We start from the raw sequence: 72,089 nt of genomic DNA on the forward strand, positions 1-72,089 counted from the left end.
TCAAAAGGCAGAACTGGTTGTGTTCCAAAAATTTGTCCCTCTGTCTGTCGGTCCGTCCGTCTGTTGGTGTGCGGCGTGGTGCTTGGTGTGCGGCGTGGCCGCTGCAACGAGACGCGCCACTGATGGCCAATGCTAAAAGTTACTCGCTTACCTGAGAGTAATGAGCATCGGTTGTGTTGTGACTGCTGGCACGAATGCCAAAGACAGCAATAAATGTGACCTAGGTAACCAATGCTTCTTAGTGAATTATATATCCGCAGGAGTGTGTCTGTGTCGTATATTTCGCAGGCAACGCATGCTCATGCTTTCGCTACTTAGTTTTAGCATCTCAGTTTTAGCATCTCTATCAGTCATCGTGCTGGTTAATCTTAAACCTCAAGTTTATGTTGAACTTGTGTGAGGACGCACAGCATTAGACCTTATGTGCAGAACCGATGTTTTGTGCTGATATGGTCAGACGTTGGCAAGAAGCAATTATTGTTGCACACGACGTCGTGAGAAAGGAATAAATAAAACTTATAAGCCGATTTAGGAGGACGGAGTTAAACTTTTACTGTCGTGGTATGGCGATCCTATCGAGCTTGCTCGCTTTATCGCTGCCATAATCCTGTAACCCGCAACAGCTCTAACTAGACTTAAAATACGGAATCTAATATTGCAGTCAGAACCAATTGAGTGTCATAAACATGCTCTGAACACAATAGGTCGCAGCTCTGCATGACAGTTTGGGCACTCTTTCGCGCCTTGGGCACAACATAGCGAATATTTAATGGTGACTGCAGAATGTATCGGTTTATCCAGCCGCCCTCATTTCTCCCACCTAGCTGTGAGGGGTCTTCAGGGTGTCAGGGGTTAGCTGTCAAGGGTGATAGGTGTTTAAGTACGTGCGACGAGCTTAAGTGTGCGTTTTAACAATCTTAGTGAATGACGGTATGCCTTCGGGTGATGACCGCAAAGCTATACCCCTACGGCCTAATATTCTCGATCGTAGATTGTAGTCGTCATTGTCCCGTATTTTTTTTTTTCACTTACGCCACTGACAGTTCATGTGCCATGCGGGCAGATATGCGAACCTACGTCAGCCAGAGGTACTGAGGAATCACCCAAGACAGAGAGGAGGGAATCTATACACGGGACTAGACGCAGACACATGGGACCAGACGCAGACACATTACTACAGACAGAAGAACATTTAACAGGTTTGCCGCTCTGGTCGCTAACCTCAGTTCAGGTTGTGCAGCACTCGCAGTTTCGACCGTAGCCGTTGGTTACGAGCCGCAGCGGTGTGGTAGCGGCGGCTGGGGTGTAGCTCAGCCGCAAGTCGCCGTGGCAGTGGCAGGAGCCGGGGGCGCAGCCCGGCATCGACAGGTCAGCACGGCCACAAACGAAGCCTGCTTCGGGAGGGTCAAGAGCCGGAGCGAAGGGGCCCGACAACCGCAGGATCTGCAAGGTAACGTCCGAGTACAGCGCTGCTGCCTGGGGCGAAGCCCGGTTAAGCAGAAGCGGGAGCGGTGACGTTGGGACGTGGCCCGGCGAGAGCTGCTCCTGCTGGCCCGTTCCGATCAGCTTGTCGGCCCCGTCGCTCGCACCCATCTCCCGGGAACAGAGCACCGACCAGGCGCACACTCCCGCTTTTCGGCCCCGCACACCGACACAAGGAATGATTTCGACGCCCCCGCAATTAAAATGTCATCCTCCTACAACATGCCAGAAGCGCTTAGTATTCAGATTTTAATCTCTAACACACTTCGCCGCAGAACAAGCGATACGAGGCAACTGAGGATAATACGCTACGCAATAAGCCATACAGTGTGGCGTGAAGCTTTCTTGGTGTCACACGAATGCCAACCATTGTGGAAAGTAGGAGTTCAGTGGCACAGCATGGTTAGTATTGTTGGTATGTCGGTATGTCGGTTAGTATGTTGGTATGAATAAGAACACGGAACACAGACCCAATATATATATATATATATATATATATATATATATATATATATATATATATATATATATATATATATATATATATATATATATATATATATATATATATATATTATTGGCTGCAGCGACCGTGAGTTTTGTTACTGTGTCTAGAGAAAATTTATTGGTATAGAGACTTCTGGAAGCGTCCCAGCCTTTATATGTCCAAAAGGCGTGTAGGCTGCCCAAACTAGGAAGTTCCGGCCTCATTCAGTCCATTGTATTCAAATTGTTTATTGCAGGCAATATACCCCAGACAGACTATGAGCGCTCCCGGACAGGCCACCTAGGAGCTTCCAGGCAACGATGCTTGATGTTGGATGCAGCCAAGGCACGAACTTCTTAACTAAATCTCAAACTTGAGATCAAAGAAACATCAAGTAAAAAGATGTCGAGGAATCAAATTACTTGTAAACTATCCTTAATTAAAGAATATTATCTGCAGCAATTCAGTTTGTAATTACTTTATATTGCGTCTTTACTCTTAAACTGTCACATTTCTGTGATGTTCTCTTTTGTACCGGAGGGGAGTGCGAACTGGCTTGGGAATTAACTTGTGTTGAGTTCCTTATTATTTAATTTTTTATTGCCACAGTTTCCTTGGCGGAAGAGCACATTGAAATTTAGCGCGCTTCTAATACGCAGAAGCTTTATTTATCTTTTCCAACAGCGACGTTCAAAAGGCCAATACAGTGCACCATACACTTCATTGTCACCTTTTGGCGCTGAGCTCTCTTCTGAACGCCAGTGGTCCGTCAGTTCTGCGGCGCGGGTGTTCCATCGCCTCGAGAGATGGCGCCACGCTTCGTGGTGCCGTCTTTCGAGGTGACGCAAAACCCGCGCCGCAGAACTCACGGACCGCTGGCGTTCAGAAGAGAACTCAGCTGCGTGGCGCCTCCTATACGGCCGCGGTGGCTTACCGGTTATGGTGTTGCGCTGCTAAGCACGAGGGCGCTGGATCAAATCCCAGCCATGGCGGCCGCATTTTGATGGAGACCAAATGCAAAAACACGCATGTCCATGCATTGGGGGCACGTCAAGGATCCGCTGGGGGTCAGCATTAATCTTGAGTCTCCCACTACGGCGTGCCTCATAATCAAATAGTGGTTTTGGCACGTAAAACTCCAGAAATAAATTCATTTTTCTTCTAACTGGGCAGTGCGCTCTGTCTTCCTGGCGGCTTTCGCTGCCTGTCGTGCGGGCTTCAGCCTGTTTTCTTCTTCTAGCTGGGCAGTGTCCATATGCACCAGTTCACAGTATGGCGTCGTACGGTGTGGTGTGTGTGTGGGGGGAGGGGGGCATTGCTGTCATGCACTGCACCCATTTTAAGAATGTGGCTAGTGTCATCTCCAACCAATCTGCCTGGCCGGTTGCCATTTGATGCCTACATCTACTCTCGATTACGGGAGAGCCAGCACTTTGTTTAGAAATATTCTCTTTCTGGCAATTTTTCGTCTTCATCTTATGTATTATTGTAGATACCTGCGCTGCAGGACACGCACGGCGTTTAAGAGCACGGGAGTCAGTCAAGCTCCATGTGTGTGTCGCGCGAGTTACCAGCTGACCTCCAGTCAGATTCCTCTTCTGCGTGACACGCATGAGGGGTTTCGTTAGGCCGAATCATAGAAGGGCCTGGATTCGATGTATCAGCATCTTTAGCATCTGAAGGCACTGACAGTTTAGAAGGCTCATTTGGGTGGGCAACCACCTAAAGTAGCAATATTCATTTGAGTAGTAACTATTTGGGCCAATGACTCCGACTGGCTCACAAATACTTTCCATTGCCCTTTTCATTGCGCTCTCCACTGCCGAAGCTACGACATCCACAAGCGATGAGGCTACTACATGAGACAAACGATTTGCTGCACCGGCATGCATACCCACGAGATTGCTCTGCAATGATACCACGGGCTGCTTCACGTCTTGAGTAGCTCTCTTGCTTGATTATCTCTAGAATTTGTAATTCCTGCGCGCTCGCAGCGCACTTATGATATTCAGCTGAGTGAGACTCCCTTCATAGGCCACACTGTTCTTCCTGTGATGAACAATCTTTTTATTCGTAGTTTTCTCCACACTTTCGACAGCGAGGAACCGATCGGCATCCCTTAATGTTAGGCTCATTGCGCCAACGCTTAATACACTGGAGGGGGCGGGAAAATGGCGATTCATCCCGGTAATGAATGGCCACACTTTTTATCTCTGTCGGACGAGCTATTCAGTGAAGGGGACAATGAGTGATTCTGTGGGGATCTTCTTGTTATAAATTAACAGACACCAGCAAAATAGGGACGCGACTCCGGCCAGAGAAAACATTGCTAAATATCTGAAGGGGTAAGGCTTGAGTCGACACCACGAACAGTCCTTTAGCCCAAGCTAAGTGCACAGGAATGAAGTAGCTCCCCGGATGGGAGGCAAACGTTGCATGTACACTTCAGAAGGTCAGCGATACAGGCCTGGTCTGGCGAATAGCAGAGAATGCCCCCGAAACCAAACTCGCGTACTTCGGTGATTAATTGGTGGTGAGCTATCACCTTCTGAAGTTCTTCCTGGATGAATTTGGGGTTTTTAATTCGAATTGACTCTCCATTCGCCGGTACCGGGACCTGAGGAACATTGGTCAGTACGCTGCGCAAAAACAGGTCAATTGTCAGATCATTAGTTGCAGGAGAAGCCGAGCAGACAGTGTTTCGCTGGCCGGAAGTAGAAACAGGCACTAGTCTGGAGTGCCTAGGTCAATCACCGCCCGATATTCAGCGGTACCCCGAGGGGGTATACCAAGAGACAAAGAAGGGGCCTCGCTAGTCAGCCGATGTAGGCCGATGAGAAGTTTGAGCGATCCGACCGCGATGACGTGGCATCCAGCCGCCCTGTCTCATCACTATAGATCCCCTTGTCTGTTCCACGAAAGTAGTACTTCGTCGTCAAAAAAAAAGAAAAGGTAGCAAAACGTCTATACTCAAGAGAAGTTGCGGCGAAACATCAAACGTACACAGACAGGAAATATGTAACCAATACAGGTGAAAATTGCAAGGAACGATAAGCGTACAGTCCACGCGGCAACGCCCTAAAAATAAATAGATGAGCTAAGCCCGGCATTCCTACCGGAGAAATATCATCAGTATCAGTATCACATAAAAGCTCGTTTGTTCCCCAATACCATATGATGAAAATAGTGAAAATACCACAGGATTACATGAGCGAATAAGGATATTTTACAAACATCTATATGTTCAAATGGAATTATTAGATATGGGGTTTATGGTCCCTTCTTTCTTTTCTTTTTTTTCTATGTTTTTCTTTTTTGGCAATAGGGCCGCATGTACATGTATTTGAGCATGCATTAGGCTTCCTTGCAGTGCTTCAACTTCTGTACTCGCCAGAGATAATTAAATCACAACATACATAACTCAGTCATAGCGTCACTCTGCGTGCAGATGGCAGCCTCAGCTCCACGGTAATTTTTTTTTTTTAGTGAACCTTTTCGGTTAAGCCAAATTCTGTTCTTGATGACGGTGATATCCACGAACATGTATTAGATATACACTTTAGTACTGTGTAACTTTATGTGTTTCTGTACTTGAACGTGTATTTAGACAGTGTATAATTAACTGTGACTGTAAGCCTCCCTAAAGGCACCAGATAATGGCCGACAGTATCAATAAAATACATTTTAATAACATAATAACATTTGAATAACGTAACATTCACAACTTCTTATTATTATACTTATATTGGTGGTTTGAGATGGAAACTTCAATGAACTCGTTTTATAAACCAGAAGCGAGACCTTCCTCTTAATTGTGCTTTCTCCAACAGTTACAAGTGTTCCTTCCCATTTCGAAGATTTGGCCCGTAAAACCCCATAATTTAATTTAGAATACGAAGGTCAGTTAGCCAAGAACTCCACTAAAGCAAATTATGCCATTATTGCTGAATGAAGCCTATAGGGCACCGACTTAAGCTCAAAGACAAGCGGAAGCGTCACAGTCGTTCAGATAGGTTGCTTAACCGGAAAAACATCAGTAGCGCCCTCGTAGCCTTCCCGCCTGAAGACCGCATCAGCCGGCGCTCCTGGATCGTTTCCTCAGAAACCGGCCGATCGTCGAGCCGCGTCAACGCCATCACGAACGACTTTCTCTGGGAGCTGTGGCGAAGAACAGAGGGCATGTTCGATGGTTTTTTTTCCACCTTCCTCTATTTATTTCTACGTGCGGGCCTTTTTTTTCTTTCTCTTTCTGTCTTCCCTTACCACCTTCCTCAATGCAGTGCATCAAACTGGATATCTATCTTCCAGTGAATCTTCCTGCCTTTCGCCTCTCATTCCTGTCTCTCTCTCTCTCTCTCTCTCTCGGTAAAGCTCGTCACAGTCAAGTTTCACTTGTCCCGTAAGAGAAGACAAGTGTGTCGTGTTTTGAGACACTAAGGCAGCCCTTAAGATGTTTTCATTTGTCATAGGTAAAAGGACTTAGGACCAGTTGGTATGTAATAGTTAAGAGAGTGTCATCATCAAGCCATCGATAAAGGACATGGCATCATCATCTTTCAGAGACCGTTATAGGTCACCCCGGCATTGCTGGTAAGAAGCTTCCCGGTCTACCCGAAAAAAAAGAAAAACTGAACGGTTGCGATCCCCTTATCAATAGCAGATTCGTCAACAAAGTTGGACTTCCTCTCTGGAACCGTGACACGTGGTTAATAGTCTTCTCTGAATCGATGCATCCTTAAATATCCGACTGCAATCACTAATTCATTGCTCTTGATACGACATAGCCATGCCGTCTCTGGCAAGGCGTGGCATTTAAGGATGCTTACTTGTACCCGATCGCAATTATAACTGAAAATGACGACACGCCAATGTATGACCAGAGTCCTTCCATGTTTTTTCTGGTCACGAAACTGCCGCCTCAGTTTCATATAGCGCCAGCGCCCGCCGCTAGAGGCGCAACCGTGCATGAGAGGGCATGCGAACGCCGCTGTCGCTGTGGTTGTGTGTGGGGCAGCCTCGGTATTCTAGCTTTCTCAACTTCCTCAACCATCGCTTTAGTTTCACGTAACTATTTTTAACATTGAATATAATTAAATTACTGCCTGAGCGTGTCTTCTGCGATGATATGAGCGCACGGGACAAAAAAAAAAGCCGCTCATAACATGGAGCTTGCGGTGGTCTCAGACCGAAAAAAAAGAAAGATCTGGAATTTTAAGAGCCAGAACCGCGATACGATTATGAGGCACGCCGTAGTGGGGGACTCGGGATTAGTTTTGATCACCTGGGATCCTTTAAAATGCGCCTAAATTTAAATAAACAGGTGTTTTGCATTTCGCCCCCGTCGAAGTGCGTCCGCTGTACACGGCCGGGCGGTCTCGGTCCGGATTTCTTCATCATCGCCGTTCGCCTCAACGCTTCGGTGGGCTCCGCTTTTTAATATTTGCCTTAAATTAAACACCGCGCATTCGCAACAAAACGCCAGTGGTCCCACTTATCACCAGATGAGTAAGCGCCAATTCTCCGTTGCGCATAGCGCCAGATTGTTCGCCGAGCACAGCTGTTCAGTTTCTGTTAAACTGTGGCAGAGAAGGACTCTGTGGGCAGTATCTTATAACGAGATCAAAAGAATGAAATTGCTATTGCAAAGGGCTGCTACCGTAGAATACTTCATGACAAAGAAAAGCGAACTGAGCTGCTCCATGCGCTTAAGATTTCTTGCAAAGCGATGCCATTTCTGAATAAGATAATGCAAGACGAACTTCGCTACTAAATGTCTTCGGTGCGGCTTTAAACAACGGATTAAGGCGAACCTGAAGTGTTAGGTTCAGTTGAAACTAGCTGTAATTAGGCAATTACCTTAGCAAGCAGTCGTTTAGAAGCGTCAGTAAGCCCAGCACTTATTCACGCTGCTCGTGGTTTCGACGCAGAAACGACGAGACTAGGTATTTTGGTTCTTAATTCGCAACTATTTACAATGTGTTAAAATGTTGCAATCACCGGTCCTGATATTCTTATCATGGTCGAAAAATGAAGAAAAAAAACTTTCTAATTCGATTAAGAAAAGAAATAAAACGTGTTGGTGCAAAAACAAAATACAAGCACGATCATTTACTTATCATGTAAAACAAGCGGAGCGAAATACAGATAGTACAGAGGCGTCCGGTCATAAATGGTCCACCATTCACAATGCAAGAAGTTTGTTAAAAGCATCTTTGAAACGGCGTTAGTCTTCAGCGTCGGCTTCTCACGCTCCAGGGACACGTCGTCGCCGTTGATGTTGAAATTGTACGCAGTGACGATGTCCGAGGCGTCAAAGTGTTTCGCGCACACACGCGTATACTTCGATTCGAAATTAAAACCGCCACTTTCCTGCCGCGGTATGGCCCGCTTCTATTTCTCGCGCTGCTCCTTGTTATTTAGTTAAACAGAACAACGACACCTTTTCGGTCGTGCCCTTGTAGCCGGAACGGCACCCAGGCACGCAACACGTGTTCGGCATCGTTGTCCCACCCCGCCACTTCAACCAAACAGCCCAGCACTCGAAAAATAGCGCAGCACATGCACATAACGCACCCGATCACTCAGCTTGCCTCGCACTGCGCGCGCGTTTCGGTACGCGAACGATGCCCTCTGTGGCACAGTGGCGCCGCGTCGCGGCACCTTTGGGCAGCATATGAACCTCTCCCATAGCGTGACGGCGGAGTTTCGTGACCAGAAAAACATGGAAGGACTCTGGTATGACTCTTTCAGTAGTGAAGACTCCATTGAGCACCTGTCGTGCCATTGTTCTCGCTACAACATATAACGCCTTCTTCTTCAGGAAGCATGAAGTTAACTCGACTCAATATGACCCATGTGTGGTGCCAGCGCAGAACCCAACGAGTTCATTGGTGCAGTTCCTCAAGAAGACCGTTTACCAACTCAATGAGCTCCTCCGCGCGCACACGCAGGCAGTGCTCTTTCGCTCCCTTCTTTCTCTCCCTCTGACCCTTTCTCCCAGTGCAGGGCAGCAGACTGGACGCGGGTATCGTTATCCTACTTGCCTTTCTTCCTTTCTTCCCTCTTTCTATGTATCTGACGCATGGCGCAAGGTATGTTACACCGGTCGCTTTAGTTTTACTTATCTGGCACAAATGTCAGTAGGACAGCGTAAATGTCATAATTTGTTGCGCGAAATGGCGAATTCGACGTTATGCAAAAAAGGAAAATAATTTACAGCTTGAAGACACGAAAGCAAGCGCTGCGTCAATAAAGAAATTTCGACAGAAACCATCTCAGGATGGCCGTCGTCGTTCATGCAATTAGCATCGACGCAACGTGGCGACACACCCAATTGCTGTCGCCTGAACGTGTCATCTATGCGGCGTGTACTGCAGCCAGCCTCCTCTCTCGCGCTTCCCTCTGGACACGCTGCGCCATCTAGTGGGTCCGCCGCGAAGTCCGCGCATGATGCATGTCGGAATACACACACACACACACACACACACACACACACACACACACACACACACATATATATATATATATATATATATATATATATATATATATATATATATATATATATATCATTGAAGAGCAACATGTGCCCACTGGCACATGCCGGCATTTTTCCAAATTGCCCGCAAAGGCAATTTGGATGTGGTCATGTATCATGTGGTCACCACTAGATATGTAACGTGCCATCAGAACCGGCACACCGCTAGTGGTGCATACCGAGTGACCCAAATTGGCAGGAAAGCGCTTCATTGACGAGTGGCACAGGGATGCGGACAGGCAGAGAGACATACATACTACGAACTGTGCGGAGCTCTTAAAGAATGCTAATCGCATTATAACGCCACCTACTGGCGTGCGCGATCAGTGGCTTCACTGCAGGGCACTAGTGCTTGATGTGAAAGTCTCTTTTTGTGAATAGCGATGCGGGGATGGACGGACGACAACGGGCAAAAGGTGCTGCTCACCGAAGTTGGTTGTAGAAAACGTGAGCAAATAAGGAGAGGGGGACGAGGTGAGAAGGAGTAGCGCACACAACGGAAAGAAGAGGGCGCGTTAGACACCAGCCACGAGATAATGATTGCACCAATTCAGTTTCTTTTTTTATTTGTTTATTTAGCGAAATTGCGGCCAGCTTTCTTATGGCTACGGTAGATGTGCCTCCTACTTAACGTAGTTCAGTAAAGTAATAGTTAACAACACTCGATCAAAAGAAGCCGGAAAAAGTTCGACTGGTAAAAGGAACGCATCTACGTTAAAGGGCCGCTCACCTGAAATAATAAATCAAGCTAGGTAGATTGCATTTTTTTTCGAATTGTTATTACACCACTTTTACCACGAGTAGAAATTTTATGTGTAGAGTAAGGTACAAGTGAGACATCTGTGGTGACGTCTTCTTCGACGCACCCATAATCATCTGCACACAGCACATCATTGACACGCTTGATCCCTTAATCTATGCCGTCATCGTTCTTCTACTACCATTCGCATACTCATTATATTTTTCTACAACTCCGCTAGATTGACGGATGCAGTGTTTACCTTTAATTAAAACTGTACGATAGGGGTACAGGCGGAGTCCTACTCATGGTTAGAAATAATTCAGAGGTTTGCAAGGAAGCCTAGTACCATAGGTTATCGAAGGAAAGAAAGATTGAACGGAATTCTGCACGGCCTGTTTCAAAGCCGTGGGTTTACACTATAATCAGATGGATTATGACAAAGAATTTGGGAGCGAAAGCAAACTTATAGATAAGGCAAGAATGCCAAAATGATGAGCGACTCGTGATGCCCACACAAACACTCACACAGGCACACACACACACATACATACATACATACATACATACATACATACATACATACATACATACATACATACATACATACATACATACATACATACATACATACATACATACATACATACATGCATACATACATACATACATACATACATACATACATACATACATACATACATACATACATACATACATACATACATACATACATACATACATACATACATACATACATAAACACACGCTCACGCACATACACGCACACATGCACATACCCACTCGCACACGCACATGAAAAGTACGCAGAGATTAGCGGTTGATCTGAAAGCGCGCAGTTTTTTTTTTAATGGTACTTTGTACCCTTCAGACATTATTTTTGTCCTTCTTGATGTATGAGATCACCGTTATCCCAACAAGATTTGACAAAAACAAAAAAAAAATGAAGGTACGTTTCATTACCTACCCATCTTTCGCTAATCATTTTCACAACACTCTTAATCCAGAGCATAATTAGGTATACTGCAGGCCTGCACCCTGACTACATGGTCAGGGTTAGTAGTTAGGAAGTATTCTTACTGGTAGAAATCCTGTGCGGGATGTCAGAGATTCTCGCTTCCCCGCTTACAAAAGAGAAAGGTGGTGGACTTCTTCCTGTCTATGTTTTTTCTTTAATTTTTAGGTCTATTTCATAGCGGCTATCACGATACATATTTCTTTAGCTTTCCCTTGTTCCTTCCGGAAGAAGGAAATAAAAGAAATGTCAGCCGCGAAACTCGTAGTATAGCCTTTAGCGCATGAAAACACAGGAACAGTATAAATGACGAAGGCAAAGTGCGCATAGCTTTGGTGTGTTCAAGCTAGCGCGCCGCTTTACGCTCGCGTGCGCACAATTCGCATAAGCACCGAACTTACAATGTTTGCAGACCAAGCAGAGAGAGAGAGAGAGGACGCATAGAAAGGATGGGAGTTCAAAAAAGATAAAAAGAGAGAGAAAAATAAATACGTACAAAGCAAGAATCTACATGAGTAGACAATCGGTGCGCGAACGGGCGCAGATGTGAGCTCGTTAGACGAACTAATTAATACCTTCGAAATACATTACTAGAACTGAAAGAGCGCGCTCAACAGCACTAGACCGCAAGCGTGGATACAATTACTGCTTATCCCATATCCCCACCAGCGTAAAGCTCGCTTGCTGGAACGCGATGGAGGCATCGCGCACGGTATTTACTGCAGCACGGGACTGGTTATTAACGCCGTTCGGCTTCGCGAGAGCAGAGGGAAGTTGAGGAGGGGGGGGGAGGTAGGGGGGCGAATGCTCTCACGCGTCGGCTATATTAGCCACGCTCGAAGGCCTCCGGGAATCGCCCGTCGCCGGCGCACGGTTTCTCATCGCGTCCGGGCGAAAAGAACGGAGACGGCAAGCGCCTCGTCATCCCTGTCACCTTGAAGCGGCCATAACTCGCTCGTCGAGATCTGAGACAACAATGGCGAACCATCCGCAACCAGGCGCCGTCTCTTCCTCGCACGCCCTTCACCTTATTATCTCTGGAGGGGAGGGGTTGAAGCAGCCCGCGCGGACAATGAGGAGCCGTTGCACTTGCGGCAGCAGGAGATGAAACGACACGTCTTCTTCAGCCGACTTTATCTCGGAGAAGACGGGGCGCCTTTTGATGCCCACTTGGCCGCGCGACAACGCGCGACCAGTGTGCGAAACGAAAGAACACGGGAGCGCCTTCACGGCCTCATGTCGCGGTATGTATTCCCGAGACGAGCCGAGTGTTTTCCGAGACACAAGCGGCGGAACGACACTCGCACAGGGAAAACCGGTGTTGGCGCGATGTTCGCCGGTCGTTCGCGCGGCGACGTCGGCGGTGTATGTCAGTGTGCGCAACCTCGCGAGCTGCGTGTGTTTAAAGTGAACCGCCGCGCATGGGAGAGAGGGAAGGAGATAGCTGGTCTCCTGCGCGGTGGTCAGCAGGTGTGCTCCTCCTTCCCCCTTCGAGCCGCACCAGTGCGTGGCTGGAGTGCCCTTCTTGCTCGCTGTGGGTCGGCGTGAGCTGCCGACCCGACTCCGACCGGGAGTCACCGTCGCTTGCCTCGCACGAGGGGTCAAGGTGAAGCAGGAAACGCGCGTTCTCCGTCCGGCGTGCGCGAGCTCGCTCTAGGTGCTGCCCTCCCCCCTCCTCCCCACCCTACGCACCGCGTCGAAAGGGCTCCACGCTTGTGTTTTATAACTGGGAGATGCACTTGGCGTGCTCCGGCCGGGCGGCTGGCCGCTCCAAACGCTTCGAACGCTGGAAGCCCGACAGTCTTTTGTTTCCGTTTCTTTTTTTGTGCTTTTCTTTTACTTGCGACGGTGCGTGCAATCGTTCGTCGGACACCGTACGATATCGTTGTGCGTGGGAAGAAGATTGCCCTGGTTGCTCTTTCTTTTTTTTTTTCACTATTGCTTGAAAAGTATACCCCCGCTACGGCAGTGCACACAATGCCTTTTGTTCGGTGACAGTTGCGATCGCTTCGGTTGTTTCGATTAGTAAGATATTATTGTTTCCGTTGTTGTAGGACTTGCTGCCAGAGAGGTTCGGGTTCCGGTGCAGTTGGCACGAACTCGCCACGGCCGACCCTTGGCGTATCTTTCATCCGTTCCAATCTGCATCGCTTGATGATATCGTGTTACTTCAGCCGGGTCGCCCCTCGTGGCCGAAACGAATATACTCGCCACAGACAATATACATGCGATGGTTCAGAGTTCTGTCGAACGGGTAGTTCACCCGAGGACTACTAGCTCTTTGTGTCCACATCAGAATTTCGACGTAGCTGAGATTGGTCACGAAATGCGACGCTTTTTCTCGCTGCTGCGCTTCACACGATCGTAGTGATCACAGTGGTGACGTCAACTCCACTGGCGCGTTTACTTCGGGGCTTCCATTGCAAAGTTGGTGATGGTCGAGATGACACTGCTTCAGCCGGGCCGAAAAGCAATGTTTCCACAGCAGCCACCGCAGCGGTGTCTCGGTGGTCACGGTGTTTTTGCAGCTCGCGTTTTGTAGGTCACCGGTTCGATTACCAGCATCAGCGGTAGCTATTCATTGGACTCGAACAGCAAGGGAACGTGCCAAAGAACCCCGGCTGGTCGAAATTACTCCGAGACCCTCCACCATGGTGTCAGTCACAGCCCCAGTGTTATACTTCACGATGTTAAACTCCGCGAATCAAGCAAAATTTCCAAACCAACGTCAAACAGCAGCTACGTAAGCTAGGCTTCATCGAACCAAGTGCGGGTTATATAGCGATATTTCACGAAGGCAAAGGCTATACTTCTGCTCTGATTATTGCAAAAGGAGATGAACTTAGACCTAAAGAAAGAGAGGGAAAGACAGGGAGGTCAGCCAGTGCATGGACCGGCTGGTTACCCTGTGCGGGGGTAAGGGGATAAACGGAAATAAAGGTGATAGAAGCAGAGACAAACCCAAAAGTAAAAAAAGAAAGAAGTAGAGAAATATAGTGCGTGACACTTATCAAAGTCTGTCACTTAGTCCACTTGTCCTCAACAAGCCGCGGAGGAGTGTCTCGAGCAGTGTCCGAGGATTCTCGCTTCCGACAAAGGGCGACTGTCCCGCCCGTCTAACGCGATTTGAAGTTCCTTTTCTAGGCGCACGGAAACGAGGTAATTCACAAAGGAGACGCGCCATCGTCTCCTCACAGCCATATTTTGTCACACATAAGGACGTCGGCCGTTGCGGTGCGAAAAGAATGGGCGTTTGTGAGGCCACAGGCAGCAGAGAAGCGTTTCTTCAGGTCGCGATAACACTGGCCAAAAAGACGCGAGAACGGTCACAACTGGCAACCTCACTGAGAACTTAAGCATTTTTTTTTTGATGCCCTGTAGCGCCCTTCCGAGACACTAACGGCGGCTTTCCTCCTCCTTTCTCTATGTGTATGCGTTTCTGAGAAAGATCACATAGGGCAAGGCTTAGGAGTCTTGCCATTCGCAACAAACAATGGCGCGCACGTTGGCTACAAACTTGTAGCGCGACAGCGACTCCAGAAAAGCAAACTGGTCGCACCGCCTCGTTTAGGGGCTCTGAGCCAAACCTTCCTTACCTCTTTGTAACACTAGCGTTGTGTAAATACAAATGGCGTGCACTTATCAGGACTACAGACAAAAAGCACAATGAAGTTGCTGAATAGATTTTGTTCACGCTAGAGAATCCTCACTGTAAACTTTGCAATTCACAGTGTGCAACTTTTGTATGGTGTTCAATATCCTTTTTACAAATACTCTGCCTTTTCCTGTAAGTGCACCGTGAGTTATCGAATCAAGGTGTTTTGCTGAACAGTGACGGACATTTCAAGTATCCTGTATGAAGCATCTAAGCGATCTCCACTATCAATCCACTCAAAAGTCACCGCTATAATTTTCAACTTTCCTCAAGCCTCCTTTTGGTGCGTAAATTTCAGCGTTACGATTTGGCACGCACTAGTTTTGAACGCCGTAAGATTGTCTTTGAATCATCGTGTATTACTTTTAAGTTCTTCTGTTCAATAGTATCCACTTCCGATACTGCCCGAGTAGGAACAACAGTACTTGAAGAGAAATGAAAAAATAAAAGCACTGTTCTATAGTTTGTTGTATTGTGTACATAAGTACTAGTGCACACAAAAGAAAGAAATAGGAAACAGAAGAAAGAACAAGAGAGGAGACCTGTGTAGAAACAACGCACCTGCAGAGGACGCCAGTCAAGGACGCCAGCCAACCACACTTTTCAGCATTTGACCTAAGAATACTTCATTTCATGAAGAACGTCTTCAAAGAGAGACATTTAGAAATCGAGTCTAGTCAGAAGAAAGAGTAAACATTTACCGATCGTTTTCTCAAAATAATAGTTTTCAGAGTAAGCAATCTGTCGACGTTTCTACAACTTATTTTGCATCCATAAAGTTATAAAATTCAAATTACGAAAAGGTAAATTTCGGAAATTGAGTTCGAAATATCTCGTATTATCACATTTCTTCATTGCTTTCGCACCGTATATTCTTTCTGTTCCTCTCTATCTCTAGTTTTTAATTGAAATAAAATAAAAGAAAGACATGTAGTGGCCCTATAACGGTGATGGCTACAACATTTTGCACAGCAGAAACAACAAAATAAAAAAAATTATAAGTAGTAAGAAAAAGAAAAGAAACAGGGTCATAAGGCCAGAAAGCCACAGCACACAGTCCCGTACACCTACTAACATGTAAATATAAGAGGCAGAAGCAAGTCTCATCATAATGAGTTTGTAAACAAAGTCACGAACACACACAAGCGGCCGCCAAGCAGACTGCGATGAGCATGTAAACAGGTGGGCAATACACGGAGTTAAAACAATGCACGCGCAGAATGTGACAGCCAAAAATGAGTTTCAGCACAGAATTCTTTTCTGCAAGACTGTCTGCGGCATTACGCAAAACTTCCTTCGATTTGCGGTCGGTTTTGTTTGCGTTTTGATTTATGTTTTTTTTTTTTTTCGTAGTACCACCCGATTCCTGGCGATGGGAGGTTGTCTCCACTCCCCCTCTTCCATCGTCTTTGATATGGCGTGTGGTGTACTTGGTCGCGTTTTCCGCGAAGCATATACGCCAGTGTCCTAATAAAATTGTACTTTACGTTACGTTACCTGTAATAGTTAATTAGGTCTAGTTTCAAAACCTCGCTGCCAACGCCGCCCTCCTACTCTCCCGCCTTCGTCTATTTCTTTTTTTTTTTTTTTTTCCCGCAGCAACGTTTACCTGGGCTCGCGAGCGACGCCAGTGCCGCCAGGCACCGAGAGATGGCACCACTACCCGCTGCAACGGCTTATATCCCGGGGACGCGACAATCGATCCTTCCGGCGGCGTCAACAAGACGCGGTTTCGACGAAGCCTCTCTCCTCTTAGCGGCGCGCGTGAGTCTCTTGATCGAGATGGCCGAATTTCGAGATGAAGTAGCGCTAATTGATACCCCGAAATCAAAGGTGCCGGCCAAATGCCGCTCTATGCTACGAATAAAGTTCCGCTGTGTTCCTCTAGGCGTGACACGAAAGTCACACTGGAAGCACACTTTGTTCCCCGCTTAGCTATTTTGCGTTGAAACGAATAGCTCAGGGACGTCGATAAATTGGGCAGTGGAGGCAGTCAAGGGCCCTTAGAGACTGACTCCATCCATTTCATTTCATGGTCAACAACTCTACTACAACTAAGGATGTATGGCACTGATACGAAGGAGGAATTAATTAGGATCAACGCCAAAGCCCCGTCTGACGCGGTATGGGATCAACGTCTCGGCAGGCGGCTTAGCTAAGCGTTAACTAGTTCTCGAGCAGCGCTCCTGAGAAATGCGTTTCTCGTCAACGCGGATAACGGTAAAAGTATAACGGTAAGAGTAAGACGTTTTTTTATCGTTATGTTAACGCATTCTTCTTGTGGAATTTCATTTCCAGAGGTTGTCGCGCACATAGAAAAAGAGAATATCAAAAATAAATCGCTAAATGAAAAAAGATAGGCTCGGCTTCTTCTTTAATTTTAAGTCAGGTTATGTGCGCAGAAAGAACATCCTCCATTCACAAGCATGTGAAGCACCAAGCAAACGTCTACTTCATTGTAAAAGCCGCGCAAAAGGAGCGGCAACACAAGATAGAGAAGCACACTTCAGGCGACGAACTAACAGCCAACATTCGTTGAACGAACTCGCCGAGTTTTACATTCTATTGCAAACGTCTATTAGTCGTCCCAAATTCGACCACTCACATAACGTCACATCACATCACTACAATACTTTAGAGACACCGTTCGAGGGCATCAGGGATGGGTGGTTGAAAAAGGACAGTTGAAATACACGTGTTCATGACGTCACGTGGCCAGCAGTTGCTTCCAGAAATTCAGACGTAGATGTGATTGTCATGAAGAAAGCAATTCCAGTTATTTTCTGTTCGCCATAAAAAGAAAGGAAGCAAGGAAAGGAGCAGAAAAAAGTGCCAGTGCGTACGCGTGGGAAAGCAACCTCAAAGTGGTTACCGGTGCCAGGAGATAGGCTTGATGGAGGGACAATGTAAGACACGTGGTTAAGCTCGCATGCAAAAAACTTCAGATAACGAGAGACGGGCGTCACGGCGATGAAGAGATAGGGCCGACGAGCCAGACCATGATTTTAGCGATAAAATCCATTATATCCTACGTGCATGGTGCATGAGTGAATTTTGTCGCCGATTCTCAGTGAAATCATGTTCGTTGACCAGACGATTAAACGACTACTTCTGACGACTAGTTAGAAAATGTGGTCGTCTTCAATTACTCGGGAAATATAAAAAGAAGCAACTACATTGCTTCGCTTCAGACGCGCTTATAATGCGATAGGTTCTTACGATTTATCAACTTCCGAAAATTTCATTTGAGTGCTGCTTAGAGCATTATACGCGGTAGCCTAGCTTGATAAGCTTACGCGTGTTCGGCGATAGAAATGTCCGAGATATCGAATCAGCGGTCGCAAATGTCGCGAATAAGTTGGCTCGCCTCGTTTTTCAAGAGGCTAGAGAATTTGGTAGGAAAACAACAAATTGTGAGAATTCAAAGCAAGAACACCCTTCGCTTTGTGATCTAAGTGCACTTCGCCGATTAAGCGTTCGTAAAAAGCACGGACTGACGCCTACATTTAGAACCACTCAGTCTAACTGTACAGTGGCGCTCCTCCGAGCTTCGCAAAAAAAAAAAAAGAAAGATAGAAAAAATAAATAAATAAAAAACCTTTTTTTTTCTTTAGATTAGATTCAGAAGGTTCGAGCGAAAAGAGCCGCGGGCACATTTCTGCGCGCACTCTGCGCGATATCAATCTGCATTTCGATGTTAAAGCCCGGCACTCAGTGTCTACCGTCTACTCGGTCACGGCTTTACATCACCGTCCAAAGATACCAAAGGCAAGAGAGAGAGAGAGGTATAAAGAAAGAGAAAGAAAAGCATCACAAAGACGATCCTCCGAGAAACGTCGTCCCAATTACTCAGGGCATTAAAAGTCCATTACTCTCCGCTATCCAGTAAAGAAACAAAACAAAAAAAACAAAAAATACGCAAGTTAAAAAAAAACAAGAAATAAAATTAGAGGATGCCGTATATAGAAATCGCGGTTACTCCTCGCCCTCTCGGTTGTGCGGTTTGGCTAGCGAAATCGCGGCCACATTAAGCAAGGATTGCAATGACCACCGGATCGACGTTTGAAGCGGCTCGAACGCCGCCCCCATATAGGATGCGGCCCAGATCCACAGTACATAAGGAGAGCCCAGAAGCATAAATGAAACGGCCAAGATGGGGGAGCCGGGAACGAGAAATCACCATTCGTGCACACCGGCCAAAGCGTCTTCTCGTTGGGCAGGAACCATAGCGCGGCAGCCTCGAAAAACCGGGGGAAAAAAGGCTCGGGAGAAACGGGTCGGCGTAGGAGGCGCGGTGTCGCCCCCCTCCCCCCCCTTCTGCTTACGAAGCATCCCGCGAAGTGAGCGTCTCTGCGTCGCCGCCGTTTTTGTCCGGTCGCGGCCTATCGAACAGCGTGCCGGCGTTGTTCCCGCGGGCATTGGACGGGACACGAAGTGGGTGTCTGCCTGCCACGGGCTGCGATCTGTTCCTTTTCTTATTTGTTTTTCCCTTCCCGGGCCAGACCGAATCCTTGCTCGGCCGAAACTCGATAAAGCGGGCGCGGCGTCGCGGCGAGGAGGAAGCGAGGAGGAGGCGGGGATGCCTCGAGAGAGCAGCGAGCACGCGAGGTCAGCAATGACCCTCGGCTGCGCGACCACGCTTGCACCACCGGCCACCCCCGCCGCCCCCACACCCCCCGGTATCCCGCGCCATCGCGCGCCGGCGCGATTGTCCATCAAACATCGATTAGCCGAGCGCGCGCGCGCTGCCCAGGGCTCTGCCATGTCTCAGACGCGCCGACGCCGCAAAAAAACTGTACAAGCCGGCAGAGTGCGCGTTCCATCGCCGCAGCGGTGCGCCGCGCTGTCCAGTCGTACCGGAGACCGACGCCGCTACACGCACCTGGAGGCCGGACCGGTCGGCATGCTTTTACGCTGATGCGGCCTCCGGAGTTCGAGCCCGCTGCGCTGTCGGCTTGAGTTATGGAGGAAGTGATGGACGGAAGAACCTCCTTCCCTCCGGAGGCTACTCGCTCGAGATGAATCTCTGCGTGTGTGGGCGAAAAAAATATATAAATAAGTGGATAATTCGGTAACGCCGGCAATAGACGTCCCAAGAGCAGGGCGTCTCTGGAAAGTTTAGCGCGAGACTTCTTTCTTTCTCCTCGTCCGGGGCAGACACGGAACTTCCTTCCGCGCGTGCTCGCATCAATCACGCATATTGCCGAGATTCGGGCTCACTTCGGAGGGCGGCCTGCCCGCTCCGGGGATCGGTAATACCGCTAAGAGCGGCGGTCCCCTCCCCAGGATATACCTCGCGTCCGAATGGATTACTGCTCGCGCGCACGAGGTGTATGCTGTGCACGCACAAGTGCAGCGTTGCCCCCGTTGCAGACTCTTTTCCTCGTTCCGGTGGGGGACGCGTCGTGTCAAAATGTGTTACGTTACAAAGAGCGCAGATTGCTTGAAATTCAATAAAGAGGGGACAACGGGCCATCCCGGAGGGCAGGCGGGAATACTGCCCGAAACGGGGTAGTTGCTCGCGCGCGTGCACACACCGCGTAAAGACGGCCCGAAGAAGGAGCGCACATTTTTTTTTTTTCGCCCGCTTCCTGGTTGTTCCTTTCTCTACGTCATCGCGTTTTCCGGGCTGGGGTCCCGAGGACGAGAGTAACAAACAGCGATGTCAACAACGACATTACGAGTAAGGAAGGCATCGGAGCAGGAGAAGATGCGACGACAGAAATCGCGCAGCAAGAGAAGAAAGCGACGCCCGGCCGAGGGAACGGACATTCCGTCGTCTCCGCACAGCCAGCGGCTTCGCAACTTTTCGGGCCGGTCACGCCAAATCTATTGCGGCCGGGTGCATTGAGCGTAACCGAAACGCGAGAGACGATGACTGCATAGGCCGTCGAGAGAGCGGGCGCTCCAGCGTTTGTCGTTTCTTTCTTTCTTTCTTTTTTTTTTTTTGCCACAGCGTCCAACGCGACAACGTCACCGACGCGGGGTTGCGGCGGCAGCTTGACGCTTCTGGCGCTGACAGTTTGCAAAGGATCGGCGCGAGAAAATGGCGATGAGCCGAGGTTCTACCAAAGCGCCCTTCTCGAACAAAGGCTCTCCTGCACGACTCTCGCGCCAAAGCCTCCTCCCTTTCCCTTTTATCACCGGGTATTATTTATTTTCATTCCCCCCGAGAGGCTGAAAGATGACGCGAGTCGCCAGTCACAGTGACGACTTTCTGCCTGCCGCTGGCAACAGAGCCGCGAGTCGGACACGCCTATTTGAATACGCCGCGACCGGCACGCGTTGGAACGAGCCGACCACTCTGAATGAGGATGATAAAGGGACAGAGGAGGTCAAATGGCCGGGGAGACGAGGCCATTGTGCAAAAGGCCGCCGCTCTCTGTTCACGATTCTCCCCTCCTCCTTGTTCCCGGGAGCTTGGAGCTTTCCTCGGCAGACTCGGCGGTCTCCGCGCTTCGCGCTGGCTCGGATTTCAGGCCGCGGTCCGCGTCTTGCGTGTCCACACTTCGGCTGCTGCAATAGACACGCTTCTGCGAGATAAAGGCTTTCTTCTGCAAAAAGGAGACACTTCTGCGAGAGGAACACGTCGGCAGCGGGAACACAAACTGAGGACCGCCGGTTGGTTCTGCAACGACTCTTCAATTGCATCGTCTTTCTGAAATTTTTCACGGCATGCCTGATACGCGTGCGACAATAAGCGGCTATTGAAAAGCTAAGGCGCGTGGCTTTTATGTAAGGTACCTTCGTTATTTCTTGGCAGAGAACGATAAATTAACTCAAGGAGGCCGAAATAAGCTTGTGAGCCAATGTATCAGAAACTTGCTTCGTGTGGGTGCGTCGTTGCTGTCCCGTTAGGTGTACACAGCATGTCAACATGAGAGGGAAGACCCAATTTGAGCTTAAAGCCTATGATTTTTCTAGCTACTAAAAATATGCACGAGGAGAGGCAGTGAGGGCTGTTATGAGAAAAAAGCTTAGAGAAGAATTCTACAGCATGGCAAGCACAGAGCAAATATGAGGGAGTCAGGTTCTGACAACCTATTGCTGCAATTTCTGCACAAAGTGCTCGCTTTTGCTTTGATTCGAAGGTCGCACGGCTGGTACATCTCTACACAGTCAGTGTAGTAGTTGTCTTTATACAAGGTAAATAGCAGCACCAGAATTGTAAGTACATACAGCGTAATACAATCGGCACAAATACTGTCACCTTTGTCGCAAGTCACTTGTGCGGAAATCCGTATAATTGGTTTATTGCACCAAGAATATCTTCTTGCCGTCAATGTGGCATGAGGTTACCCTGAGGTGTCCGAGCTCACTAACAGGTACAGTTTCAAATAGTTAAAGCACTACCACTGTCAGCACCGAGAAAGTAAAACAGCAAGTAACTATAACGAAAGAACGCCCCCATATATGCAACGCTATTCTGGAGCTTGTGGTCTGCTTACCCCAGCAAGCTGCTTCCGTGTCGTTGAAATGCATCTCTTTCTTTGACGAACTGAACGCCGGTATTTATCTTATCGAATATAAAAGCAGTAAGAACAGACTCAAGCCTAAAATGAGCGGTGGTTCGCGAAAACGCCAAAAAGAGAGAACACCGGTCACACCAAACTGCACACCGCGTATTATCTCTGCCATCTACTATGTCGTAACAGGAGGTTATGTTTGCGTCGGTATCGATATCGGTCGTGCTTTTGATGTGCGAGACCACCACAGAAAAAAGACGAAGCTGACGACGCATCCATCGGCAGAAGAAGCCCGAGCAGCGGCTGAAAAAAAGAAAGAAAGGACGATGAAAGAAAGAGCCAGTCTGATATTGCTGACCTCGTCGGGGAGAAGGGAATAGCTCGATCCCGTGTCTGCTGGCGGAGGTAAAGCATTCGTCTCGTGTCTGCACGGATAGCATTCGTGGATGGGATGCAGCATCGACCACGCAGATACATATTTGACAAGGGGGAGAGGAGAGAGAGAGAGAGAAGGCATGAGACGAAGGAGAGGGAGGGGGGTCTCACGTAGTTTCGAAAGACTTTCAAGCCACGGTGGAGAGAAAGACGATTCTGAATTGAGCTGCTTAGCGTAATGAAAAATTCACGCAAAAACTCCTCTGGGAGTTGTCTAAGTATGCGTAGCAGTATGCCACTTGCTCATCTCCATGCAGCCCGGTGTCATTATCAAAGTTATGAACCCTAATCCGACCAGTATAAACCCTTATTAACACTTATGGGTTGATATCAACCTTATCGGACTACATCCTATCCTTATCTGTCATTACCAACATTATCGGACAGGATGCGACTCTTTTACCAACCCTTATTGGTACTTATTAGCCTTATCAGAATCGCTACGAGGATTATAAGCCCTTATCGATCTTTGGCACCTGGTACGCCCACGTCTAACCATTATCAACCATGATGAGACCCATATAATACTTCATCAATAATTATCAACTCATTGAGTGCTTATAAGAGTGAGTTGCTGACAAGGAAATTTATTCACCCGTAGGCACGCTTGCAACTTTGGTATGAACGAAAAGTACAATATAAGGTACAGCGCATGTAATACATCATATTTGATGTAAACAAAACAGATTAGCAAATGAAATAATAAATGGTGTCTGCATGACACTGGCTTTGCCACACACAACAACAACAACAACAGCAACAAAACTCATTACAGCGTCCACGCAAAAGCATTATTGTCCGCCTCAAATTTATGAAAGGTACCCGGGGCACATACAGATACAGTCTCAACTCAGGCAACAAAATTGAGCATTATTCTGGCTGTAGAAAGACTTTGCCTTGGGAGACGGTTATGTACCGCGTAGACCAGCGGCGAAGAAACCCGGCTTCACCGAGTTTGAACAACTGTTCTTCAAGATGGCCCCATACTATCACCCGGAGTTTTCGCATTCTGGGGTACATTGGTCTATTTGACTGCCGAAATCGTTCTGCGATGTTGCGGAGTGATTTGCGCGACACAAAGCCTCAGGGGTCGGTGGCATTTCGGTCGGTGAAGAAACGCCCCAACGGAATGCGCATCCCGCAACCAGCGAAATGCATCAAGGATGTGGCGTGTTTGACATTAAATTTTCTCAAAATCGGTATTTTCCTTATGTCCACAATGCTCTACATCGGGTCTACATGTGGTTCAAGAGATGGTTTTTATTCAACCGTCACCAAATCTTTCAACAAAGCTTTCACAGAAACTGCTTTCCTTTGACATTTGTACCACCGGTACAGTACATACATATGGTTCATATATATGCATCCTCTGCAAGCGAGGGTGCTTAGCCCAGTAGGTAAGACACTCAGCTTCTGAGCGTGGGGACCTAGGCTCGAAACTCAACACCGCCAACGTTATTCCTTCGAATTACTTTGTTTTATAAATCATTTTCTTTATAGCGCTTCGTCTCACGTGACGGACGGATGGACGGTTTTCCTCGTTGAGTCGGCATAGAAATGCTCCCGCATTTATGTAGGTGTTTCTCCTTATTTCTCCGTGTACTCTCTTCAAAATAAGAAGAATTATCACAAGACTATCTTGCAACTTCTGCACCCCCCCCCCCCCCCCACTATGCATGCAGACTACTTCAAGAGCGCAATGCGTTTGAAACGTGCCCATTGAGAGCAAATGAGAAAGAATTAAATCGATCGCGCACATTGTCAGAACAGCTGTGTGATCAGCTGGATCAAAAAAGTTACTTCCCTCCCGACCCTGTGAAAGGCCCTAACCACAAAGTTCGGTGTTGCATTCCGCACACGTGCTCGACAGCGCAACATGCAAAGGGGCAGGCGAATTCGTTATGCGAAGCTCACAGCCGAGCATTTCATAATAGAGGCGGCGGGCGTGCGTATCAGAGCTCTGTCTTGGTAGCTGCTGTTTGACGGCGGGCCCGTAAAAGCCACAAGTGCGTTGAAACCTGCTCACGTCGAAACCCGAGGCAATGGCCGCGCAAAGTTGATTTATGCGAAGTATGAAGTCCCAGACTCGGCCAGAAAAAAAAGTTTAAAGTGACTTGGTATAGTCAACGTTAAGTAACACTGGCAGCAAGGTGATCGTCGGTCACCCTTTTTTTTACACGTGTTTCTGTACTCGTGGAGTGTAAAACACGGACTGAATGTGTAATCGTGACAGACAGACAGACAGACAGACAGACAGACAGACAGACAGACAGACAGACAGACAGACAGACAGACAGACAGACGGACGGACGGACGGACGGACGGACGGACGGACGGACGGACGGACGGACGGACGGACGGACGGACAGAGTAAGGGTAGTCAATTTTAGAGAATTAATTAGACATAGTTGACCTCATCGTTGACCTCAGCGCTTACCATGTATCTAATTGGTGTCAATTTATTAGGACAGTCGTGATCAGCGTCGCAAGATTTTTTCCCCAAGCACTCTGCCTGGTTCTCTTCTTTCACTCCACGCTGCGTACAGAACACCCCGGTGTATTTAGTATCTCGCTGCGGGAACCCGTGCCTATCACTTCAGCACCACGAGCCAGTCACTGCTCTGTTGCATTTTAATAAACGTCCTCTCCCCCCAAGCCCCTTCCCACCACCACCACCACCAAGAGATACAAAAGGACGAGAAACAACACATTGATACCCGTGACGTGACCCGGGTGTATCGGCGCTGGGATTTGGGCACAAAATACAACTAACTAACTAACTAACTAACTAACTAACTAACTAACTAACTAACTAACTAACTAACTAACTAACTAACTAACTAACTAACTAACTAACTAACTAACTAACTGACTGACTGACTGACTGACTGACTGACTGACTGACTGACTGACTGACTGACTGATTGACTGACTGACTGACTGACTGACTGACTGACTGACTGACTGACTAAATAAATAAATAAATAAGTAAAGAGGGGACTTGCTTTGTTCTTCTAGTGACCGACGCCTCACTGCAAAATTAACGATTCAATTTTATTAGAACAATTCCTCAGGCCAGCCTAGTTCAATGTTTCTCTGGAGAGTCCCTTCAATATTGTTTAGGCCCCTAGGCATTACAATTAATTGTAACAACGTTAGGAGACAGATTTTAAGCCTAGAGCTCCAAATTACAGCAGGGGCACCTGTGCGCCGCTTGCTAAAATGGGAAGAAGCATGTTTCGTGTTAACAAAAATTGATTTTGACAAAATCCACTAATAAGTGTTGTGAGACATCAGAGGTTCTTCCAGCAGGTTTCCTGTTTGATCTTCGCCCGGTGCCGCTTTTCTGGTACTTCTGACTTTTGTAACACTTAATGCGGGAGACAGCGTTTCGTAATTACGTGTAACAATTGTATTGATGGCGAAAAATGAAAAAAAAAAGGAACGTGAAATTTTTTTACCGCAGAAAGAAGCTTTTCTTCTGTAATTCACAATCATATTACTGCTTAGAACAAACTCTCTTAGGCAGCTTTCTCAACTCTGCTGCATGGAGAAAGCCCGGTGTCAAAACAACTTGAAAGGCATGCGGTACTTTTCTGTATGACGTCGGGTGACGTCTTCTGGCTTATGAGCACTCACTTCCACACCGACATTTTCAACGGAAAAGGAAACGGGCTACGGATAGAGCTGTACAACATTTCATTCCGCGATGTGGATTCGGGACCGACAGTCGGCGCTTCAATTTAGTCGTAGCGTATTTTCTCCAAAGTGCTGATGAGCAATTTGCTTTCTGACATGTTAGAAGTGCAAGAGGCGTCTGAACTTTAGCGAAGAGCAAAGCGAATCAGAGGATGGTATCAAAAGTTTGAAATATTTAAAATGGCAGGCACTTCAGTATTGTCAAACCCAAGTTCTGCTCTGGAAGTCATTGCTAAGAGCAATTATGAGAAAGGGCAAGAGAGACAATTGTAGATACAGTTGAATGCGCGTAACCTTTTGCTGCGGCAGGGGTTGGCGTGGGTGGGAAGGGAGGCCGGACATGCTTGTGTCAGAGCAGACGGCCCACAATGGCCGTCTGCTCTGACACGAAAACGCAGACAACCTACGTTGTCTGCAGCTGAAGGGTGTGACCTGCAGGCTGGATATCATCAAACTCAAATTGTTTATGGTAAATGTCGCGCTCGTGTGGATGCCAGCAGTATGGCGAGTCAATCAGCATGATAGTCATGCATGTTTGTGTGCGCGCGTGTCTTTAGTCTGTTTGGAAGTGTGTCATACATTGTCTGGCGTAGCTCCAGCTCAATTTTGTGTTTATTGTAAGGTGAATTGTATAGACTATAACCAACACAGCGTAGTAGCGCAGAAAAGAAGCTCGAGTTTTTAGCACCATTGGGAGGCTCCAAATGGAGGCACCTGTGTTATCTCAAAGTTAGAAAAGAAGCCCAGAAAGCCTTGTACAGGTGCAGTATTGCAGTTCCTGAAGTGGACAGACCTCAGTGATCGGCTGCATAGTTTCGATGTCGACCTCCAAAGAAAGCGACGCCCATACGGTTTTCTCTTCTTTCCTTGTTTCTTGCTTTCCTCTGCTTACTTTAATGTCTTACTCCTTCCCACTTCGAAGGGTAGCATATCGGACGTGCGTCTGATTGATCACCCTGCCTGTCGTTCGTTTCTTTAAAATGTATCTCGTTCTAGATAAGAACCTATTTAAACATTAGTTAATGTTTGAAGGGTGAAAGAACACTAAAGGAACAGCTTGGTTTTACCGCCCCACTACGTTTCTTACCGCACTGACACTGCAACCTGAAGGTTTGCAGTGCTTAAGGTGCGCAAATGTTGACGCGTATTCTTTGCTACCTCTAGTACTGCCAACGACTTGGATGACTGTCCCCGTTGCATTGCTGTATTCAGAAATGCTGTCGCCTGGAAAGTAGTCGCAGTATAAGAGTTTCGTTAAAATAAAAATAGCACACCTTGACACGCCTCTAGGTTATATATAGAACAGCTTTCTTTGACTCTCTTGTCTGTTCGGCTTGTCGGTGATTGGAGGTCGGCGGTCGGACTTTCAGCGCCTTTTTGCGCCGCCACAGAGGATGAGGGTGGCGGGAGATGAGAGCTGTCCTTTCCAGGCGCTCCATCACAGTATCTAAACCTTCGGATACCCCAAAACTTTCGGCGAGAGCCCGTCCTAGGAGGCCCGGCAATTGCTCCCAGGCACAACTGAGTTCTGAGTTCTCAGTTCTTTATTAAACGTATTCTCTTTGACAAGGTACGCAAAAACTGTACGGTACCATAGCCAAAAGGCTAGCACGGGAACAATTTGCAAAATACGCTTGAAAACTGTCAGCACAATAATACAGTGAATAGAGAAATGGCAGTTGAACGCGAGAAGATGCAGAAACATGCCGCACAGTATCAACCGCAAAAAAGACGCAATAAAAAAGAGTCAGCTCTGTTGCTGTTGAAAAAATAGAGAGAAAATTTATTCCTCCGTAAGAACACGAGTAGCAGTGGTATCTATTAATCCACCTCGATGCATCGGATTAAAAGGTATTGTGCACACAGTGCAGTACACTCAACATAAAGGAAGTAGAAGGAATAAACAGAACAGCAAACGGCAGCGTTTGATGACAACTGCAACTGCCAGTTCAAAAACGGAAAACAGCATACGTGCAAAAAGATACTACTCATCAGCCTCGGATTCGTGGATGACTCCAGGTGTGCACACGAGTACATGAGGGGGAGAGAGAGAGGGATATAAGGAAGGCAGGGATGTCAACCAGTCAAGAGTCGGGTTGGCTACCCTACGCAGGGGAAAAGAGAAGAGGAAGAGAGTGAAAGGAGATAGAGAGAGAGGGGTATATATACGTGCACGGACAGTACTAGAGTCAAAGCCGTTCGTGCGAGTAAAAAGTCGTTTCTGAGCCAAGCAGATGTTTCGGACATCACTCAGGCCATAGGAGAATGTTGCCTAGAGAGACTGTTGGGTACTACGTAGACAGCGGCGAAGAAACTCGGCGGCAGCCATTTTAAACAGCGGTTCTTCCGGATGGTACGATAATACCACCCGTAGTTTGCGCACCCTGGGATACACACACCGCTTTATTTGATTGCCAAAATCACCCTGCGATGCTGCGGAAGCAGACGAAACGTAGCTAGAGCTTCAATGCACAATAGTCGCAAGCTGATCTCGTCTCCGTGGCAGGCTGCGTACTTCAAACATTTTTGTAACCAGCGGCCAGAAGGTGCGTGCGTTCAACGCATTCTTTTACTACGTGCCTCTTAGTTTTCCTTAGTGCGTAATGCACGCACTCGTCGTTTTCGCACTTCGCGCTTCTGGAGACCCTCTAACTCTTTGTGGGCGAGGTGCGCATGCGCCGTCAGAGTGACAATGGCGGTGTTGCGGAAGCGCGTGTCCACGCCAACGGCATGAATGCGCCGCGAGCGCCTGTGTAATTGGTATCGCAATAATGATAATAATAATATACTTACAACACCGGGCAAAATGCAGCGTAGAATTCCACCTAGTGATATGCGTTCAGTGCAAAGCAATTTGCTCATATAACAGTGTTGCACGAACCGATTAAACTGATAACCTTGGTATTTTATGCGCACGCATGCGTGGACATGCCACGTGCGTGGCGCTGGCTAACACTCTCAGGACCAGATCTAGTGCATAGAGAGAGAGGTAAATGAGTAAATGATACGTGCGTGTGTGTGTGTGAGAAAGTGTGTAAACACATGCACACTCACATAGATAAAAAAGATCGTGGGGCCGCAACATTCATATGAGGACGGATTACCAGCGAAGATGTTCAGGATGCAACATGGCCTGCATATATTGTGAAATCATACATCTTCTAATATGGCCCCGCACTATACGCCGACACGAGTGCCGCCGCGGTCACCGCACCTCCACCGCCGCAAACGCTGCTGCAGCCGCACCGGCTCCTCCGACGCGCGTGACGTCATAACCACAGAAGCCCACACAACGTGAACAGGCGCCGTCGCCACACTTGTTCCCCCTCTCATTGTCTTCAAACATGATTTAAAACAAATGAAGCGCATGAAGGCCAACTTGCCACACTAAGTGCACTTTCTAATTTATATATATATATATATATATATATATATATATATATATATATATATATATATATATATATATATATATATATATAGATATATATATATATAGCGTCATTTACAACGCCAAAATTATTTGGTTCTATTTGGGCCCGTAATATCAAACTTATTTTTGGAAGATGGCGGAGTGCTTGAAGTGCTTGAGTGCTTGAGTGCTTCACCTCCGCCCCAGGTCGGGGCGGAGGTGAAGGAAAGTCGGTCAATCGGGCAGGCCGGTCCGGTATTTCACTATATCGGGGATCGGCCCACGCATTCCTGCCACCGTGCCATGATACGCAGTTAAGCCGGTGCTAGAGGTACTAGAGCAAGCGGTTTTGCTGTAAAAGAACGCGGCATGCGCAATTGCCCAAGAAAGTGGGCGTCAAGATAGCCGCCATCGTAGCTCAATGATTAGATAATCGCATGCGTGATGAGGAAGATGTGGATTCAGCGCCTAGGGACGGCAAGTTATCTTTTCTTTCGCTTTTATTCTTCTCGGGCTCTATACGTTTCAATGAAATATAACAAGTGAACTTTTTTTCCCGTCATTTCATTGGCTTCCTTATCTGTTGGCCTATCGTAGTTCACGGCTGATAAAAGTCGCACGCCCAGGTTCCCTTTCGCCTCGTTCGTACCATATGCATCGAAAGACAAAATAAATAAAGCGTAAGCGTATTGATATCCCACTCCAATGAGCATGTTACGGCGGAAGTTCGTAGACGAGAAGTCTGCGAAGCTTGTTCCAGGGTCTATGATGAGAAAACTAACGACATACGTTGTTGATGGCGGATATTAAGCTCCAAATAATGAAGCTTTATTGTTACTGACGACGCATATCAAAGAGGCAGACTATCAAGACGGCGAGACTATTGAGGCAGGATACCCCGGGTCATTAGCAGGGCAGAATTGCACCATCGAGTATACAGCGAAGCAAGCAGTACCGGGCTCGCTGCAAAAATTTAGGTGAATGGGGAAAAAAAGAAGTGCGACAATTTTCTTTCTCCCTCTCTTTTTTTATTTATTAGTTGTTTCGTAAGAAACGCAAAGAAAGGAACCAGCGGAGTATGTCGAGGAACAAACCTTTGCGACTCATAAACAACGTAAAGATGGCCTATACACGGAAAACACCATTTCCTCCGTCCTTCCTAATTGCGCGCCCAGCGCCAACGAACGGAGCCGCACTGCACGCACGTCGCCGCCGCTAACGCTCGCCGCACGAACTTGGCCCCCGAATAATGCGTCGAGTTCCGCTCCGGCAGTCGGCGAGATATATTTCGTGCCTCCACAAAGGCGGAAAAGCAAGAGGGGCCCAGATCGGCGCTCTCGCTCTTACTGGAGCACGCGATGCAACGAAGGGAGCCGGAGAAAATTTTACCTTATACTATTTCGAAAAGTTGTGTGCACTGGGATTAGTCGCAGATATTTCGAACCGGGAGCAGTACGCACCCTTCGAGTTCATGCCGGCGTCGTTGTCAAATCGTGAACACGGAGGTGGGGAGGCCATTTCATTATAGTGACGTATCTGGAACCAATGAGTGGGAGTTCAGATTGATGTGGCAGCTTCGCACTTTCACATTTAAAACGATGGGCAACGCGTGTCGAGACGTTGAACGGGACAAAAAAAAAAAAAAAAAGAGCCTGCTTAATGTCAAGGTTGGCTATGTTTTTTTTTTCTATTTTTTGGAAGGGAAAAAGACAGACAGAAACTGAAATTAGGGTCGTCTCAATTGGCCTAAGCGCATATATTTTCTTCAGGAGTCAACAACACGAAATTATCCGCACTCCCTCCCTTCCCTTTCATCGCGCGCCTGCTAACTCAGGTGAACCTGATGCGCGTATAGGCACGTACTCTGCGTGTAGTTCTTACGCAAAGAACGCGTGATCTCCTCCACTACACGCTGCAGAGAAGCAGCTGCAGAGCTTAGTCAGCGGTGTAGTCTCTCTCTCGAGAGAGAGAACGCGCAGTGCCCGTAGTTCATCGTGAGACGAAAAGGGATCATTAGCTCATCGCCATCATCGGAACAGGCAGCCGGAGTACCCGATTTCCACTGGGTAAGCAGCCCTTCCCGGGCGCCAGCATGCAGTTCGGACGCAGGTGCATATAGATCGCACTGTTGCGCTTCTCCCAGCGAAGTGCTTCCACATTCGTCGCCAAGTAATAGAACGAGAGGAGCAGACGGCGCTTTCGGTTTCCGCCATGAATATTTCCTTACCGTCGCCGCCGTCGGTGATAGCGCGTGTCTCCCCCCCTCTCTCCAGGGCTCCGCGAGGGCTACGTTGTCGCTTACGTCCGTGACGGTATAAGCCACGACGCTGCCTGGCACGGCGGGCATGAATAAAGCACGCGCGATTCGCGACACCGCCCGCCGGTGAACGCGTTCGCTCGCTCGCTCGCCCACGCGTTTCGCTCGTGCACGAGGTTCGTCCCACAACCCTCCGCGCTTCGAGAGGCCTGGCGGCCATATTGCGGTGATTAATGGCGCGCATTACTCAAGCGAGCAGTGATTCTGCCTGCGGTTGGGAAACCAGCGAAAACGTCGCCATCTATCAGAGCCGAGAGATTTCGGTATTCCTGAGACGACGTTTCAAGTTGGAGAGGGGCTTACTGCGTGTCTCGTAATCTTCTCATCTTTCGTTTCTTTCGCCTGTTTTTTTTTTTCGTTCTTTCCGCCATTCAAAACCCTTAAGACCGAATGTGTAGCTGTTCGTCGCGCCTCCGTCTGAAGGTCAAGGGCCAAGAAACACTCGCTTCACAGGTTATAAGGCCTCCGTATGTTCTACTGACATTATATATACCGGCCGTTGCAACAGGACACGCTTATCGATGTCGCACACAATACAACAGCCATTTGGCGGATGACGAAACAAAATGTATAAAATTTACCACTCAGATGGCAGCAATGCAATGGCAGTAGGTCATTTCAATGTGTGTAGCCAGTCGCAATTTCTAATATAAGCAAGTCGTCTTTTACAACTGCCTATTAGTCAAAAGTTTTATACTGGGATGCGAAGCAGCTCTGAAGAGGCAACGGCAGACGTAAGAACAACAGCACATGGGGCTAAGTTCCAACTGCTTGGAGATGCGTGCACATGTTCAAGTGGACCTCTTGCGCGTGTTCACCGTAGCACCAGATCGTACCAAAGACGGTCCACGTGAATAAGCATTCAGGAAACCATTTGTTTTACAGATACTCATTACAGATACTCAGATACTAGATGTTTTACAGATACTTTTACAGATACTCAGATACATTAGCTGCTTCGAATAATTCACGTGCTAGCTGTTCTCTAGTTCTCTGTAGGTCTGTCGAAATAGACATGTGTAATTTACCGCTTTTGGTTGTCTCGCTTTTGTGCGTCCTTTTGTGTCTCTTCGTAGCACTACTGAGGACCCCTAGACGACAGACCAAATAGCATAAATTATTGCCTTAGTCAAACATTTTCATGTCATACTTTCGAACGTATATGCGCTTTTGACTAAACCGAACGGCGACAAAACGCATGAGAGGGGACGCTGCACTTTCGCCACCTGAAGTGCAGTCACCAATTGATGTCTACTAGGAATGCTTACCATTTCGTGCGACTGCGTTAAAAATACAACGCTACTACAGTGACACACAGAGCCATTGCTCACAGATACACGGAGCGGTTCAGTACTGTCCTCGACAATTTACGTAGCATGTGATGTTTTAAATACAATTTCCAGTTTCCTTCAGTTTACTCAATAATAACGCAATGCGGAGGATTTGGACAGAAAAAAACATTACACGGAGAACGTTTGACGAGGTTAGTGTGCAGACGTCTTCAAGGTTTCCCTGAATTTCTTCTCCAGGTGGTGCCGTCGCCTTCGATTTGATATGCGTAGATGCGTGTAAGTGCGCATGCTCCCTGTCTATGCACCCGCGCGCACCTCGCTTGTGAAGTTACTGGCACTGTCACGATCGCAGCAGCTAGAGTAACCTCGCTCTTGCTGACCATTTACAAGCTCCCAGCCCGATCCGACGTTTCATTCCAAATGACACAACGCCAGCGGAACACAAACTGGATTTTCACAACCCCCTTTCCAGCTCAGCTTTTCGATTTATGATTTTTTTTAAATAAGTACCACAACGTTCTGTATTATACTCGCTATTGCAAAAGGCGTGTCTTTCGTTTATTTTCCGTTTTTATTCTGTTGCTTTTCCTATAAGGTATAGCTAGAATTCTTTTTGCTATTCAAGCACGTGTTATGAGAACATCTCTATAGATACGCCAGGTTATTGCCAAAGCGCTGCGAGAAAAATTTGTGTGGATAGAAAGAAAGTCACAGATAAAACGCCGATGGAAGGTTACAAAACTTTTCGTGGGAGCCTTCCCAGTTACCATCATCAATTATTTTCTCGACGTGCGTGAGCACTGCGGCAGGTGAGAGAGGCAAGGCAATTACCATATATCAGCGTCTGGTTAGCGTTGAAATGTGTGGCGCCCGTAATAGGTTCACGTTTATGGATCAAGCTCCGAGACACCGTGCTGCTACGAACTCGTTTCTAACTAGCGCAGCCATTTGTAATTCTCGCCGAACAAATATATGCGGAATAAAAACACGTAAATGCACTTTTCTGCACCCGTATACGTGCGCGCGTGCTTCGACAGAAAAAAATGAAGTAGAAATACACGTTAGACGCTCTTTCGCACCGCAACCGGTTGCCTCCATATGTCAGCCTGGAACATCCGCACTACAGCTTAATATGCTCTAGTTAGCAGGCGGTTTCGGTCGACGTCACTGGTCGAAGCTCAGGCATTATTATTGCTTTTTTTATTTACTTGTTATTCATTGGTGGTTGGCTTAACGAGTTTACAATACGTGTGTCATATGCCGTCGGTACAGACGCAAAAGAAGGAAAGCCCTCGAAAGAAATCGGCATAAAGGAAAGCAAGGACTAATTGCGGAAAACAGGGGGTGCGCGATTTACAAATTTTATTTATCTGCTGGAGACGTTTGCCTGGCTATCCGCCTAGCATGCTACTCCACGTTCTGGGTGATAATTATACTTTCATCCCTTAACCACCGTTACGTAGACGTGTGTGCGTGGGCCGGCCGAGCCCTTCAAGCTGTGTATTCTGCTTGTTAACCCGAAAGTGTTTTACGCCGGATTCCAACGAAAATACGACTAATGCGCGTACGTCACGCGATAATCATCACGCAAATCCGCAGAGATGGCGATACTTTGCCGTTTTGTGCTTATCCAATGGTTAGGGAAAGCAGGCACAGAGAAGATAGGAAGGTTTTGATTGAATAAAGAAAATTTGCTCTGGATGACGTATATTTGCAGCAAATGAAGACATTTAGATACGATTCGTTTTGTCACCGAGGAAATTTGTAGAAAACAAGGTCGGTAGCTTGAACGCCTATCAGTGGTAGTGTAAAGCTGTTAGTGTGCTTGGAAGTGTCTTGTAGTCATGCTCAGTCATGCCTGGTGATACTTTTCCGAAGGTGATCTCCGGCAACCGTCACTACTCGGTGGGGCCGCGGCGGCTGATCTTTCGACGTGAGTACGTGCGCCCCCTCGCGTGGTGCCGCCGAAGCTATGACGCAGTAGGCCTTGCCACATGCGCCATTCGCCTTCGCGTCAGATGTTAAAGCTACGACGCCTGGCAGCCTTCGGCATAATGTTCACGCGACACAGCAGCACAATGCACTTGTGCTTGCTATCCCTGTCATTGCTGCGAGCCCTAACTGTGATTAATAAAACAATGGGCACATGTATGGACTTCTATTTGTGAGTGTGCAAAAAAGCTGCCACTCTTTCGTAGAATACACATTCGGTCTTCGTGTTATGACCAATTCCTCTGAAAAGGGATATCAACGAATACATTACCAGCGTAAGTATTTGGCAAGTAATCCAGCCCCGTCACGCGAAAAGTGTAATGCCGTGTATTTGCACGAAAATGCTTAATTTACGAAATTAGGGCATTTAATCGGAAATGTCGATGATTGGTAGATTTACAAGAGAAAAGGAACCATTTAAACCAAAGAATAAAAAAAAGGGAATAGCGATAAGGATGCACAGGGGTCCAAGAAAATGCACGCGGAAGCTTATAGTTTGAGTGGTCCTGCTGAAATTAAGGGGTGGGCCAACTTGAAATTTGGGTGTATGCTTACGCATACTTAAAAAACTCGAGCGGAGTTTCCTCATTCTTTTTCCTTGTCTTCTGCCACATCATTGGAAATAAACGCAAGTCAATAAAATTCAGTACAATGAACAATATGCAAAATTCTTCGAGCGTGCTTTCCCAGACCATTCTCATTAATCAATATCCCCGCGCTCCCTTTAGTAGCACTATTAAAGCTTAGGCCAGCGTTTTGAAAGCTTGGACGATGCGCAGAACAGAGGGCTGCAGAAATGACGTCACCAGCGCACAAGCGGGTATGGTGTCTAAAACGGGGTAGTCATGCCGTGTTTTCAAGTCGGCAATCAGTTCAGACGCATGCAGCCAGGAAGAAGCATAGCCTTCGAGATTCGTTTTCGTCGTTCAGAGGAAACGAACGCTGCAGCGTGGATTTGGACATCACCTGTTACGATTCTAGCCCGAAGTCAGCCATCTTGGTAGGTTGAAACTGGGCGTACGGAGAAGGGCGCACTTGCAAGTTTCGCATATAGCATATCAGTGTAACTCAATACGACACTATACAACTAATTCTACCCAATGCAATTCGATCACATTCAACACTTTGTCAACTTCGTTTTTCTTCCTAGCAGCCTCGGACGGCAACGGCCTTCCCCACAAAGCTGCATCCATCAGTTGTCCATCGATATTCTTGCAAAAGCTAAATGAACTTCAATTACAGTAGACATTAACCCATGACCCCGTACCTTTTGTAATATCTCTACTACGGCAGTTCTTAATGAAACGAACTTGCACTGAACTGAATAAGAAGCGGCCACAATTTCGGTCGGTGCCACATATTAGCGTGAATATGGGTATATATGTCTATATTGCGTAACCGACCAATGCAGATCGCCTATACAGTCCCCGCTACATACGCGCAGTCCTCGACGTTCCTTCACACTGTCAGTCGCCAAAGGCAACAACGAGCCAACGCAAAAGAGACGACGCAATGACCGCGCACGATGCGCCAGGGGATCAAGAACGGCCCGAAATTCAGAGGTCGGAGCTTATCTATACGCGCTCGCACAATCGCCGACACATTCTAGCGCAACAAGCGGGGACGCGAGTGTGGACACAATCCTATACCAGGGTCTCTACGTACTACATCTGCAAAGTGGCGTAGGCTCCCGCTGCTGCCCATTTTACCGCCGCCGCGGTCGTATCTTTGAAAGCTCTTAAAAAGAAATGAACCGTCGCCGGAGATCGCCAAGACTCGCAGTGCTCGCTCCGTTTCCAAGACGAAACAAGAGAAAAGAAAGATGCCGCTGGAAAAAGACATCGGCGATGCGTGCACGCGAAGCACCAACAATGACCGTAAAACGGCTTACTTCGCGCCCAACGGCTATCGCGGGATCGCTGGCCGCCGAGCGCAGTGCTCTGCGCGGGTCAGTGGCCGTATCTGGGTTATCTTTTTAAAGCGCGCCTTGCGGTGTCCTTTATGAAAGTTTTGCGTTGCATCAGCGCTGGAGAGAAAGCCGTTGCTTGCGCAAGCGTCGTCGCCCCCCGCCGTTGTGTGCCCTCAGTTAACGGAGCCTCTTGGGGATGACGCGTTCGAACCCGGCGACGGTGCTGCAATATTTGCCGGCCGTCCCCAGCGAGCCGCAAGGAGAAAGATATCGCCCGACCCCCTAGGCGTTCAATATTTGACCCCTGAATTGGGCGCTCTCAAATGGTTTTCCTGACAAGGCTTTGCCGAAAAAAAAAATTGGTTGCTAATTCTTTGTCCGTGTCGTAATGGAGGAGCGACGACGATTTTTTACGAAAATGTTTGTCGAAGCTGTGGTTACGCTCGTTCAGCCTCTTTTTATTCGTTTCCCAAATCGCCAGTGGTTGCGCATCTCCGCACACACCCCACGATCGTGAGCATAACTAAAAACTAAACAAAAACGAAAAGGAAGGAAGTCGGGTTTAAACAATGAAGATAACGCATGATGAAAGCTTGCGAATAGTATGATAATTAAACAAAATATATGTAAATTATGGGGTTTTCTTCAATAAATTCCAGAACTGCGCGGTGGGTTATAAACTATCTCGTAGCGGAGGGCTTGGGGTTGCATTTTTGTCTGGCCATGAAGTGTGTGTTTCTGTGTATACCTGGCTATGTCGGTATTTAAAGAAATGAGGTGACAGACAGGTAGGCGACTACCGCACGTAATATGGATAATCTAAGGCTGCATGATTGCTTTGTACGAGTTGCCCCCGTGTCTTGCGCAAAGGGAGAGAGGTCCCCTCCCCTACGTGTCCGGGTGGCAACTGTTGGTGTTTTCAGGGGGCGGAAGACCCGCGTGGTGTCGGGTGACGAGTCATGCTGCGTGCCGGTGGGGGGGGAGGGGAGGGGGGCGCTGAGGGGGCGGGGGTGTGGATGCGGAGAACGGATTTGGAGAACCCGGTCTTGTGCGCACTGAGTTGGCATTCCGCCGACGGTCATAATTCTTCGACGTGGACAAACCTTGAGTGGCACTGTGGTGCGTGGTGCTGTGGCACCGGCTCACGAGTTTTTTGCTGGCTAGAGACTCAGCAGAGGTTTGAGATGGCCTAGCAATAAGTTCTGCGTGCCTGGTACTTTTTTGCTGAGGCCGTCACTGACTACGTGGAAATGGGAAAGGGAATCGAAGTTGTAGGAAGAAGGAAAACGGTTTCGTTTTTCAATATGTTTACCTTTAAGAGTGAGCCTATTCCCATAGGTTGTGGTTTAAGAAACGTTTAACTCTCATTGGCAATTGCATCTGTGGGACGGTCCAACGACCCTGCCGCCCCTTTTCTTTCGTCTGTTTTAGGTATAATAATCGACACGATATGCTCTCCTTGAAACTGGGCTGAAATCGGGATTGCTGATAGATGACTGAGGATCTGTACCATGTACGTTAAAATGCGTCTGGGCTCTAACACACACTGAGGCAGTAGAAGAGTGAGACTCTGTTTCTTATTTGCTCAAAGTGTAATTCATTTTTTTTATCTGCCACGCGTCGGAATTGAAACACTCACCAATCTTCGTGTTGATATGGTCTGCCTCGCTCCCTGTCTGCATTCGATCATCGCTGCCGATCATCACACGAGAGATTTCGTGTTCCAGCACAGGAACGAAGAAACAAGAACAAACGATGAACAAAAGTTTACGGATAACTTGACCCCTATGGAATATCCAATGTCAAATTCCAAACGCTCTTCCTCTAGAGTGCGACAAAAAGTTAGCGAAGCCACGCCGCTTGACAACGAGGCAAAGTCATTTCTTTTCCTATTAAAGATTTACCCGTTCTTGTGCTTCAGAAGATACACGAACGCCTTGGACACATGTTTGATACGCTCACACATGGACTACGCCTGAAGGTGGCCCCAGGCAGCTTAGCTCCTAAATAAAATCAAGAAGAGGTCTTCCACTGCTTGGATCCACTTTAGCGCCCCTGATGCGTCTGTGGAACACCTGCTCATAGAGCGGCCGCAACAGGAGTGCCAGCGAGAGGACCTGCGCGACCGCTTGAACCGGCTGGACAGGCATCCTTTATCCGTGGAGATGATGCTGGTCCCTGGCCGTGCCTAGACAAACATGGACGCGCTTTTTCAGCTCTTCGTGATTTTCTCATAGGCAGTGACTACATGCGGTCTCCTTGAAAGACGATTAATTGTGAATTTGCTCAATATCTGACGTCGTGCGAGTTTGTGTGAACTTGCACTGTAATATTGTTGTGCTTTATTCTTCACCGTGTGGGGCTTTTCTTTAATGACATCACTATTCAGGTAGACTGTTTTGGTAAGGCGCGCTGTGACTGGACGCTAGCATGTCTCTGATAACAGCGAGCTCTATATGTAAAGCAGGCAACGCCTGAGATGCGTGATACGCTATAGCTTCGCTATTTTAAAGCGAAAGCTTTACTGGCCGCGAACTTGCGATTTCGCCGTGGCCGTGCTCCGAAGAGGCACATGACGTCACACCGCGTTCCTCGTCGTTGCGTTCGCCTCCGCTCGCTTCGCCGGTTGCGTCGCATGACTGATAACACGTCGCAGGATTGAAAAGGAGAGCTCGCGTACGCCGCAACCACAGTTGAGGCGGCAGTATGGACGGCGACAATTCTGATAAGCAGGAGGAGGCCTGGAATCGACATAGGAATGAGATGAAGAGGAAACGAATCGCCCAGGAAACAGACGAACAGTGCGCCGAACGACTGGCTAAACGCCGCAACATAGCTAGACAACCAGACTAACCTGGACATGCAATCAAGATTAGCCAAGGCTAACCATGCTATGCATTGGCTTTCGGTACGTATATCCTGGCATAGCCGAGCTAAGCCACTGCCAATTTGTTTTTTCTCATTGTTCTTGCGTTTGTTTCGTTTTCTCCTGCATCCCTTAGATCGCTGAAGTTTATTTTTGGTGTTCGGTATAGCCGGTCCTTCGGTGGCCTATTTTCCCACAGTGACATTATTTAAATAAACGGCAGCAACAAATTCCAGGTTTGATTCGGCATTTCTTAAACGCGTAGTCAGAGAACGTTGCTCCAGCAACCGACCCGATCGTAGTTAGGCAATGGAACCCTCGACCTCGCACTCAGCAGCACAACGTTATAGCAACTGAGCGATTGGAGCGGGTCTGCATAAACACGCGCGCGATGCTGAACACTTTCGGGGGAGATAATACGTTCTTTGTTATCTGTTACACGCTCGAAAGAAGTATTGAAAGTATTAGATTGCGAAGGAAGAATGACCTCGCAAGTGACCAGTGACCTCGCGTTTCATCAACAATACCGGATTGTCTTTCAAACGCGGAATGTAACTTCGAGCAAACGTGGACGTCGTTAACCGCCAAAGTGTAAGGTTTGGCTTGACAAGTGATAGGGCTCAATACTGAAGTAATTAACGTTGAATAACCTAGCAGGGCACAAGAACTTTTTTATTGTCGAGTGATAGTGAACCTATTGAAGACGTGAACGAGTACGTTTAGCTAAGCCCCGGTCACTCATTCAGTATGACGTCCTGCTAATGAGCAGGTTGGGTGAGGTTCGAATTCGTATACAGCCGCGGCCGCCGCCGCACTTCGATGCATAGCTGATTGCAAAAAAAAAAAAAAACATGCTTATGTATTTAGATGTAGGCGCCTGCTGAAAGAGCCCCATGTAGTTCAAATTAATCACGAGCTCCTCACTATGACGTCACCCATAACCCACGCGCAGTTTTGTTATACAGAGCCCCATAATTAGGACGTTTAGTCACAGGGGACCATGGTGTTCAGAAGGAAGTTTGAAGACGGATTAAAATGAGATTCTAGCGTATTGTCGCGTTCAGTATGAGCTACAACGCGAAAGCGCTTGGCACAGCAATCGCGAGTTGTAGCGCATTCTGCGTGCGATAGCACGTGACATTCCTTCTCAACTCACTAAGAGGACCTTACCAATACTATTGGTAAGAGAAGTATATTGTGGCGGCAATTTTCGCCAGTACAAACTTACGGGCCGAGACTCGAAAGCTAACAGATAGACACGAGATGAATTCAGTGATCAATGAAGTAAAAAAAATTATAGATATAACATTTACTGACCAAAAGCTAACAGCATGGATTAAAGAGCAAACGCGTATATAACATTCTAAATAGTATTAATATCAAAATGCGCCGCGGAAAGATGCAATCTGTCAGTATTGAATGACGAATCTGTGACATTCATCCGTGAATATCGCTACACCGGTTGCATAGACGTAACATTGTGCTTTAATGATCTTGTTACCGATTCTGGGTGGACAACAGACGCAGAAAGACGTGGAAGCGATCACTTCCCATTTCTTATATCTCATCCGCGTTTAAAAAGTTGTGCGAAACGAAGATACGTGGATATAACAAGCTGGCAGCTCTTTCGTCAACACTTGTCCAGTCGAGTGGATTGTGAAGCTGACGTCGAGAAACTCGCATCAGCGATACAAGAAACAGGGACAATGTGTACGAAACAACACATCATTTGATGGAGAATATGAGCATTTGAGAGCTGTTAACAAGAAGAAGAGCAGAAAGAGATTATCGCCGGAGTGGAAATACAGAAGCGTATGGAGATTTGCAGCGAAATCCACTCAGTCATGCGGAGACGACTACAAAAATTAGGGGAAGAAAAAGATGGCGTGAATTTTGCCATACCTTGTTTCCCCTGACACCAGTTCCACTATTATGAATGACTATTCGTGCATTAAGCGGCCATATTGTTCAAATACAAACATTTCCTGCTTTCACAATAACCAAGGATACTTATCAATTTGTGATTGCTGAGTAATTCTGCAAAGTTATAACTAGAAAAAGCGTATCTACGCTAGTGCTGGGTTTCATTGTTTAGCTGAAATGTTGAAATGGCAAAATTAAAAGTTCTTGCGTGTTTTCAGTCGCAGCATGTACAATTAGACTACGAATTCTCTATGATAGAGCTGAAATTTGTGCTTCCGTCTTATAAGGCAAAGGCTGCTGCAGGTCCAGATTTCATTACATACGGTATGTTGCAAAACGGGAGGACCTAATGGTCGATTGACACTTTTGGATTTACTCAATGACTTGTGGAAAAGGGAGCCTGTCCCTGACTCTTGGAAACGGCACGCGTGATACCTATAATGAAGCGCAAAACACACCTTTCTCTTGAATATTTTCGTCCGGTGAGTCTGACGAGCTGTTTATGCAAAGTCACGGAGAAAATGATTGACACTAGGCTGCAATGGTGGTGCGAGCAAACGGAAGCACTTCCCGATCACACGACCGGATTTCGAAGGCGGCGATGCATCATGGACGCAATTTCGGATATCGTTACCTATGTTGAACACGAACGATCTAGGGGAAATGTGACAATAGCGTTTTTCTAACATTAAACAAGCCTTCGACACAGTCAACCATGCTCATTCGCAGTGTGGCCTGCTAGAACTGTGAGTTTCTGCAAGGGATTTCTGGTAGCTATGCAACATCTAGAATGGCATATCACGATTTATTCCAACAAACGAGGGAAAAAGTAACTCCCATAATCTTATTCAAGGAGTTAAACGAGTATATGACAGAGTCACCGCGCAGATTTCCACCTGCACTGCACTATATATATATATATATATATATATATATATATATATATATATATATATATATATATATATATATATATATATATATATATATATATATATATAGTGAAGTAGACGCGCGTATGAAGCGGCTTATTGACGTTTCGGCCGGCTTTCTTATTCTGATGAAGGTCGGAACCCGGCCGAAACGTCACTAAACCGCTTCATACGCGCATCTACTTCACTGTGAATATTTACCCGGACCCAGAAATGCTTTCTTTACTGATATATATATATATATATATATATACACCTGTACATATGTATAACCGTGGAAGAACAAAATAAACTCAATAATAAATGTTCTTCGCCATCTAGCAGGCATGACATGGAGAGGGTCGGTTTCATCCTTACTAAAAGAACATAATGCACTTATAAAGAAAAAGATAGCATAATCATCACTTGTTCTGCATCGAATCTCCCGCTCATCTGAAGAGAGACTCCAACTATTATTAGTTATAAGCCTTAAAGTATGCTTAGGCGTTCCTCGAGCAACCTCAATTTCCTTAGTAATTGCAGAGTGTTGGGAACTCAGCGCTGACGCCCGTTGCTGCACCTGGGTCGCAAGCCCCAAGGGTAGCGTTGGCCTGGCGGCCTGGGGCACAACTGGAAGCATCCGAAGGTCCCGGCAAAGCATGAGACGACTGGTAACAGAACAACTTGTTTATTCAAGCATAGCATAAGAGCGGGCGGTCAGGTCGACCGAAGTAGAGAGACGGGAGTGCACGTTACTCAACAGAAGAAATCGGAGCCTCCTTTGGCGTCCGGGGGCAGCTGCTTTTATACTCTCGCAGTTGAGGGCAAGAAGGAACGCCCCTAAAGACGCGCACGTGACTGTGCCGCTCGGGCACGTTGGGATGAGAAGGTGGCGCAGCCGTCGTGTCGGCGCCGGTCAGACCTCCACGCTTCACAGTTGGGGGAGCTCCTCTCCCGGCTGCCGCGCTTCGACAAGCGTGGGCACCAACATGCACATGAAGACACGTGGCATTGGAACATGCCTGGACGCGCTTGGCGGGGAGGCGTAGCGGCGGCGCCGAACGGGCCAAAATGTCTGCCGCTTTGAACGAAGCCCCGGCGTCCGTTGCATCCGCGCCGGCTTTACCGCTCGTCGTAGGCGAAACGTAACAGACCGCCCCGCCGGGGGAAGGAGATCCCGATGGTCAGGGGACTGCATCCGCTGTCCGGAGGGATGTCGCTCGATGATGCTCATAACCGAAGTCGGGCGTCCCTCGACGTTTCTTGAGCGCAGCGCACAGAGAAGGCCTCGTTCTCTCGTTCAGGTTCGCACAGGACACTGCAAAGTGACTTCGGGAGAGTTCACATTTTTGTTCTCGTTCCCGGCAAGCGTTAGAACTACGCTGAAACTCAACCGCTCAGTCAGCAAGCACGGCACAACCCTCACTAAGCCCTGCCAGGCTCTTTCCCCTTTTATACCACTGCCTAGTTCCTTACAGAAGTCTAGCAGCACTCAGAACGCGTCCACAAATCGAAAAATGGCACTAGAAAGCATATCATCACTTTCAAACACTACACAAAAGCAATATGTTAAAAATCCTGCCTCAGGAAGAAAAACATCAGTAACAAACAATTTTGAGGCTGATTCCTACGTTAGGGGCTTCGACTTAAGCCATCGGCGTTACCGTTGAGACTCCCCTTTTTGTAACGCACCTCAAAGGAATATTGTTGCAAAGCGAGGCTCCAGCGCAGGAGGCGGCCATTTTTGGGAGAGATGGTCTGCAGCCATTGGAGAGGGCAGTGATCCGTCTCAATGATAAACCTTGAGCCGGCTAGATAGCATGACAATTTCTGAACGGCCCACACGAGACACGCACACTCTTTCTCGGTGGCGCTGTACGCCTGCTCACGACTGGTCAGCTTACGACTAGCATACAGGACGGGGTGTTCTACTTCTCCATTTTCCCGTTGGCACAGTACAACGCCCATGCCTCGCTCACTAGCATCGCACTGAACAATGAACCCTTTTGTATAGTCTGGCGATCGTAGCACAGGCTGGCTTGTTAGGGCACTCTTTAGGGCGCTAAAAGCTCTTTCCTTTGTCTCGTCCCATACGACTGTTTGGGGCTCTGTTTTTCTTAGAGCATCCGTCAGGGGAGCCGCGATATCAGAGTACCTGGGGATGTACCTCTGATAGTAGCCGGCGACACCTAAGAACGACCGAATATCGGTCTTCGTGCGCGGTTGCGGGAAGTCTCGCACAGCGGCCACCTTTATTTCAGAGGGGCGGCGACGACCCTGACCAATCACGTGACCGAGGTAGACAACCTCGGCCTGTGCTAACTGGCACTTGGGAGCCTTGACTGTCAAGCCCGCTTCGCGCACGCGGGTTAGCACTGCCCGCAAGTGTGCCATATGCTCAGACCAGGATGCGGAGAATATCGCTACGTCGACTAAATACGGTAAAGCGAATTCTTGCTGCCCCGCAACACTTTATCCATGAGGCTTGAAAAGCAGTATGGCGCGTTCTTCAAACCAAAACTCAACACTTTAGGACGGAATGTTCCCATTGGTGAAATGAACGCCGCATACCTACTAGCCTCTTCTGTAAGTGGAACCTGCCAATAACCCCTGACAAGATCTAGGGTGGAAATAAACTGAGCGCTACTAACTTTCTCAAGGCGCTCCTCGATGTTAGGGATCGGATAAATTTGATCCTTAGTGATGGAATTAAGCCTGCGGTAGTAGACGCAAGGACGAGGTTCCTTGCCCGGTACCTCAACTAAAATCAAAGGGGAGGTATAATCACTCTCACCTGCCTCAATAACACCGAGCTGTAGCATTTTCTTTACCTCAGCCTCCATAATATCGCTCTGGCGGGGTGACACCCGATACGCCTTGGATCGTACTGGCTCTGGGGAGGTAAGTTCTATGTCATGAGTAAGGACAGAAGTCCTACCAGGCCTCTCAGAGAACAGACCTTGAAACTCTTGTAAGAGCTGGTGTAGTTCGGTTTTCTGCTCAGGCGACAGCGGTGCTTTACTGATAAGGTCACTAATGACTTGACCGGTGTCTTCCCTGTTCGTCACTGAGCCTAGTCCCGGAAGCTCGACCGGAAGCTCTTCAGGAACGTTTACCATCATACACACCACTGCTTCCCTTTGTCTATAAGGTTTGAGCAGATTACAGTGGTAAACTTGCTGTGCTTTCCGCTTTCCTGGCAGACTCACCACGTAGTTAACGTCCGACAGTTTCTGAACAATTCGTGCTGGGCCCTCCCACTGCACGTCCAGTTTGTTGTTTAGCGATGTGCGCAATATCATGACCTCATCGCCCACCTCAAAACGACGGGCCCTGGCTGTCCGATCATAATAAACCTTGGCCCTCTGCTGGGCCTTTGCCATTGCTTCACCTGACAACTCCTGTGCCCTTCTTAAGCGTTCGAGGAGCTTAAGCACGTACTCCACCACGACTGGGTCGTCGCCCCTGCCTCCCCACGATTCTCTAAGCATGCGAAGCGGAGATCGCAGCGAGCGACCGTACACCAGCTCAGCTGGCGAAAACCCCGTAGCTGCATTGCAAACATCACCCCAGGCAGACACAGCTCCCAGTCAGTTTGATGTTCAAAACACAATGCTCTCAACACGCGCTTCATGACGGAGTGGAGCTTCTCAACGGAATTCGACTGTGGGTGGTACACTGAGCTGTGTAACAGCTTTACCCCACACTTTTCGAGAAAAGTTGTCGTCAAAGCGCTAGTAAACACTGTGCCCTGATCTGATTGGATTTCCGCAGGAAAACCAACTCACGCAAATATGGACAGTAGTGCATTGACTATCTCAACTGAGCTGAGTTCTTTAAGCGGCACTGCTTCAGGGAACTTTGTCGCTGGGCAGATCACAGTCAAAATGTGTCTGTACCCCGTGGCTGTTACCGGCAGAGGTCCCACTGTATCAATAACGAGCCGTTTAAAAGGCTCCGTAATGATAGGTACCAATTTCAACGGCGCCCTCGATTTGTCCCCTGGTTTGCCCACCCGCTGACAGGTGTCACATGTCCTCACGAAATGGTCTGCGTCCCGAAAACACCCTGGCCAATAGTACTCTTGCAAGAGACGGTCCTTAGTTTTCTTAACTCCTAGGTGTCCGGACCACGAACCCCCGTGCGACAAGCGCAACAGATCCTGACGGTAGCACTGAGGCACGATCAGCTGATCGAACTCCACTCCCCTGCGGTCTAGATACTTCCGGTACAGGACCCCACCTCTTTCCACAAAGCGAGCATTTTTCTTGGCGATACCTTCCTTGATAATGCAGCGTATGTTTTCTAGGCTGCCATCCTTCTTTTGCTCGGCTACCAAAGCCGACCGGCTGACTTTTAGCAACCTATTAAGTCCGTCTGACGTAGGCGCGATGAGCAAATCTGCAGATAGCTCTTCTAACTTTCCCGCATCGGGAATTTCCTCTCCAGTATCTGGTGCCTTTAACGTTACAGACTCAATTTTATTCAGTTCAGGCGTGCTCTGAATATCAGCTTGCTGCGCGTCTGACCCTTTTTCATTGTTTGACAACGTCGGCCCCGCAACTACCGCCTTTGCAGCGAGCTCCCGAACCTTCGATCTGGTTAAGGCCTGAACGCTAGCCTCACCAAACAAAAGCCCCTTCTCGCGCAGGAGGTGATCGGACCTGTTCGAAAATAGGTACGGGTACTGGGGGGGGGGGGCAGCATAGATGACACTGCGGCCTCCGTCTCAAGCGCTCCGAATGGTCCTTCAATAAGCACTTTTGCTACGGGCAGACACACGCTATGAGCTTCCACGGCTTGCTTGATCCATGCGCACTCGCCCGTGAACATATGGGGTTCTACGTAAGAGGGGTGAACTACATCCATTGTAGCTGCGGAATCGCGAAGCACTCGGCACTCTTTCCCGTTCACGAGGAGGTCTCGCATGTAAGGCTCGAGAAGCTTCATGTTCTCGTCAGTGCTGCATAATGACAAAAACACAACTTTTGGTGTTGTTTCCGGACACTGCGCCGAAAAGTGACCCGGCTTCTGGCACGTATAACAAACGCGCGCTTGCCTCGTCTCGAACCGCTTTCTGCGTTCGGCTTCGGCTGCCGCCGTCTCCTTAGGTTCGGTCGCACTGCTTTCACTCGCATCCGCACTACGTGTGTTCCCCTTTGCTCTCATGGGTGTGAACTTCGGCCTCTCAAACTTCGAGCCAAATTCACCCTTTTGACCGTCCTTAGCTCCGCGAGCCCGACGCGTTACAAACTCCTCGGCTAGCTCGGCGGCTTTAGCCACCGTACAAACGTCTGGCCTATCCGAGACCCAGTACCGCACGTTCTCAGGTAACCGACTATAAAACTGTTCCAGCCCGAAGCACTGCAGAACTTTATCGTGGTCACCAAACGCTTTCTCTTCTTTGAGCCACTCCTGCATGTTTGACATAAGCCTGTACGCAAACTCTGTGTATGACTCACTTCTGCCTTTCTCATTTTCCCGAAACTTCCGACGGAACGCCTCCGCTGACAGCCTGTACTTCTTTAGCAGACTCGATTTCACTTTGTCGAAATCCTCTGCCTCCTCTCTATTCAAGCGAGCGACTACGTCGGCCGCCTCGCCGGGTAACAAAGTGAGCAAGCGCTGTGGCCACGTTTCCCGAGAGAACCCCTGCTTCTCGCACGTTCGCTCAAAGTTAACCAGGAACAAACCAATGTCCTCTCCAAGCTTAAACGGCCGCATCAGGTCAGTCATTTTGAACAATACGCGTTCTCCTGCACCGTGTGCCTGACTTCCATTACGAGCGCGTTCCATCTCTACCTCGAGACGCTTCATTTCCAAAGCGTGGTCGCGCTCTTGTTGCTCTCGCTCTTTCTGTTCTTTACGTTCACGCTCTTCTTTTTCTTTCTGTTCTTTAATTTCGCGCTCCTGTCTTTTTGCCGTCTCCCTCTCCTCAATGGTCTCAAGGCATTCCGACAGCTCGTCATCCTCAGCTTCTAACTCAAGAATAGCCCTTAGCAGTTCAGGTTTTCTGAGTTTGTCCGAGACATCCAGACCCAACTCTCTTGCAAGCTCCAGCAATTTCGGTTTGCGCAACGACTTCAAATCCATGGCTGCTCTGAATGCTGCTTTCTCTACTGCCTATTATTGTCTTGCCGCAAACTAACCCGGCAGCAACGACAACCACAATTACCAGCTCTGTTACTGACACTAACAAAAGCCTGGCAAAACTCAGAAGAAGAAAGTCCCGCACTCACCAAACCTCGCAGCCAAGATTCAGCGCAGTCGTTCCGCTGCAGGCAACCAGTCATCACACAGGGCTCGTTGCACCGCTCCCGGATGGTCGTTGTGCTGCTCAGCATACAGTCAACTGCATCTCTTCGCTGCTGGCCTCCGTTGTCGCGATCTCACCGCTGGCAGACAGTTGTTGGGAACTCAGCGCTGACGCCCGTTGTTGCACCTGGGTCGCAAGCCCCAAGGGTAGCGTTGGCCTGGCGGCCTGGGGCACAACTGGAAGCATCCGAAGGTCCCGGCAAAGCATGAGACGACTGGTAACAGAACAACTTGTTTATTCAAGCATAGCATAAGAGCGGGCGGTCAGGTCGACCGAAGTAGAGAGACGGGAGTGCACGTTACTCAACAGAAGAAATCGGAGCCTCCTTTGGCGTCCGGGGGCAGCTGCTTTTATACTCTCGCAGTTGAGGCCAAGAAGGAACGCCCCTAAAGACGCGCACGTGACTGTGCCGCTCGGGCACGTTGGGATGAGAAGGTGGCGCAGCCGTCGTGCCGGCGCCGCTCGGGCACGTTGGGATGAGAAGGTGGCGCAGCCGTCGTGCCGGCGCCGCTCGGGCACGTTGGGATGAGAAGGTGGCGCAGCCGTCGTGCCGGCGCCGCTCGGGCACGTTGGGATGAGAAGGTGGCGCAGCCGTCGTGCCGGCGCCGCTCGGGCACGTTGGGATGAGAAGGTGGCGCAGCCGTCGTGCCGGCGCCGCTCGGGCACGTTGGGATGAGAAGGTGGCGCAGCCGTCGTGCCGGCGCCGCTCGGGCACGTTGGGATGAGAAGGTGGCGCAGCCGTCGTGCCGGCGCCGCTCGGGCACGTTGGGATGAGAAGGTGGCGCAGCCGTCGTGCCGGCGCCGCTCGGGCACGTTGGGATGAGAAGGTGGCGCAGCCGTCGTGCCGGCGCCGCTCGGGCACGTTGGGATGAGAAGGTGGCGCAGCCGTCGTGCCGGCGCCGCTCGGGCACGTTGGGATGAGAAGGTGGCGCAGCCGTCGTGCCGGCGCCGCTCGGGCACGTTGGGATGAGAAGGTGGCGCAGCCGTCGTGCCGGCGCCGCTCGGGCACGTTGGGATGAGAAGGTGGCGCAGCCGTCGTGCCGGCGCCGCTCGGGCACGTTGGGATGAGAAGGTGGCGCAGCCGTCGTGCCGGCGCCGCTCGGGCACGTTGGGATGAGAAGGTGGCGCAGCCGTCGTGCCGGCGCCGCTCGGGCACGTTGGGATGAGAAGGTGGCGCAGCCGTCGTGCCGGCGCCGCTCGGGCACGTTGGGATGAGAAGGTGGCGCAGCCGTCGTGCCGGCGCCGCTCGGGAACGTTGGGATGAGAAGGTGGCGCAGCCGTCGTGCCGGCGCCGGTCAGACCTCCACGCTTCACAGTTGGGGGAGCTCCTCTCCCGGCTGCCGCGCTTCGACAAGCGTGGGCACCAACATGCACATGAAGACACGTGGCATTGGAACATGCCTGGACGCGCTTGGCGGGGAGGCGTAGCGGCGGCGCCGAACGGGCCAAAATGTCTGCCGCTTTGAACGAAGCCCCGGCGTCCGTTGCATCCGCGCCGGCTTTACCGCGCGTCGTAGGCGAAACGTAACAAGAGGCACATCATCCTCCATTTCCTATTATAAGAACGGTTTAAAACTGTTGACACTACTTTCGCGTTTCAGTGCAGCACAAAAGGCACCCACTAATTGCACTAATTGAGAGACACAGGCGAACTTCAATTCGGGGATTCAGGTGCACAAAGATCTACTATAACATCACGAATATTGGTTTTCAGATATCTCCTACTCTCCACGGCGACTCGTCGCTCCAAAAATTGAACTTTCGTTTTAGGGAAACATTCGCAAACGAGATATGTTTATGCTAGCAGCACAACAATTGGCTTTACACCTGATATGCTTTCGATACCCTGGCTATGTTCAAGCGTACGCAGATGGTTGTTGCCGAACAAATTCTTCTACAGCTCTTTGTCATTCCAGTATGGAACCAAATACAAACGTTTAAACTATCTCACACGACGTCATCAACAACAGAGCCTTCTGCAATATTCTCTTTGTTGCGACACATAATTCAATGCAAAAAGAAGAACAATGGGTCATCCTTTGTGGCTCGCAGACAGTTTTGTCTTCACTTCATAGTGACATCAGCAATTCGCAAAACATAGCATTAGTTTACGAGACACTAAAGGAACTCACAAAAGCAAGCGAAGAAAATCGCACAGTAACGTTCCAATGGATACCTGGCCGCTGCAATCTCCTTGGGAATGTTGCAGCAGACAACGCAGTTGGAAAAGCGCATGTTAATAACGCCACATACGGTCGCCCGCTAACGCAAGACAAATTGCGGCCCATACTAAGACAGATCTCAGCCCGTGGTTGCAAAGCGACATAATTTGATCAGAACTCGAAATCTTCAGATTTACTTCGCACTGACCCATCGCTTCAATGTTAAATCCCACCCACATTCACCGTGCGCGGCTCGGTAGCCTCTACACAAAACACCTTCTACATAAAATTTCTAGAGCTTATAGCGCGGAATGCACTTGTGGCCACGCCGATGAAGATGTATAGCATCTTTTGCTACAATGTCCGTGACATGGCCCTCACAGACAATGCTTAGCACGTCATTTATTGGCATTAGATCACAGGCCCTTCAGCCTCAGGAAGATCTTATGTCCTTGGACAACATACACATTGCAAATGCGAGCGTTGCTGGCCCTTCAAAGATTTCTAGAAGCGAGCAATATTCTCGGACACTATTGAGTAGAGTGCTTGAATGTTATAAACACATTCTATGTTTTTCTTTTTACCCGACTTTGGCCAATTCAATGCCTGGTTTTATGTACCTTCATGTGAGTTTAATCCGTGATTTCTTAGCTGCCCTGATTTTAGTCTAGTGATGTGACCGGACTTTGTGTTTACTTTAGTACACATATGTGACTGGACTTTGTGTTGCTGCGTATGTGAGTTGAATTTAAGCTTTAGTGTGGCATTAGTGTACATGTGTGACTGGAGTGTGTGTTTTTATGATTTGGAGTTCACTTTCAGCTATTGCGTCATTAGCGTACTTATGTGGCCGGAATTTGTGTCATTATCATTTCATTATTTTTATTATGTTTTATTCTTTTTTTTTACATCCATATGTGAAAAGGTGTAGCCGGCACCAAATAGTGGTGGCAACACCTCCTATATGCCATATAATAAAAGAATATACCAAAATGTCACGTTGGACGCATCATGCCGGTGGGTAGTAGAACTGCCGAGTGTGGAGCCAAGGTACGAAAAACAAAACTGAGGACGGCGGATTATCAAGTGCATGGTGAAACGAGATTAGCAAATTTGTAGGTTACAGTACATGATGGAGTGGTCTGACGCAAAAAACAAAAAACAAAAAAAAAACGGGCTAGTTGGACATTTCGCGGCGAGGCCCCCAATTATCCTAGCTACAACAAAGTGCATTAGTACGCTAGTAACAATAATGAGAAGCAGGACAATGCCGCAGTTGCTCTACGTCACCTCTGAACGGGAGATGGCTGCAGCAGGGCACATCTTAACTGAATTGCGAGGTCACGCAGTTGACTGTGAAGTCGCAGCCGAGTGCAGAAACAAAGCGCCAAAGAATAATGCGGCGTTTAGTACGAGCCTCGCTGCTTAGCTCAGCCCGATTCAGCTTCCAACGATGACGCTTGGGCGAGTTGGTGAAGCATCTCGCCGACAGATGGCGCAAGAAACGTCAACAAACGTAAGAGGCGGACAGGCGCAGAGCGCTAACGATTGTAACCGAAGGATTTCTTTGCGAGTATGGAAAACAAACACAAGAAAAAAAAACACGGAGAAGCAGGAAAAAGAAATGATGACGAAAGGCATATTACCCCTCACGGCCTATACTGTAGACTCGGTCACAAGAATCCCGCCATCGCACGACCAAGCAGGAAAACCAGCAGAACAAAAATGCGTCAATAAGCGTCTTTAATTCTTTTTTTTTCTCGCGTATCTCATGATTAGAGAAGGGAACCTCAGAAAACGTCTTGTGACAATCTGTTTGGTGCTTTAGTACTTCAGTAACATGCACCAACCAGCCTAACAATAAGTTCCGCTTGAAAACCACAGACAAAATGCCTATTTTTGTTTTGTTTATATCCTTGTCGTGCCTATTTAATATACAGGCATGAGCTATGGGCCTAGAAACATTTTAGTGACATCTTTATTGTGCCTTTAAATGTCTATGTTAATGTTGGTGCCTGATTTAGATTTTCAGGACCTAAAAGTGCCTTCCTCCGTGTTTTGCCCTAGCCTCTTCTTGTTTATCACGTTATCACTCGCTGCGGAACTTGGCTGAAGGCAGCCGATTATTAAACAAACACTCGGCCAATCTTAAATGCTGTTTTTACCGGCTTTGTAGCAGACGAGAGTATAGCCGTGAGAAGGGCTCAACCTGCTGTACGGCTTTGTCCCTTAGTGTACTCATGCACTCAGTTCACGTTTTTAGCCGACGTCACCGAGAAACTTGGATACTCGCGCTCAACAATCACCCGAAATGGGGGGGGGGGACTCATTTTGGACATTCAGGAACGGTTCGCATCCACCCGCAAATGGACCGGTGCCTGAGACTTAGTTGGAAAGTTCAATCAGTCGCGGGCAGATTGAACAGACCCCGCGGGCTTTCGCTACTGAAAGAAATGTCAAGGCCTCTGACCAGCAAACAATCTGCAATTCCAAAGGGCATTGGCCCCCTGAACGTTCCGAAGTACAAATATGGGCTGCTATAACTTCAGCGGATGTTGAATGTGTTCGTGTTCTGCATACAAACTAATATACTCAGTGAAGAAAGGTGTATAACATGAAACTCGAAGTTTGAGAGGTGGTGTTTCTTTGGCAATACTTTCCTGACTTTTTCTCGTTGTGTCTAGTCCCACAGAATTTCGGATAAATATTGCAACCTACACAACTTGCCTCGCTCCGTTTTATGGGGAAAATGAAGTCAATTTCAGGAAACCGGGGTTGAGTGGTGTGTGTTAATTAAGAAATCATAATTTATCCTCAGATGCGCGCCGAATTTTGCACATACCTAAAGAACAATTTCTGGCACCCATATATGATTTTTAAATGACAGCTGAAGTGTTTGTTATAGGCGCCTAGAAAGGCATTTTTACTTTGTCTTTCGTTCTTTCTTTTTTTTTGTGCCTAGCATCTGGTATCTTGTCGTGATGCTGTGAGGAAGTGAATATTTTTTTCTGCTGAGGGAAACTGAAAGTGGGCCCTCGTGCATGCTGGCAATCTGCACATATTGTTTCTATCTGCGACAACTCAACAAAGTACTACAGTCGAATAGCATGCTTGACAGTGCTTGCACGGAAGTTTTCGGTGTTTCGTCCACATGTGGCCTCGTTAAGGTTTCTTTAATGTGACGTCGCAACTGCGCGCAAGACCGACTACTTGATCGTGCAACAGTCCTAGACGGTGGCGTCCATGAGTAAAAAATGGACTCGTCTGTAGTGTGACACTGTAACGCGTGTCACACAGAAGGTCGCAACCGCAGTCGCGACAATAGACACTTAGGTGGCCATTCACGGCTTTCGTGCATTCCTAATCTATCGTCCAGACATTTCTACGCAGTCTCTATGTGTGCTATCCCTTCTTTTGAGCATTGTGGTTTTCGCTCTATCCATGGACAATACAGTATTACGAATTTACCTTATTACAGACGTTAGGTCCATTCGATTCGCCTGCACCTTCTGAACTAGTTCACGGGGTGTTGCACTTCGCTATTCGTTAGTTTGACGTAATAGTTCTGCGGAAACCCCCAAGGTGGAGAGAAGTAATTAGTTCAACATTGGTCCAACATGGTGTCAGCAGCCACAAGTCGCCATTCGTCACACTCAATGCAGTTATCTTTGCGGAGCGAGTCCACAGCGTTATTCCCTGCACCCGTTGGAAGTGTAGTGCAGCGTTCGTGCACCAGGTGCGGTGCCAGTTCCGCACGAGCAAGAACTGGTACCGAACTGGCAGGAGCTATAGTTCACCAAGTACAGGGTGAAACGAATGTACCCATGAAAACTGACCAGTATATACCGTGTCAATATAAGCATTCACGCACAAGATGAAAATGCGTGAAGCTTTTTTTCAGAGCGCCGACTCGTTGATCTGCAGATTTGATAAGCCTGTTCTTATGATTCGAGTTTGACAAAGAACACACTTTAAGTGCACGAGTCGGTGCTATCTAAGAGGTGATATATCTTCGGCTCCTATGGACGTCCATCGCCATATCTGGCGGTTATTTAACAACACTAAGATAGAGAACTTATGCGATATGAATAGATATTTATAGGAACGAGCAGTAAAACAGGCCAACAAACAGAGAAAGAATGAGTGAAGGTGTAAAAATAAATAAGAAAAATCGACAACCGCATAGGTTTTAGAAGGCGGTAGGTGGAGATGGGGCTTCCGCGAAACCGAAGCGTTACCAGATAACTGCTGTCTTAGTAAAAACACGTAGCCATGCTTGTCCTATATAGCAATTTACATTTTACAGGAGTGCAGAGATGGCATGGTAGTCAGAGCAAGACTACATCAACAGCGGAATCTCACCGTAATATCGATGCGAAAAAAATACGAAAGGGCACGGACGGGACATACATACATACATACATACATACATAGATACATACATACATACATACATACATACATACATACATACATACATACATACATACATACATACATACATACATACGTTTACATTCGATTGGACAGCTTGCAAACGATTCCTTGTGTAGACTCAGTTCACACGCCATCTCGTAATGTTGTTTTCTCTCTCTGTGTGTGTCTGTCTTGTTTTCAAAAGCGACTGAGAGTTATAGGGGGAAATCCAGAAGAGGGAAGCCGTTCCTGATGCGCCTAAAAGCATTCATAACCCGCGTTGTCAGCGATCGGCAAACTGAGAGCCTCGCGTCTTCAAAAACAGCCGCTCGCCTCGGATGGAAAGCGAATCGCGCGCACACGTCACAAAGAGGGCACACTTGCAGACCTCGGCTCCAAATCTAACGCGCAAAAGAAGAAGCGCAGAGGACACGCGCGAAGAAGTGAAGAAGGGGTCGCAAAATTCGAACAGTTGTATTCAGCGAGCTTCCCGCGAGCGCGCGATGCCATTTCCTCACGTTGCACACTCGAGCGAGCCGCTTCTAAACGGGCCGGGGAACGCGCCAGCCTAAACCGACACTCAATTTCGCCGAGGCGACGCACTATCGAACGGCTCAGAAAGCGCGAAAACCGTCGTCGACAACACCGAACCGAAACCTAGCTGGAGAGGAGGAGTGAGAGCGACACTTTCGAATTTCTTCTAGCGTTTTTATCCGCACAGCTCAAGCGCGCGGATGGCGAAAGCGAATGAATGCTCCAAGCGCCGCCACAAAAAGGACGTTAGCTGCTCAGACTGCGGCGTCGCCATCTCGCACGTCGCCCTGGTCGCGCAGGAGAACGCGCCGCGTTGTGAACCTGCGAGCTTCCGACGCTTTGAAAGAGCGTGGCGACACGGGAGGGCGAGCGTTCACATCTACAGCGAGAAAACAAAGCGGTTTCGGCGCGGAAAGCGAAAAGGGGCGAGGAGGTCGAGTGTTTTCAGTAGATCGTCCAGAGAGAGTGAGTGGGGCGATTCGCAGAGCGATTTCGCCGCGCTCGGTCTCACGCATCCTCTCTCGTTCCCTTTCTCCAGTGCTGCAACAGTGCGAGGAAGAAAACGGCGCGTCAGAAGCACGGGGCAAACAAAACAGCGCCCTGCCGTCGCCGTCGTCCCGGTAGAACAGCCCCGTTGCGTGCCGTGGATCACCAAATTCGCAAGGGGGTCGCCCGGCGCGTCCGAGGGGAGAAAGCGAGCTCATGCGGAAAATTAGATCAGACACCGCCATCTTCATACGTGGACCCCCGAATTCGGGCCGCCGCCGCTGCGCCGCAAAACGTCCCGCGCGGAATGAACAAGAAATAAAGGAGGGTTTGAACTCTGGGCAACAGCGAACGCGCCGGGCTCTTCCTCCGCGCGTCTCTTCCTCCGTTGAATGGCATTGCGTCCTAACGGACGGCCAGGGCACAGACAGCTGAGGGCGAGGGAGAAAGAAACAAAGAACGAAGAGGTGAAAGTGAAACGACAAACGGACAAAAGAAGAAACGTGTTCGCACTGACAAACACGGAGGTGCGTGCGTGTGTGTGTGTGTTTCTGTGCGCGCGCGCGCGAGGTCTCGCTCGCTCGCCACCCTTTTCCCCAAGCCCTCCGATGCTTCCACGCCCGCCGCGCCGTGCTCCCGCAGCAATTTCATAGCCCGTGAATCTGTTTAATGCCCCTCGAGCGGCGCGCATACTGGCGGCGGCCACTTTCTTCGTCACACGAGAAGACGCGCGCCCCAAGGCTCGTTGTTTCTTTGCCCTCCGCCCTGGCGACGAGGCCGCTTTCTCAGGGTGCGCAATATTCTCGCGCGGCGCAAGTGCAGGCGTTTTTTTTTTCTTTTTGCCGCCTTTATTTTTTTTCTTTATTTTTTATTTTCCTTTCGCCTGACGCGCCCAGCCTGCTAGGAAAGGGTGAGCGTCTTTTCGCCGCCTAGACAGCGCTCGGGTCGCCTTCGTTGTCGTCGGCCTGTCTTCTTTGCAGGCGCGCGCCTGCACCGGGGTTCGCTTGCGGGTGCGTGCGACGGGGTCTTCACTTTCAGTCTACCCCTCCCTCCTCCCCGTCCTAATCCCACTCTCATCTCCCCCTCCCTGTTCGTCTTCACGAGCTCGAAGGCACCCTTCTCATTTTTTTTTTTCTTCCCTGACCCAAGAGCATTGTTCGCTGCTCTCTTCTCAGCTGGGAAGTCTCTTCAAGTGTGACGTCGCGCAGATTACGGGCGTTGTGCGCCTGCGATGCTCCGATGTCGAGAGCGAGCAACCGCCTTTTGTGTCCCGCGCGTTACCCTTGCGACCTTCCGTAGTTGCTTCTTTTTGCTCTTACCTAAATCCTGTGCCTCCTACATGTCGGTTTGCCTTCTCTTTTTTTTTCTTTTTTCTTAACTCTGAGGAGGGTTCGCCCAGAACTTGATCTGAAGACAGATGAATGTATAGGGAAACTGCGCCACAAGGCTTGGCTAGGCGGAGTCCAGTGCGGGAAAACATGTACTGGACGAGTACGAGTAACGCTGCCCGTTCGTGCTTCGAGTTTCGCGAGGGTTAATGTCACAGAGAACGGCATTCGATGCTCCGCACTTCGGTTGATTAATCTGCCATGGGCTTGCTCGTTTCCCCTCCAGCTCGCACCAGAAAGTCTTCCACACCGTTTACGGGTTGGCTGAACCCGTAAACCCGTGACAGAGGAACGTTAATGAAGACGTTTTTTTTCTTTTTTTTAGATTAGAAAGCTAACGTGTGCAGCGATGTTACACTTGAGATTGAGAGCAACAAGTGTAGTTGGGCAGTCTATCAGTGGCAGATAAATGGGTGCAAAGGGATGACAAATGGAATCGAGCACTGCAAAGGAGTAGGCATGGTGTGAATATGTTAGGAAATTGGCGGGCGTACGATGGATGCGGTGAAAGAAGAAAGTGATGTGTAATTGGAGACCGCTTGGATGAGGCTCCATCGTGCAGTGGACGTAAAATAACCTGATGATTATTTCTACAATGATGATGAATAGGTAATGTAGGAGTAGTGCACCAGAACAAGACATGTTACTTGCTCAGTTTACCGAAAAATCAATCTGCCGACCGTGTCGTGCTCGTGCGGAATGCCACCAACCCTTCACTTCTCCTTTCCTTGCCCTCCTGGTTGATCCGGAAGCCTTCTTGGCCTGTCGGAGGAGGGCGCTGCAGTACAACGCACGTTGCAATGCAGTGGTCAGTTGTACAGCTATGGGCGGAAGCTAAAATCCCAAACGCGGGACCGAATTCACAAAGCTCTTGGTCACTGTTTGCCGTTGCAGCTTATCATTTCCCAAGTACTGATCGCCATTGGTCGGTGGCTTCTGCTAATGACATGACAGACATCACGACTGGATGGCATTTTCTCGTTCTAACGGGATAACTTTTCCGTAAAGGCGAAGCCCCGGGCCCACGTTCCTGGCAAAAGTTCTTACACTGGAGTTATTCCTATGAGCACATCCCGGCGGACCGCGATGACAGACAGCTAGTGCTGCTGGCCAATGACGAACAGCTCTTACCACCGAAAAGCCCCGCGAATTCGTCCACAGACGCGTAGCTCAAGAGCGGAGAGGGAAAAGAATGATCGGTTTTTCCCAAGAGCACGTTCCGGCCAATCCTGATGCTGGAGATGTCATTACCGAAGGCAGGCAGCTAATAGTTGAGAACACTTACGAACGAAGTGCTTTGTTAATTCGGCCCCAGGTGCATAGCTGCGGAACGCAGCTAAGAAGTAAACGGCTCATATCCATGCGCTTTGGGGCCGCTTTTCTTCTTCTCTTTTGAGCGTTGGGCCGCTTCCAGAAACGAGAGCCAAGTTACCGGATGCACGGTGCACCCGCCGCTGGGGCAAAAACATGGCTCCGTATTTAATCGAGTATCACGCGGCGTAGCCTGCCGCCAGGCTCGGAGCCCCGACATCATCCGTGGCGGCGCGGCCATGACTCGCCTTGAACCGGGTGGTGTGAGACGCACACGCTGCCTCCGCACTTGATGGCGCGTGGCGGCAACCTCCTCGCTCGCCGACGAGTACTACGTGCGCCGGCCGGAAGACAACACGCCCCGCGGCACAAAAGCACAGGTGGCGGCGCGATCGCACCTGGGTTCCCGATGCGATGCGCGTCTTTGCCGCATGGACGGCGCATCACGAATTTTTTTTTTTTTTTCCACCGCCGCGCGCTTACATGCACACAGGCAGGCAGTGACTTCGGCCACTCGATAAGGGGCGGCCGAAGTGCAAATAGCGTCCTGACCGGAAAGGCGGGTCCCTCAATAAGCCGTGCACTCCGCCCCCCCCCCCCCCTCAGCCCTCCTCCCCGATACACCCGCCTTCGCGAAGAGCGTGCGGGCACAATTTATGAGGCACCTGTGTCTGTTGAAGAGTGCTTGCATTCGAAAGGGAGTCTTCCCGTCGTGTGGAGTTGAAATTTGGCATGGTTTGGGTCTTGTGTTCCTGCGCCGTTGTTACTCGACCGATCTATAGATTAGCAGAGATAAAACGCGCGCGCTTTGTTGTAGCTATCGATTATGATTGACAAGGGCAGCGTTATGCGACCATTTAAAGAGAAACGTTGCATCACGGCGTCAGTTGAGTCTCGTGTTTTTTGCCAATACCTTGCCGCCTTTGCTAGTAACATTGTGACGATGGGTCGCGTTCATTTAACAGCTGGAAAGAGTAGTATAAATTTTATTGGTTGTAGGGTTTTTGGGCAAGTTGATGGGGGCTCCAGGGCTCCTGTCCAGGGCTCCACTGGCCTTTGAGGCTCGCTGGACTTGGTCAAGCAGAGTCAGCTGGCTCTCGCGATCCCTGCTTGGAAGGCAGGTCTCCCACTTCCGTCTTCGATATGTTGTCCCCAAAAGGGGAGAATTGATTTCCAGGGGCTGCAATTCGCATTCCCACGCAATGTGGGCGAGGGTTTACCGCTCTCAGCACCGTGCAAGGGCAGGTGTCCGCGTATATTGTGGGGTTTATGTGGCGTTTCCTTTGTAGGTTAGTTTACGCGTTGGTTTGCATTCGACGCCAGTCTCCCGACCGTTCTCTGGTAAGATCCGAATGTGGACAGCTGTATTGTTGTAGTTCTCCTCTTTGGTTTTCCAGGATGTCGCGTGGAGTTATGACAGTTGAACGACGGTAGTTCACGCAGGAGCTCGCGGGGCAGTCGAACCTCCTTCCCTCTTCTTCTCGCTTTCACTAGCACGTTTCAGTATGTACAGCGTCAGGATCACTACGAGTTTTCTCTTACGAACAATTCTAGCTTTTTGCGAATACGGTGCTCTCATCTGGGGCCCCGAATTCGTTCTCAAGGGCTTGCGTTCGTGAGAACGATTTTCCGTCGACCGGCCGGCTTCTCTACTAATATGCCCAACACGTCAGTATAGGCCATCATCGAGTAGTTCTGGCGCAAAAACTTCTTTCTCTCTTGTTTTTCCTTGTTAATTCGCGCACTTGGTGCTCAAGCACTAACGGACAGTCGAAAATGTCAGAATACTACAAACTTGCGCAAAAACGGTAAACAACACACCAAAGTGAAATAACATATCAGAGTGCGTCGAGGAAAGATATCCCAGCGAAGATCGAGAAAGCGGAGCACAATTCAGAGTTAGAAACAGATCGTGTTTCGAGCCGAGCACTTCGTTCGCCAGCGAGACATTTCTCTTTGTTTTTTTTTTTTTTTTTTTGCTACGCCTCTTTAGGAACTAAAGTCACGGCCGGATGCAACAACTAAGCGATACCCATCGAGGAAGGCAAAGTGCTCACAAAGCGGGAGGGCGGGGGAGGCGTTCGCACCCCAACCGTCCAATACGGTCGTACGTGGCTCGAGCCTTCTTCGGTGAGGGCCCCGAATCAAACGAGCGATCGTCCGCCGCCATGCCGAAAAAAAAGGAGAACTCCGAAGCAAGCCGTGATGCGGCGGCGAGCAGCCGCCCCCGGATGAAGCGAGCCATGCACGGAAGCCTGCTGCCGAGCGAACAGCGCCGGGCCGCCCGAGTCGGTCTGCTAACGGGTCCGGAATACTGAGCAGGAGATGAGTTCGATCCATCGACAATCGCGAGACATCCCGGGATGTCTTTCTCTCTCTCGAACGAGAAAGGTAGTGAGGGAGAGGGAGGGGGATGAGGGCTATGAGACAAGAAGAATGCGCTGCCGCGAAACACAAGAGACCCAAGGGCAACAATCCAGAAGACAATACGCGTGCGTGCAAGACCGTTTCCTACGGGCAAGCTTCTTCTATTCCAAAGCAGCTCGCTGACTTCGCTTTCTTGCCTCCCTCTTCTTTTTTTTTTTTCGTCCGCTCCTGCAGCAGCGTGTATAAACCCGACCACTCTCGTATACGCAGCGTCGTCATCGTCGGAGATCGTCGTCTAGCGCGAGAGTGCGCGGCGGCCGCGCGAGAGTGCCTGTATAGCGCTGACGTGTTTTCTTGGCGGCGGAAAAGATCAAGGAACCGAGCGCCACTGCCGCCAACCTTTGCGCCCGGGCGCCGTAGGTTCTCACGTGGAGTCCAAACACGCGATATCATTGCCTTATCCCTATTCCCGGCGCCCCGAGGGCCTCTTCCCTTCTTCCCCTTCGACTTCTTTCTGCAGTCTTCCTCTCGGGCAGGCCTGTTAGCTCGAAAAACAGCGGCCGTCTATTCGGGACACGTCCGGAACAAGTTCAAAGGAAGAAGGCGCCGCGGTTATCGCCGGGAGAGGAGAGGCGCAAAGTAATCAGTCTCTCGCTCTCGTGCGCGCCACTGTTTTATCTTGCCTTCTCGAGTTCGCCTTCCGCTCGTCGAAATGTGTGGCGCTTTCGAAGTTGCCTTCTTCGTCGTCCGGGTAGTCGCAGGCGGCAGTCACTCGCTGTTCGATTCGCCTCCGCACTCTCTCTCCTTCTCTTCCCCCTCTCCATCTTTCTATTCGTTTCTGCCGCTGTCATCCGCTTTAGTGCTGTTTTCTGACGACTTACTTTGCGTTTTGTAAAGAGCCGTGTAGTTTATTGGATGCGAGATAGGGGGTTCTGCGATAGACGAGGTTCCCGAGGCACCCTCACCCGCACGCACGCACGCACGCACGCACGCACACACACACACACACACACACACACACACACACACACACACACACACACACACACACACACACACACACACACACACACACACACACACACAGTTCGATTACGTCTCCGTGTGTAAACGCGAAAAGCTGTCTATAGAGTGTGTTGCAAAGTGACCCCAGCATGGCTATGCATATAGATCGTGCTGCTATTTCGTTCCGTTCCCTTGACTACGCTCCTCGGCGACGTATTTTTGAATTATGCAAACGTGTCATGGTTTAAAAGATTTGAACGTTGGGCTAGTTGGTATACTGACATGGGAACCATCTTGATATAGCATGCAACGGAACGGCACAACAGAAAGGAAGACGAACACAGGTGCAAACTAACAACTGATATTATTGAGATGAGACCTACAGGTATATATAAATAATATTTAAAAAAAATATATATATATATATATATATATATATATATATATATACGAAAGAATGGAACTCATCAAACCACAAATAATTGAACAGGACACGAAAGGTATTTCATTTCTGCATTGTACAGTACAATCGATGTTTAGCTTACAGACTGCTGACCTGTTTTTCTGATGAAAATGCCTCTAACGTTTCACGTGCTTTTTTTTTTCTTTTTTGCTTGCTCTTGCCTAGGATTTTCACGCTACGACAACGTGGTTCACAAGTGCAACAACTGTGGCAGTGGTTCGCGAGATGTGTCCTCCTTATTTGCTAGATTTTCTGCGTGCTACACGAGCTGGTCATTGATGCAGTTTAGAAGAACTTGTTGTTGGGCGAGTTGGTACATATTAGCGAACATTGTTTAACTGCGCTAGCAAACGGACCACAAGGACAGCATGGGACAAGGACGGGCGCAGACTTGCAAATAATGTTAAACTTTATTCCACAAAGACCACATATAAGTACACCCCCGACATACACCACTGCGCGTGCGCGAAAAAAGAGGAGATGAAGGAAAAAAAAAAAACTTGTATATGCAAAACGCAACCTACCTACTCTCGTCAATAAACCTCATCTAACTGTTGTGTATATAAACTGAGGTGTCACTTTGTGTACACAGTCTTGTCCCTTCTTTCTAATATGGTACGCCTCGAGTAGCTCTCTGGCTCGACTATCTCGGCAGCGGCACAAAATCTTTACTTCCTTCATGATCCGCTTTCACGGGCATGCCAAGCAGTGGACAGGCAGGTTCCCATTCGTTTTATTTCTAATTGACAATTCATACTCACGCAAGCGCACATTAACACACCTTCCTGTCTGGCCTATGCAAACTTTGCCGCATGATAGAGGTATCTGATAAACTACTCCAACACTGCAATCTACGTGCGAAATGGAGTGCTTTGTTCCGCACCCTTGGAATTTATCTTTACTTCTTCCTATGCGCGAGCATAGTCCAGCGAGCTTGCCGGGAGCCGAGAACGCTATCTCAACTCCATACCGTTTCACAACCTTTTTTAAAGTTGTGGGAAGTCTTGTGAACATAAGGCACAACTTTACGTTTCTTATGCCTGCGCTCCCTTGCGTCTTCAGTAATATTGCTTTCCGTCTTTATCTTCTTAAGCACTGCCTCCACTGCTGCTGAAATTACTGATTGCGGGAAACCTGCTTCTTCCAACCTTACAATCTGCCTCTCAAAGCTTTCATGTATTTTGTGTGTGCAGGACTTTCTTAAGGCTGATACGATACACTGGGTGGCTATTACCCGCTTTACCGTTTTTGAATGAGCCGAATCGTCGGGCAACAATTTCTTTTGGGATCTTGGGTTATAGTTCCAGCACACATGGTCGTCACAGAAGCTTATAGCGCTGTCTAAAAACTGATATTTAGTTTTTAGACAGCGCTATAAGCTTCTGTGACATCTCTCTCTCTCTCTCTCTCTCTCAGAGAGAGAGAGAGACGAGCACAAGCAAGCCGCGTACACTATAGAGGGGGATGGGGTGCGTTCTTAAAGTATATCGTGAAGGCCCGTAGACCGCAGGAACCGTGGTAACCCGAGTAAGGCGTTCAGCGCGGATCTTTTTTGGGAGCACTGACCTAAAGCTTTTAGTTCTGATAGTGGACGACTGTCCAACTGGTCCAGCACTCTGCACATCACTTGTTTACGTAAAAAAAAAAAAAAAAACACGATTTCATTACGAGGCATGCCGTAGTGAGAGATTCCGTATCAATTTCAACCGCCTGTGGTTATTTTTTGTGCATGTAGGGCTACACGGGCGTTCTTGCATTTCACCCCCATCGAAATGCTGCCGCCACGACCGGGATTCGATCCCGCGCCCTCGAGCTTAGGGATGCGTGGTGCTTGTCGAGTGAAGTACGGCAAATGACAGGTGTATCTACGGGGAAGAATGAAGCACATCCACATACATTTAAGGATTCTGTCCATCTTGCGTCACAGTGGCACATATCCATCCTGGAGGACTGGTCGAAATTGGGAGATGTAATCCCAGTGGCACAAAGTGAATGAATAAATAAGAGAATACGTTAAATATACTGGGCCAGATCGATTATGAAGTCGGTGTACCTTACGGCTAGCGACATTATGCGGTCAGGAATTCCTGCGGAATTTTTTCTTCTTCTTTTTATTGCGCCGAACAGAAGTGCGCTTACTGGCACTACTTTGTCGTTGAACATACATGGGTTATATAAGCCCGTTTGTTGGTACTTGCATTAGGTGAATACGTACATTCGGCGGATACATGCGGTGGATACAGCCTCTGTGTACATCTCCGCCAATGTATCCGCCGAGATACAGACGGACCCAGCAACAGCCATGTCTAATCCGGGACAGTAGGTAAAGGAAGCTCAACTTTCTTTTCGTAAAAAAGGAAGAGGAGAGAAGAGAAAGCGGATTCGGAAAAGTTAAGAGAGCTATGCCGCTGGCATCTCTCTTGATCGATCACGTAATATATACATATAGCAGCGCGAGGGGCTCAATTTAGAGTTCTCCTTGGTGGCGTCCCAAATCTATGCGATGCGATTTCTCCTCTCGCAGTCGCATTTGGAAGGAAGTCATTACTGGCGCCAGAAATGGCGCGCGCACTCGCTCGAACTAACATTCCTTTTTTTTTCTCCCCCTTTCAGGCCATCTATACCGTTAGGTGAAGGCAAGTTCTCTCTTGGATAATTGCATCCGCCGTTACTAAATCGTGGCTTGCCTGCAGCCTGCATTTTGCCATTTCCAGGAATGCGCCGTGAAACACAGCGTCGAGCATCGAATCGAAGAGGCGCGCTTCTTCCCTCCCCCCTTCCCTCTTCCCTTTCCTTTTTTTTCTATGCACCGCGCATGTCATCAAGCACGCGTCGCTCGAGAATGACTTCTAGAGATTATCGAGAAGACGTGAGGATGCGCCCAGGGAGGGAGGACGCACGGAAGAGCACGCCGAGTAAACGAAATCGGAAAGAAAGACAGGAAGGACAGAAAACAACAGCATAAGAACGGGAAATAATGGGCGCGACGCGCGACGCTTTCTTCGTCTCGAGAACCGACAGTTTGGCGGTGTCCTAACGACTGGCGAAACGAAGACTTTCCTTCGGCGCTCCCAGAGTCGAGCTGTGCAATTAAGCGCGCCTAAAGCCCTCCCCAGTTGCGCGGGCCCCCGATGGATCCACGAAACGAGTAAACGCAAGGCGGAGGAGGGGGGGGGGGTGTTCGAACGGGGTCACGGGGATCCCAAAGGAACGTGACCCCCGCCGCTCGGTTGCGTCAAGAGTGAGGCAACGCGCGCGCGCGTGTGCAGGGCGACGCAGGACGTGCAAGCCTTCGCCGAGGTTTCCCTTCACGCAGCCGCTGCCCCTCCTCCAGCCTTGTATGCATGCGCGCAGGCCATACTGCTTATACTACGGGGAGTGGTCGCGTGCGCGGTGTAAGTCGATGAGCGGAGACGCACTTCGGGTATTGCCTCATCGCGTTGAGAGTCGTGCACGACCGAGAGTCACCGCCTTCGGCGCCGGTTAGGTTGGTCTTAGTGTACAGATGGGCCACGTGCTCGAGTCTCGGAGGGCCCCGAGGAACGAACTTGATTTAGAGAGCGACGAGACGAACAAAAGGAAAAAAAAAAGAATGAAATTCTTCTTCTTTTTTTTTTGGAATGGTGGTGTTTGCTGAGACGCGCAGAGCGCCTGATTGAAGAGGTTCAATCGAGTGCACGGACCTCCGTGGTAACGAATTTAAACTATTTCCAGCCCAGTACTTTGTTTGCGAGAGGAAATTCGATTTCTTGCGGATCAGACCCGCGTGATTGCAGATGGCGTAATGTGAACGAGAAAGACAGTTACCACTTGTTTCTGAGCCCCGAAAATCCGTAGTTTATCCCCGTCTCGTCCCCGCTTCAGCCCCGGTTTCATATTCTCTGTTTCGCAGACGAAGCCCACCGGGCTCACCACGGTTGAGTGATGGTTGCGGATGCTGTAAAATAAGTTACTCCCTTTAAACTGAATAAGAGTGCCAATCGATACACAATTCACACCCTTATATTCTTCTTGTATATAGGGGTGTGAGTTACAGATCGATTTACACCTTTATCCTCTTTTGAGGGTGTAACTTATTTTACGATGTAAAATGGCTTGGGCGCGTAACATGCACAAGCCGAGTATTGCTAGAACACCGGTCTTGCAAGGCAACACGTGTGACCACGTACATTAAGACGACGAGCAAAACTAGAGCAAGGTAAAAGCGGAAGCCAACGTTTCGACAAGTGGACTGTGGACGTGTGCTTTCCTCGGCACAGTATATATATGGGTACGGTTCTTCTCAAGGGGAGAGGTGGTAAGGCGGACTCTATGTTATTGCCCCACCCACCCGCCCACCCGCTTTACCACCTCTACCCTCTAGAAGAACCCTGTACCCTATATACTGTGCCGAGGAAAGCATAAGTCGCCTCGAAGAAGACAAGTCCACTTGTAGAAACATTGGCTCCCGCTTTTACCTTCTCGCTCTGCCGCCTTGAATTTCCAATCTCTCGCCTTTCCCTTGTACATTAAACTGCTCAAGCGCCGAACCAGTGCCACCTGTATACTGGGCCAAGAACTTTTGCCATAGGCCACTTCTACACTGAGAGGTCCAAGGTGACACCAAATCAGCTTTTGCGAAGTAAACTTGCTCGTGTCGGTAGTCATACCGCTCCTCGGAGCTATCTTGGTATGCCTGTCTGCCTAGTCGAGCGATTCGACGGGCTTCAGCAGGACACAAACATATTCCTTCATAAGGAGTGTCAGTGATGGAATTAATCGAGGTTTCTGCACGGTGATCGAGCGTAGAGACAGTAGAGAGGACTTTAGTCTGTGGGTTTGTGCTTCGTCTGATTGTAGACGTGGGTGGGTACCCGTACATCCGCGAATAAATTGCTACAGATGAGACACGTTTATTTACAGATGATTTAATGTGAATGAGCGTCCATGAAGACCTACACTGGTGTCTGCTGGTTGTTCGGGTGATTTTATTTATTTATTTATTTACTTATTTATTTATTTTAGTACCCTAAAGTACAGGAAGGCATTACATAGGGGGGTATCATTATGCAATAATGTAAAACAAGGTTACAAATATGAAGGAAAAGAACAAAGTACCATAAGCACAACAGAAATCAAAGCGGGTGTCACCTCACAATCGAAATCACGACTGAGGTATACGTTTTCTACTATACAGTTATTCAATTAATAACAGTCCAGTCACCCTCGCGTCACCATACAAATACCTCGGCGTTCACTTTTTACCTAATCTCTCATGGGTAACCCACATAGAAAAAGTCGCTGCTAAAGCTAACCACACATCAGGTTACTCAAAGCACAAACTCACAGGTGTGCCCACTTCAACTCGGCAATTTGCTTATCAAACACATGTTCGCCCTCAACTTGAATACGCATCTTCCGTTTGGCCACCTCATCAAGAACCACCTGATTCATTCCCTTGAACGCGTACATAATCGGGCCGCTCGTTTTATTGCACGAGACTACAGCCGGATTTCCAGCATAATTAACAGTAAGACATCGTCGTTCCTTCCATCCTTAGAATCTCGCGGAACAATCGCACTTAGTTGCCTCTTCCATAAACTTGTTTATAGTCATGACCCATTTACCGACCGAATCGCACATCCTAGCGCTTGCATAGTCACCTCAGTTTCAAATGTCTTTTGGGAAAAACTACCGCGTTCAACTCGTCAGCCTTGCCACGTGCACTCATTTATTGGAATGGTTTTCCGGACAACACTGCGCACATCTCTGACCGCATTGTCTTTAAAGATAAAATATGCAGGATTTTGTTTTGAAGTGTTTCTTTTTCGTTCCATTTTTCAGTCAATATATTTACTGATCATTACAAAAATTTTTCAAATAACGAAGTACAAACTTCTTCTCTTTGCGCCCAAATTTGTAAAGCCCCCCTCACATAATGCTCCAGTTGGAACCCATGAGGTATCTGAATAAATAAAGATGAAATATCAATTTCATGCACACTGACGGCATTAGTGTTGCTTGATGTGGATTCGATCCCGAAACATGAGCAATATTGTATTAAAGAGTGATACATAAGTAGGGGTAACTGTCTGTTCCGGCAGATCATTCCACTCCTTTACTCTTTACTTGTTTCGACATTAATTCTTGTTGGTGCTTCGATTAAATTCCGACAGCCGTAAGAGTGAATAACATCTAGTAGATCATATTTAATAGAGTTCTCATGAAGGAGGTCAATATTAAAGTCACCAGTGAGTAACACGGGCACTTTCAACAATAAGCTGTGCTCCAGGATCCTTTCAACAACTTGCAAAAAATTATTCACACTACCTGCAGGCGGACGGTACAGGACAGCAAGAAGCAGGCCATCACACTCAACCACAAGTGATTCGCAATCATCGTTAATCATACTGTACTCTGTTAACTCGTTGTACAATACGTCATTGCGAAAATAGATTGCAACGCCACCACCTCTTCGTTTACGTCGCGAAATAGACACACAGCTGTAACCTTCAAGTTCGGGAATAAAATCATTAGAACTGTACCAGGTTTCTGTAAAAGCCAAGACATTGAAACTATAGTGCAGAGAGTCAAGAAGCATGTTAACTTCGTCAAATTTGTTCTTGAGGCTTCTAGCATTCATGTGAAAAACTGAGAAGCATTGCTTGTTATGAACATAGTTGCCCGCATCTACTCGGAACGTTGCTTGACTATAGCATTGGTTGTCTCTTTGGCTAAGTAGTTCTGCCATTTTATATCAGTGTTACTGACATTGTCAGCTTCTATTCTATCTTGGACAAGTCATCTTCTGATTGAATTCTAATTGCGCGTTCCCCATGACGTTTCCTGACGAACAGCTTTCCTTCCTTTATCCATGTAAACATGTAATCCTTTTCAGTTGCCTTTGCTTTCATTAGCCAAAATAGTCGCTTGTTCGTAGCTGTAAGGTTCTCACGCAAACCCACATTTGATTTCTTCTCCCTCAAGACAGCTCTCTTTTTGAGCCATTCTTCCTTAGTAGTTCGAGACTGAAACCTCAGTAGTATTGGCTGTGTCTTTCCTTGTTTCGCTGGAAGTCTATGAACAGCATCGAGTTCCCTTGTAGTTACAGGCTGCAGACCGAGTTCACTAGCAAGGATGTTAACCTTGCTGAGCAAGTCCTCATTCTCGGTGAACCTTATGCCGTGTATTTCCATATTGTGTCGTCGTCCATACTGCTCAAGTTGATTAAGGTCATTTCTGAGTTTTTTCGTTTCTTCACAGTCCCCTGACGCTTCAATGGCGGCAACTCTTTTCTCTAACGTGCCAATTTTGTTTTCCTGAGCTGTCATCTGATCCAGTAGCGTATCATACTTCTCGGAAACAAGTGTCACCAAGGACTCGATGCCATCCACAGTGGCCTTCAGATTCAGTAACAACTCTACATTTTTCTTTATTACGTTTACTTCTAGCAGCTTTTGATTTATGGCAGCTAGCTCATTGAACACATCAGTGATAGAGCGTGCATCTGCTGAGCTGTCAGGATCAATCGTTGCTTTAGGTTTGCAGGCTTCACAGTTCCACCTCTTTTTCCTTTTTCGAGTCATGGTTATTTCGTCCTCCCCCGAACAACTTCCTAAGTGATACCTGCAACCACAACTGACGCATAAAATGGAAGGTGCATCGTCGGAAAAGGTTAGGCTACATGAAGCACACTGAGCAGTATCGGCCATTGCAGAAAATTTGTACACATGCAACACGAACACTCGTGGCAGCAGCAGCAGCAACAGCAGGCGGCAATATCAAGTAGCGGCGGAGGAGGCTCAAGTTGTGGTGTATACTGACCTGCGTTTACAGAAAGAATTCCCCGGTTAGGAACGTAGCCACAGGACTAGCGCCACGCCGCTGCTGCCGCAGAGTGCAAATGCAAATAATAATAATAATAATAATAATAATAATAATAATAATAATAATAATAATAATAATAATAATAATAATAATAATAATAATAATAATAATAATAATAATAATAATAATAATAATCAGCCTGTTTTATGTACACTGCAGGACGAACACCTTTCCCTGCGGTCTCCAGTTGCCCATGTCCTGCGCCAACGCATTCCAACTAACGCCCGCGAATTTCCTCATTTCATCGCTCCACCTAGTCTTCTGTCGTCCTCGATTGCATTTCCCTTCTCTTGGTACCCATTCTGTAACCCTAATGGTCCAACGGTTATCTAACCGGCGCATTAAGTGACCTGCCCAGCTCCATTTGTTTCTATTGATGTCAATTAGAATATTGTCTATACCCATTTGCTCTCTGATCCAAACCGCTCTCTTTCTGTCTCTGAACGTTATGCCCAGCAATCTTCGTTCCATCGCTCTTTGCGCAGGTCCTCAACTTATTTTCAAGCTTCTTTGTCAGTCTCCAAGTCTCTGCCCCATATGACAGCACTGGTAAAATGCACTGATTGTACACCTTCCTTTTCGATGATAATGGTAAGCTTCCAGTCACGAGCTGGCAA

Source organism: Dermacentor variabilis, chromosome 5 (genome assembly GCF_050947875.1).
Source record: "Dermacentor variabilis isolate Ectoservices chromosome 5, ASM5094787v1, whole genome shotgun sequence".
Classification (NCBI taxonomy): domain Eukaryota; kingdom Metazoa; phylum Arthropoda; class Arachnida; order Ixodida; family Ixodidae; genus Dermacentor; species Dermacentor variabilis.